At 47.2% G+C, this 59,228-nt stretch overlaps 2 protein-coding genes across 3 annotated transcripts; one reads left to right on the top strand and one right to left on the bottom strand.

The window, feature by feature from the left end:
- The first annotated feature begins 4,861 nt into the window (after positions 1-4,861).
- Positions 4,862-46,180, top strand: LOC126545559 (uncharacterized). 2 transcript variants are annotated; one of them, XM_050193478.2, is made up of 4 exons: positions 4,862-5,300; positions 6,033-6,330; positions 8,319-9,256; positions 41,284-46,180. In XM_050193478.2, exons 1-4 carry the CDS (start codon positions 5,218-5,220, stop codon positions 41,516-41,518), a joined length of 1,554 nt encoding a protein of 517 aa, XP_050049435.1. In that variant the 5' UTR covers positions 4,862-5,217; the 3' UTR covers positions 41,519-46,180. The 2 variants fall into 2 exon arrangements, with proteins under 2 accessions (XP_050049435.1, XP_050049436.1); XM_050193479.2 differs by having other exon boundaries at positions 5,212-5,402.
- Positions 46,181-54,719: 8,539 nt separating this feature from the next.
- LOC126543303 (neprilysin-1-like) lies at positions 54,720-57,273 on the bottom strand. The gene has a single exon (XM_050190430.2). It carries the CDS (start codon positions 57,113-57,115, stop codon positions 54,875-54,877), a length of 2,241 nt encoding a protein of 746 aa, XP_050046387.2. The 5' UTR covers positions 57,116-57,273; the 3' UTR covers positions 54,720-54,874.
- Between the last annotated feature and the right edge of the window lie 1,955 nt (positions 57,274-59,228).

Genomic DNA, 59,228 nt, shown 5'->3' with positions numbered 1-59,228 from the left:
ACCGGCAGAGGACCGGCTTTTACAGCAGAGCTCACGCAAGCCATTCTGCAATACAGCCAGACAAGTCACAGGAGGACAACTGCCTACCATCCGCAGACGAATGGTCTCACGGAGCGCCCGAACAAGACCCTCGCCGACATACTAGCAATGTACGTCGACGTCGAGCACAAGACGTGGGATGCGGTCCTGCCGTACGTAACATTCGCTTACAACACGGCGTGCAAGAAACACAGATCTCGCCATTTAAGCTGGTTTACGGCAGGAACCCGACGACGACGCTCGACGGCATGCAGCCGCACGTCACTGACGAGGAAAATCTGGACGTCGCTACCTATCTCCAGCGCGCCGAAGAAGCTCGACAGCTCGCCCGCCTACGGGTCAAGAACCAGCAGCAGACACTACAACCTGCGACGACGCTTCGTCGAGTACCATCCCGGCGACCGTGTTTGGGTACGGACCCCGGTACGCCGACGAGGACTGAGTGAGAAACTATTGCGGGGCTATTTCGGACCCTACAAGGTGATCCGACGTATTAGCGCGCTGAACTATGAGGTCGTGCCAGAGGGCATTTCGCATTCACAGCGGCGCCGCGCACGATCTGAAGTGGTCCACGTGGTGCGCCTTAAACCCTTTTACGGACGCTGACAAACTTCCTTATTTTGTTGCTTTCTTTGCTACGAGTGCTTTTCTTTATTACTTTCGTTTGTTCGCAGCATCGGGTCGATGCTTTTTAAGACGAGGGTATTGACACGTGTACTTATCTTTATCGGGCGACCACGTTTCGCCGCCTAACAAATGTTATCGCACAGCGCGGGACGCGCCTGCATGTATCCCAAGTTTCTGGAAAGTTATCGATGCTTCTATCCGCTGTCTGTTGTCGCCGAACCTTGTGTATTTCATCGCCTGACGCGAATGGCGTAGAACTTTGTGGAAGGTACGCGGGTCCCAACGATTAGTCTGGAACATTCGACGACTGCTGTATAAAAGCCGACGCGCTTGACCCGCTGATCAGATTTTCGACGATCGCCGACTGCGTTCGCCGCTATCGTTGTGCTATAAGTGTAGCCTGTTTTGTGGGCACAGGTTCGCCCAATAAAAGTTAGTTTTGTCCTTCACTGTATTGCTAGTGTTCTTCAACGTCACCACCACGTGACAATGTTAAAGAACACCGTCACTGCCTCAAGCAAGATGTTATGCCATATTTTTCAGAAATCCCTCGCATCTGGAAAGTTACCCACCGATTGGTTAATAGGAAAAATAATATCAATTCACAAATCTGGAGATGTTCACTCGCCTGAGAACTATCGGCCCATATCTTTAACCTGCATATGTTGCAAAATGCTTGAGCACGTAATCACTTCACACGTGTACAGCGACCTAGAAGTTCACAATTAATCTTTTTCTAATCAGCATGGTTTTAGGAAGGTATTTTCCTGTGGCACCCAATTATTTGACCTAACGACTGACTTGTACTTTAACATGGACTGCAATCTTCAAACTGACTGTATCTTTCTTGACTTTTTAAAGCTTTTGACCGCGTGCCCCACTGCCGCCTAATTTCTAAAGTATCTGCCCTACGACTTGACTATTTAACATTATCCTGGATTCCTAATTTTTTTTTCTTTTCGAGAACAGTTTACTGTTAACAATTTTGCTTCCCCGCCTTCTTCTGTTTGCTCTGGTGTGCCACAGGACAGCGTCCTCGGCCCCTTACTCTTCTTAATCTGCATTAACGACTTACCCACCCAGATTACTTCCTGCATGCGCCTTTTTGCCGATGACTGCATAATCTACCGTCCTATTCACACGACTGACGATCACTTGGCACTTCAAGTAGATCTTAACCTTATCGCTAACTGGTGTAACAAATGGCTCATGACACTAAACTTTACAAAGTGCGAGGTGATGTGCTTCAGCCGAAAATTTCTTAATTCTAAATTTTCGTATCACCTTAATAACACCATGCTCTCCCACACTTCATCATACAAGCACCTTGGTGTTCTTACAGAGAATCTTTCATAGGTCCCACACATCGCTTCTACATGCACCAAAGCATCACGTTCTCTTGGCTATCTACGACGCAACTTGCGAAATGCCCCGACAAACACTCGAAAACTCGCTTTCCAAACATTCATTTTGCCACACTTAGAATTCGCCTCCTTAATTTGGTCCCCTCATCAAAATTACCTAGTCAATATGACGTAAAAAATACAAAATAGAGCAGCCCGGTTCATATCACGTAACTACGGTATAAACTCAAGCATTACACAAATTAAACTAGACCTTCTACTGCCGCCATTAGATATCTGCTGCAACATCGCTCTTTTGTGCTTATATTAAACGAACCCGGTTACAACTGTAAATACCCCACTCTTTTTTACGCAGATTACATAATCAGTTCAGTTTCATGCACATATACGGTAAAGCAAATGCATTTAATCCATCTGCACTACCTCGCGCCATTCGTTTTTGGAACGACCTCCCTGATAACATAGCCTCCATATTATAACCCCGAACCGTTCCGCTGTCAGTTACTCACGCTTTACCCATTTAATACCGTTCACGAATGCCCAGATTAGTGTATTTCATTGCGTATTTTTGCACTGTTGCATATTATTTTCATAAACAGTATTCCTTTTGCTCTGTTAATGGTAACAAGTGTTCGTGTGCCTTCAGATATTGCTTTGTGTTCCCTGTGCCTTGAATATTGTATAACATGGCAATCTTTTTATAGCACTGTTCTTTACTGTTTAAAATGCCCCCCTTACTTTATGCCCTGCCATAGGGCCTGTAAGGTTCTTTTGAATAAATAAAAAATGCCGTTCCCGATTATACGTCCGCTCAGCTAAGTAGCTTCTGCAATATAAACGGCTGCTTTCAGTTATCCGGTGTACTATCATAAGAACAATACTGAAGTATTTAAAGGAACGGCATGCCTCACATACACGTAAACATATTTGTTGATCTGCCGTGTTCGTTGAAGAAGATAAGTGTGGCAGTACATTGGGAACCCAGTTTTAATGGGTTACAGTCTTGCAGACATGGTGAGACTGTAAAAAAAAAAAAAGAAAAAAAAGTTTTCCTTGCCTGAATCAAGTTTGCAGATTTAGAGGCTGTCCGAAAACGTCCCAATATAAAAGCCCCGTTTGTATTGAATGACAGCTAGGAACTTGTTCAGCAGAACCGATTAGCAACCGTGCGTTAATTCTCTCGGGAACTTTTGCGGCTCGGCGCAACAGCCACGACTCTCCAGCAGCACAATAATTCGGAATACGAGTCCTCACTTGCCTCGACCCCTCACCTTCCAGGCTTCAAAAGTGCTGTTATTCATTACATTCGAACGCAAACGGCTATTCAATCATTTTTAATAGTGAATTCTGAAGTCGAATACGATCTGAATAGCAAACACCATTCGATTAGACTAGATGTTTCTACTTCATTTCGCCTGCTGGCACGTTGAAGGAGATCGCCAGACAAGCCACGGAGATTACTTTGGTAAAGATTTCCCGATTGAGTCTGAGTACGTAGGCAATATCTTGTCCCTAACACTGTTCATATTAACGTCCAATAATTGTCTTGATTCCTTTTCTTGGAAAGTCTATTGGTTCACCTGGGGTTGGTGCAGCTCTTAAAAGAAACACGCTTATTCCTGACGGTAGTTCTCACTTTTTCAATCAGTGTATTTAGAATGTTTTATAATTTTTTTCTTACATATATGCCGTTGAGATATATGTCCATGTACCCATGGATTTACTTAGAAGTACACTGGTCATTTGCACCTCTTCGCGCCGCGCAGTAATGAACCTAGTTTATTTCACTATAATATTGTTTTCTTTGATCATTGTCCCTCATCAATATTCCACCAACAAGAAACGCGCGTCAAATGACGCGATATCAATAACGTTTTCTTACGTAGCTTCATACTGCAGACAGGCGGCCTCTGTGGCAAAAATTACGTGTTACATTTAGAAAACAATGTTAAAAAAGGCAGTGCACCTGGCTGAAACTACAATTGGTACCGGTCGACAAGAGTCGCGGGCGCACCAATGCAAGTAAAACCATAAAAATTTTTACTGCACAGACTTTTTGCAAGAAAAACTGGGCGTCCGCGCAGCGAACGCGCGCTCGCTAGCAGACGACGCACTAGACAACGACAGAAATATTGAAGACATCGTGTTGTATAACACATGCCTGAAATACATATACGTGGCAAAAATGTGTTATTCAAAATTTCCAGCGGAAATAAAGCACTATTATACGAGCGTACGCGCGCAACCGGTCTCAAGGCCCACAGCGAAATTACCTTGAATATGCCGCGAAGCGTGTCGCCACCTTTATTTAGTTCGCTCGCAGCGCCCTCGCAAAATTTTTCCACACACGGCACCTCAGCAAGAGAGCGTCGTTCGGCCCACTCAACCTCTAATTGTGTCTATGTCTAAAGATAGATTGTGTCTACCATTCTACTAACTCTATGGTGTCTACTACCTGTTTCTGCTTCCGAAATCGCTTTCGGCGCTTTCAGCCTGTAAAATTCACAGACAAAGGAAAGTTCGCGTTTTTCTTTTCTTGACCAGATGTTTTTCTTGAATGAGGTGTGGTTAGGTTGCCAGCAGTGTGCACCAGTAAGTGCTATTTTGCTACGAAATTTGAGCGAGAACAAAATAGTGATAAGCGCGAAATATCTTTTTTAATTTTTTGATGATGTGCAGAAAAAAAGTAGTTCGTATTATTATTATTATTATTATAATTATTATCGTCATCAGACTTGCTAGATTACCACTAATGATGCTGGCGTGTTCGGAAGTGCCTCTATGGGTGTTCTCTAGTTCTATTTTTCTCTATGGACAGTTGATGCGGCGGAGGGCAGGAGGGAATGGGATATGTGGCGGAGCGCAAGGGGCGCAAGCTACAGGGCTGCAGGGGTACAGGGACGTTAGTCTAGCTCTGGTCTAGCCTCCGGAGCGGGGTGCCGCCGGCGCGTTGGCGGTCTCCCTCGCATTTACCGTTGTCTAGCCTTTCCCGACTGACACGGCATGACGTTTGTAAGCATCCAGTCAAGTATACTATGGTGTCGAAATAGGTGAATAATCATAAACGTTTCGGCCGTGGCTTTGTGAAGTCCGTGAGCATCGTTGACTGGCGTGAAAGAAGTCGACGGATACAGCGTGCGTCTGCCTTCGGCAGTGAACAGGCTGCCATTAGCACAGTTTCGGTAAAATGATTAAAGCGAAGTGCACGTGGAAGGTTCAAGGCGACCGTCCTGTGTCTGACGCAATTGTATACTTCGAAGACAATGAAAAGTAAGTTCGACTGCTGTGCACCGTCCACTACATTCCCTCGCTTTCGGCCCTGTGTGCGTGTCATCTGCTGTGAAGCAAAGCAAGTGTTATTAAAGATCGAATGTAAGTTTACACTTTGTAGGGTGTTTTTCGGGGAGGTAGTAGGCAGAAAAAAAGTGTGCCGCCTTCATTTTGTTGCAGTTGCTTGATGTTCTAGCTCCGAGTAATCCCATGGAGAATTGGCTATTTTTATCTCATCTCTGCGCGGGCGCGGTGATGCCAAGCCCTGAAGTGTGGGCTGAATGGATGAGCTGTATAATTGACCTTGAGGTGTACATTTGTATAGTGGGAACTGGTCAGCTTCAGCATTCAAAAAGTACCGTGTTTATATTTGTGGGGAACGCATTTCCGCTTTAGCGCACAAGCAAGACCGTAATTTGAAAGGTGTATGTCCGCTCCCTTATCAAGAAGTGCTTCCACGAATTTGGCAACTTTTCGTTTCTAAAGAGCACACACGCTTGTATATTGTATGTGTCGGCTTGTAGTTGGCTTATTCAACCATCTTCCTACGTGTGAGTATTTGGGAGCAGAGAGGAAATGCAAACTTTTAGCGGTTTTCTCCTAGCTACTATCGTACGTGCGCGCGTAATAATAGGAAGGTGTATTTATAGTATCGTACACTATGTGTTGTGTTCCAAACCAGTGGCAGTCAAAGCTCATTCGTGTTTTCACTGTTTTCTGCCTACCCTTTAGCATTGACCTCGAAGACGCAATTTCTGCTGAAAATTGTGTCCAGCTGGAAGCACCAGTAGATGATGATGTCACTGGTAACTACATTGTACCAGCCTGCCAAGTATTCTTGTTCTGTGGTGAGACACATCAGATGAGCAGCGTGTCTATTCTGTCCGAGGCAAGGGTCATAGAAGTCTATGGTTACCATGGAGAATACTTAAGCACCCTGAAAAATGAACTTATGGAGGAAGTGGATGGCATGTCTGTATTTCGAGGCGACCTTAAACTTACAAGACCTTTGAAAGAATGCTGCTTGAAAGTGAGTAAAACTTTCTCGGTTGCACATTTTCAGTTGGTTGCATGTAAATTGATATCGAGGTTTTATGTAGTGCTTATTTAGCATCATGCCTAAGCACAATGTCCGTAAGAGCAATTCTTTGCCATTTACAGCTGTATCATATGAAGCGATTGTTGTTTATACCTCTCTGTTTCTCATGACAGCCACTTTTTAATGGGCCAAAGTGCAAGTTGATCATTTATCATTGTTCCACTGATGCCAAAGTCTTTACTGTTGTTTTTTTTTTAGTGCTTCTGCCAAGAACTTGTTACTGTAATTTGCTGTTAACTCTTGAATGTGACAATAATTCTAAGAGGAGCTTTAGGTGAAAAGATGCGATATTCTCATTATATTTTATTTCCGACTGTTTGCTTCCAAAAATGATGCCCGGACCATTCATTTTTGTATAAAAATGCACAAAATGAGTTGGACTGAAAAATGTACCCAATGCAGTCGCAGTGGCTCTGATACTATAGTGTCAAGTGGCTGCTGTTTTTCATCACTTTCATGTTTGAACAGGGAAAGCAAAACAAGACTTAATTTTCAGTGTCATATGCAAACGTTGAAAGGTTTCAATATTTCTTTGTCATAGACATGCTTTTTTTATTGCCTACAGAGGCAGTCTGAAAAACAAAAACAAGTATTGTGAAATTGTGAAGTCCTTTAAAAGAAGTATGTATTTTAGAGACAAATTATAACTATTTAATTGCACTCTACAGTAGTTTAGGAACAAAGTGCTCTGCTTCATAACAGTTATTACAGATAACACCTTAAAATATGCATGCAAAATAACCAGAACTTTGTTATATAATGCATGAAATAAGAAGTATGGAAGCTATGTGAAAAATTAATAGTTTCTGAGAGCGAAAATAATTGTTTGTGATCCTGCTTTCATTGACAAAGGCTGGTGTAACGTAAAATTATTCTAATCAATTTTAGTCCAAATCCGCTGTTAGCCCTCTGTGATAGGTCAGAATGGTGCGGGTCCCTCCCACATGAGTGGGCGCCATGCCCGTATGGGCAGAACCCGAGTCATTTCGGCCTGTCATGGAGTGCTAATGGCCAATTTGGAATGAAAACAGATTGGGATAGTTTTACATTATACCGGCCAAGGATATCGGCTTTCTGAGCCATATTTAAAAGATAACGCTGTGTTTTTTGTTATATTAAGTGTTATGTTAAGTGAGCAGTTACTTCGGGTCTTGTTGCACCTCATGTAATGCACTTTTTTGCACCTTACGTAATGCCTTCGGGCCCTTAAGGTTGAATAAATGAAATGATATGTCATGTGTTTGCATAAAAGCATGGAAAACAATTTTAGATAAACAGCAAACACTATCTTGAAACTAAAACTGGGTGAAATATTCCAGAGAAAGCTGCCTTTTTGTGATAGTGGTGATGGTAGAATAAAAACAGAAGTACTATTGGCAATATATTGAGGGCAGCTGTTTAACTGCAATGAGTTCTTAATTTTATTCTGTGGCACCTCTCTTCTTGGAGAAAAAAAAAATGAAACAATATTGCTTTATGAAGGTTATATTGTTGCTGAAGCATTTAAGTTGGATGAAGTTTCTCATAACAGTAAGCACCACCACTGCTTCCGTCCTGCTAATCACTACTCGCATGCTGTGGTTGAATGGGAATCGTCATTTCCAAGGCACAGATAAAAAATGCATGCACTAATCTTCAAAATTAATTTGTGGAAAGACTATAAGCTTTCAGTCATGCTACTTGGTATGACATGTCCAGCATAATCATACAATACAAAACTTGTTTAAATCTGTAGACCTAAAAAATTTATAGAGCTACCTTTATCCTAACATTGTAGGCTGGCATCATTAGTTGAGAAGTAGATAAAAATAAAGCAATTATTTTGGCATCGGTATTTCGGTGTATTGTACCAAAATCATTCAGTGCTATTTGTGACTTTCTTTTTTAATTTTTTCCATTCTTGCTTTGCATGCTTGCAGTTCATCCCTCTGAAGTCTAAAGATTCGATGTGGCTGTATGGAATCAAAGTGGTGGTTCAGGAAAAACCAAGGCCAGACACACTACAGTTGTTTCCAACTTCAATGCCTCTAAAAGATGTTGAAGAGAGGCTAGAAGCTTCAGGGGCACAGCTGAGTGAGAAAGCCGAGAGCCTTAAGCGAATGATGGAACTATTTCAGGGAACCACCGGTATGCTGTCTGCAGCTGCGATGTCACCTGTTTTTGCTGGCTTTTCAACATTATCACGTGGAGCACCGCAGCAAGTTCCAGATGGCATGGCACAGTTTTACAACATGTTTCAAAATGCTGGTCTGAAATCACAAATGCAGCCAACACCTACGAAGCAAGCACCCAAGCCTCCGCTAGCTGCTGAGTCGGCTAGAGAGGCTGTGCTGCCAACACCAAGTGGCACAGGAGCTGTTGAGACTGGCCAGGATGGGCTTCTTGCAGGCATACTAAAGCTTCTGGAGAATCACACAGCCAAGCAACAACCTCAGTATGAACCTCTACCACAGGCTGTAGCAAAGGCTAAAGTAAGTGGATCAGAGTCAGCATCCTTGGACAAGGAATTTATCCTGGAGCTTCTTGAGAAATCTGGTGTTCTGAACAAGCAAACGGCCACTGTACTTCTTGCAGAAATCATTCAGAAAACTGGAGCCACAGTACAGCTAAACCAGTCACATGGAGATGCTGAAAAAAAGTCTACCAATGTTCCTGCTGAAGGTGTTGCAGCGGGACAGCCTGAAGTTGCAGCTGAAGAGACAATACTCAAGGTGACATCGAGGGCAATTGGGACTGATAACGAGCCATCCAAGGAGGCTGGTTCACAGACTGATCAGCCTGAACCTGTGCCAACAGCCAACCAAGAACCACAGCTGGTACCAGCAGCACTAACAATGGAAACCCTTCAAATGCAAAGGTGAAGTACATTTCCTTGTCACACAATTGTTTGTGTCTGTATGAACTTTTATTTTCTGAGCAGGAGGCCGGCAGCTCAGTAGTCCTGCTGTGTAACCTCAATCATTCCAATTTTGCATTGAATATTTATTTATTACAACCAGCTTTGGTTCAGCTGCCATCATGATGTTCTAGTTATCACAGCTTATGATCGCATGGGCTCTGAAATGAGTGACAGGGTTGATGAAGTCTTTAGTGAAGTTAATGCCGTAGAACTTTCCGTATGGCAAAGTATTTCACAGCCTGTCTTATGTTACTATTTAATGTTTGTATTATGTGGAACCAGCCAGTCATCTGCATAGTTCTTTCATGCCTCTAAAAGATGTTGAAGAGAAGCTAGAAGCTTCAGAAGTCAAACAGATGTTCCGAGCTATGTTCACTGTTGATACCTGTTTACAGGTACCAACTGTGAAAGTTTCCTAGAACGGCAGTGAATGTAGCTCAGCTCATGTCAGCCATGTGCACACACAGATTGGATACAACATTTAATCCTTGTGTCTGTAATCCTAGCAAAAAATATTCTTAGAGAAAAACAGGAGGCAGATATATTTTTTTCTTTTCAAACAAATCGCCAGTAAATTCTTGCATTTAAAACTATATAAGCAGCCAAATACATTTTGTTGAAATTCCTCAGTTCTTATTGTAAACTGTGTTTACCTGTTTCCTTACTGCACGAAAGGCACTGATTTTCGGTCAGTCTGTATTTATTATTTTACATCCAGAAATATTAAAGAAATGTAATGTATATAGTGACCAAAAAGTATCATAATTGTCTTAAGTGAGAACAATGCGGAAGTAATTGGTCAGAAAATTCTTGAATATGCATTTGTGAAATTAGGGACTGGGCACTGAAAATAGCATAAATAGAAGAAAAGAATAGTATTTGTATTTTTTTCATGAAATGTATAGCAAATTAAAATCTCAAATGTACAGACGTATGGGGCCTTGCTTATAGTTTCAACGTCTCTTAGACCATGCAAATATAATAATTATTGTGTTTTTCTGTGGGATTGAAGCTAGCTGGTATGACGGTTCTGCTATGCAGAGGAAGGATTTTCTCTTTGAAAGCAGAGGCTTGTTATGTCTCGTCAATAAATAGCTCAATAGCTTCCAAAACAATGTGGGATCAGGTTCGTAAGTTTAGAGGTGACTACGCTCCTTACACAATTCCCGTACTCTCACCCCCAGGCACACGAACAAATTTAGTAGAACAAGCAGACATATTAGGGCAGCATTTTCATAATATATCAAGCTGAGTAAACTATTCTGCTATATTTCTAAAATATAAGCAATCAGCAGAAAAACTAAAGCTTCCAACCACAGGAAGTTCAGAGAGATCGTATAATGCCTCCTTAACACTACAGGAAATCAATAGAGTACTCACCACTGACAAAAAAACTGCACCTGGTCTGGACAGAGTACATTACGCAATGCTCGCTCATCTATCTCCTAATGCAGTTGAAACCTTGCTTCGCTTTTTTAATATAATCTGGGAAATGGGAAAAATGCCGAATGAGTGGAAGAAAGCCATCGTGATCCCTTTCTTGAAAACTGGAAAACCTCTCACAACAGCAACCAGCTACAGACCTATAGCACTTACAAGTTGTCTTGCAAAGTCTTATGAAGCCATTATAAACATGATTGACATACGTCCTTGAAACGGAGAACCTGCTAGATAACCATCAGTGTGGGTACAAGAAAGATCGCTCTACAACGGATCACCTAGTCCAGCTAGAACACGAGATACATGAGGCCTTTCTACACAAGCAGTATTGTTTCACTGTTTTCTTTGACCTAGAAAAGGCGCGCGACGCAACATGTAGGTTTGATATTTTAAGGGACTTAGCAGATTTAGGAATCCGTGGTAGAATGCTCAAATGTCTAGCAGATTTCATGTCGGACCGAATATTCCAAGTGTGTTTAGGAACGGTGCTGTCACATGTATTCATTCAGGAAAATGGTGTGCCACAGGGATGCGTATTAAGCACAGCATTGTTTGTGGTAAAAATGAACTCAGTCAATAATGTAATTCCATCCTCTGTAATGCATTCATTATATGTGGATGATCTACAAATTGTGTGTCGTGCATCGAACCTGGCATCCTGCAAACGGCAAATTCAAATTACATTAAACAAACTGCTGCAGTGGGCATCTGAAAACGGTTTTCGCTTCTCAAGTGAAAAAACTATTAGTGTTGTTTTCACACAAAAAAGAGGCCTACAACCAGATCCCATCCTTAAGCTACAGGAAGCCTCACTACAGGTAAAACAAGAACACGAAGTTTCTGGGTGTTCTGTTTGATAAAAAGTTAAGCTTTGTCGCCCACATAAATAACCTTAAAATTAAAGCGAACAATGCGCTTAGCATCCTCAAAGTCCTGTCCCGGAAGCGCTGGCGCTCTGACCGTAAATGCCTGCTACGCATCTACCCTACTTTGGTGCGTAGCATATTAGACTATGGTAGCATCATATATAGTTCCGCAGACAGTGTTACATCCGACAACTTGATCCAGTTCATAACCTTGGGCTTCGACTGGCAAGTGGTGCTTACAGAACATCGCCTGTCCATAGCTTATATGTTGACTGTAATGAACCTCCTTTACAGCAGCGCAGACTGCTACTAACTTTTTCTTACGTACTCAGAATTCAGTCCTCACCACAACACATAGGCTTCAACATTGTCACGCAGTGGAACTCACGCTTACACTATACAAACCAAACTTGATTAAGCCGCTTGTCCTGCGATATGAGGAATATATTCAGGATTATGACATTCCTCCCAAAGTCCTCCAGGTTGCCAGAAAGCCACAGCTTTTGCCCCCGTGGTATGATTTCGCACCGTAATGTGACTGAACTTTGACACATTTAAGGAAGACACCCCACATGAACATATTGCACAAGAATTCCGCGCTCTTCGGGAAAAATATCAAAATTACATGGAATCTTACACTGATGGCTCTAAAACAAAAGAACACGTGGGTGTGGGGGCCGTAACGGAACATTGGGAAATAAGTATTCGATTACCACAACATGCCTCTGTCTACACAGCTGAAGTCTACGCAATATGGACTGTAGTTAAAAAGATCATCGCTGACAAGCATGAAAACACAGTAATACATGTATACACTGATTCATTAAGCACACTGAAGGCTCTACACGTGAAATCTGAATGTGAACCCCTGTTAGGGGATATTTTAAACATGGTGACATCAGACAAATATGGCATATGAATTAGGTTTTGCTGGGTACCAAGCCATGTTGGTATACCAGGTAATGAAGCAGCAGATGTGCATCAATGGCAGCGCATGAATACACAACAAACACAACGCTTCCATATAAGGATAGTGCTGTGATTAGGAAGGCCTTGATGACAAAATGGCAACAAGAATGGGACAATTGTATAAGCAACAAGCTTCATCTTACTAAACCCATAATTGGCAAGTGGAAGTCGTGCACCCACCAGTTCTGTGAGGGGATCCTGTGTCGACTTCGGATTAAACACACACATCTAACACATAATTTTCTCCTCCGAAAAGAAAACCCGCCGACATGCAAAAAATGCAATGAACCTCTTACAGTAATACATATCCTTATGACATGTCCACACTTTACTACTCAGAGACGGAAGCTTTTACAAAACCTATATAATTTACATATACCTTTACAACCTGCCCTATTACTGGCAGATGACTCGCTAGTGCCATATACTAACGTTGACTTTTTAGAGACTACTGGCTATTTACATCAACTATAATGCACTGCAGGTTTACCTGATTTAATGTTGCGTTGTGTTGCAGACTTGTGACTGGCGCAGCATGGCCTGAGTAGCCTTTGCTCCATTAAGCCCCAAATAACTAACTAGAACAAGCACTCGCTACCACCACTAGCAAGAAAACAAAAAGAAAAAAAGAAACATGAAGTTTTCAGAATTGACCACAAGGCATGACACAGCCGGGGTGAAGTGAATATGCATTAGTTGCAGACATCAGGGCTTCGAAGTTCAGGCGTTTCCCATTACAGCGAACTAATATTAAGAGGCATTCAAAACGAGGTTGAATGCCCTGTCAAAAGCCTTTAATGCCCGCAGACGCCAGGTTGTACAGTCAACATGCAGATAGCGGAGGCGAGCGTACACCGAACGTTATACGCCGCAGGTGGCATTTCAGTGCCATCGATAGGTAGAGCAACAGCCGATTCCGTGCAACGCATAGGTGATTGCGGGACGTTTTTTTTAAATTGTTTTTTGAAGGCGCTGTCACCTGCTTTTTAACCCGGAGCCCTTTGTTCAAAGCGTCTAAACACAATGAGCGCTTCACAGGTTCGCTCCGCATTCTCTGGCTTAGCTTCTCGCATTTTTTTTTTTTTTTAAAAAAGGGGGCATCGCGTCTCATCAGTAAGAACAACCTAAGGTTTATCGTTTCTGGACTGTAGACGAGGCGACCAAGTTTAAACGACCCGCCGTAGTTGCTTAATGCCTTAGGTGTTGGGCTGCTAGGCACGAGGTCGCGGGATCGAATCCCGGCCCCGGCGGGCGCATTTCGATGGGGGTGAAATGCGAAAACACCTGTCTACTTAAATTTAGGTGCACGTTAAAAAACCTCAGGTGGTCCAAATTTCCAGAGTCCCCCACTTCAGCGTGCCTTATAATCAGATCGTGGCTTTTGCACATAAAACACCATAATCTAATGATATAATTTAACTTTAAACGTGGAAACGTTCACAAAGGGGCAAACATGAAGCAAAAAATAAAAACAGTGATCGCTTTGAAACTGCAGTAAACAAAGCGCGATTGCTTATGTTCTAGGCCACGGCGGCCGCATTTCGATGGGGGCGAAATGCGAAAACACCCGTGTACTTTGCTTTAGGTGCACGTTAAAGAATCCCAGGTGGTCGAAATTTCCGCAGTCCTCCACTACGGCGCGCTCATAATCAGAAAGTGGTTTTGGCACGTAAAACCCCATAATTTAATTTTTTTTATGCTTATGTTCTCCGTCGAACATCCGCGATCCACCGCCGCCGTCGCTCTTGCTCGCGAAGCAGCACGTGTGTGCCTGACGAGTTTTCGTACGTGTTAAAGCGCCCATCTACGCAACAGATGCTTCAAGACACCGCTGAACGCTGACAGAAGCGTTAATTTACCATCAAGAACGCAAACATGACAGCACGCGCATAGGCGCTAACAGGGACAGTGCTCGCCCGCCTACGCTTCGCAGCCTTGGCGACAGGCAGCGTTGTCGGCGTTCTGCGCATGGCGTATATAGGCTGTCTTTTTGTTTTGTTTAGCTGGTCCAAATTTTTAAAGATTGCCTGAGGCAGTTAGCACAACCCCAACCCTTGATCCAAATTACTCAATGAGGCGGCCATTACTTATATGAGAAATCTAAACCAGATGTCAAAAATATGCAGATTGGGCACTTGTATTTCTGGAAGGGTGCTCTGCTTTCGCTGCAATGTTGGCATTAAACGACGTACGAGGCTGTTTAGAGATGTAATGCCTGTTGGTAATGTTCAAGAATTCAAAATTATGCTGTAGTAGGGTTTACGTTTTCATGATAGCGTCTAGCAGCGCGATCCGCGTGAACCGACCAGCTGAAAGGTATGTACGTATGTACGGTAGGTACGTTCTTTTCAATGAGTTGTGCGAACCGAACGCGTAGTTTATCGGTCGCATACAAAAAGTACAGCCACTTGGTCGCAAACATCCAGGAAACTGTGCGTAATTACTGAACATTGTGCAGTACAGTAAAACGTTGTGCAGAAATCATGAACGATAATTTCAGTGTAAGCGAATAGCCCGAACTAACGAGCTAGCAAGCGTACGGGCGATGGAACGAACGAGGGACCGGTTGAGTGAAGAACGAATGAGCGAGCGAGCGCAAGTACGTTTTCTCTCTCCCCCCCAATTCGGTTGTGCTACGGCCGGACTCGACTCTCTCCTCGCGGAGGAGCGAGTGAGTCGAGTCCGGCCGTGGTTGTGCTGCAGTGTACTAGAAGGGGACAGTGGACTGAGCCGCTCCACTGACGCTGTTAGCGTTGCATCCAAGAGGTGACGCCACAGACAACTTCAATGGAAGCTTTGCTTGCAGAGTGACCCTAGCAGAAGCTTTCATTTTCCTTGCGCTGCTGTTGATTTCAGGTCGAAGCAGTTCACACTACCTTGATTTGGGCGAGTTGGTTCATCTTCACAGTTTTCATTAAAAAAAGCGCTAAAGACGAAGACGAAGAAACCCATGACTGGCACCAGTTCTGTTGTATGTGTTCCTTCGTCTTCGTCTTTAGCGCTTTTTTTATGAAAACTGTCAGTTTTAATTTCGCCACACTTGAGATTCTTTACATATCTTTAGCAAGCACTATATATGTTTAGGCCACAAAATATTTGCCACAACAGTACCTTGTGGAAAAGGACGACGCCAGTGCTTCGGCGATTTACTGCCTATCCTAACCGCTAGATTTCTTATAAGTCGTCGCCGACGGATTTTGCTTATCCGGAAGGGGCCTTAAAATTTTGCGAATTATCAGGCAATTGTAAAAAAATTTATTCGAAAAACAATCTTGTTTAATTAGATGGCCGGTGACCTAATATACGGTTTCATGTCATGTCGACCTAACCTAAAATGATTTTGTATCAAGATTATGTCAGGTAGTCCACCAGTGAATTAGTCAGAAAACAATGCGCACATACTTCCTAGCCGAGCTTAAAAAATGCAGGTACGCTAGCCAGACGGGGGGGGGGGGGCTTAGGGCCAAACGTTCCTTTCCTTCGAGCGTTTCCTAACCTTACGTGAGGCCTCCTTACAGCGAAGGACCGATGGAGAAAGCAAGCGTACTCCTAACACTCCCTTCACCCGTCCTCACGTAAGGAGCGGTTGCTGCATGCCTGGGTTCGAAATGATCTCTTAAAAGCTTTACGCGAACACCATTATTCAATAAAAGAATCTTGTATCGTCGCACAACTTTTAAATTGAAGAGCTAATAGAGAGATGCATGGACGCTTTCTTCTAGTTTTGTTTACTAAATGTAAAAAAAGTACCACATTACAGTGCAAAACTTGATCTTCTTCAGCAACGTTGGCACGCCGGCGTCGTGGAACGCCTTTGCAACGCTTTCATGCCGCACGCGTGACTGAAACGAACATGCCTGGCAAGGCGTACCGTGCTCGCGCTTCTCCGCAGGTGGGCGACAGCACGCATGCGCAAGCAAACGTCACGTGGCTAAGCAGTGAGGTGAAGCGCTCGTTCAGGGCCAGGAGCGGCGTAAGGACGCACGAAGGTAGCTTCGGAGCTACCCTACGCTGAGGAAGCACCAAGGAAGCCTTCACCGAGGGCCCCTCAGTAAGGAAGCTTTCAGATAAGGTGGCCTCGCTGCAATGAAGGCTTCCTTACTGAGGTAAGGAAGATTGCATTGTTTGGCTTTTAGTCTTCATTTTCACCAGTAATAGTCAACTAATTTTCACCAAATTAATGACGATAGTATTTTGAAAGAATACCAGTGTAAAGTGACTAAGTGTTCATCGGCGTAACCAGGCTATCGGAGAAGCACATATTGTCGACATTCGCGGAGCCACCGCACCGCATTGCCTCCGCTGGCGAGTAAGCCCACTGCCCCATTCTAGTACACTGTAGTTGTGCTAAACCTACATCCACGTGCCACCGCCACTTTTGCTGGTTGGAAACGTGTATGTGCGAGAGCTCACGCGCGAAAGTCGAACACCTTCTAGATAGTTGCACAGTTCCCCTTCCCTCCCCGCAACTCGGTTGCGCGAGAGCACACGCCCTTTCACTCGGCGCCTCGGTATCGCGAGTCCTACCCATGGAGGATGGAAAATACTAGGAGGGAGCGTCACGTGACAATTTTGAAGCCTAGTAAAAAAATTTAGAGGAATGGGATGATGGGAAATAGCCCCTCAAGTGATAGGCAAGCGGTAGCTTTAGTCAGCTCGCTTCGGTTGCGTCTGCTGCGGGGGTTTTGGAATATGCGCACATAGTCGGCGTGGCAAACGCACGCTGAGGTTGAGTGAAGGAATTCAAGTGTGAAGCAGTCCAGTCTGTGTTATGTCAGTCAGGTAAAGCACCGAACCACCACGCGGCTCGCCGCTTAAGCAAGCAGCAGAAAGGCCCAGTGCAGTAGCGAACGAAGGCGTCGGCATTATGATCAACAACCCGCGACGACCACATCAAGGACGAATGGTCGCGTTTCGGTGCGGTTTCAGTGAAACGAGGAAACCTTTCGCCAATTATGGACAATCCAGTATGTCGTACATGTGGACGACGGGACCCTGTAGCCGGACACGAGTGCGTTCCCAAGTGTGCAGCCTGTGGGGAGGGTCACATGACAGGAGGTCGAAGTTGTAAGAAACGCCTCAAACCCCTAAGCAAAAGAACGCCGAGGACTGGTGTTCAACGGACTACCCGGAAGGACAGCTCAACGAAGCCACCTCAACGCCTACGTTGGTTCAGTTCCGATGATGGAGAATCCGCATCGGATCCCTCGCCAGAGGTATTAGGGACTCGCCGTCGATCCAGATCCAGATCGCGGACACGAAGGAACTCCAATGCCAAAAACCCACCTCATTCCCAATCAACAAAGTCGCCTAAATCTGGGGCTCCTGACACTGTGACCAAGCAAGCGCCGCAAACTAGCACGGTAAGCTGGGCACGAGTCGCTTCTCCTACTGCTCTTGTAACAGAAAATCCCGGATATCAGAAGATCCTTAACGAAAACAAGCTTCTGCGCGAGAGCTTGCCAGAAATTAAGCGAGTTGGCTTCCCTCAAAGCTAGTCGCTGCACCGAACCGAACAAAACAGCACACACTAAAGCAGCAAGCGCGCCTCTCAAGGTTATAACGACGCCGAATTCCATGGAGGTCACACTCCAACAAGTTGTGCATCAATTACAAACTATGCAAAATTTTCAGCAGCAGATGTACGCAGAATTTCAAAGCCTAAAAGCTTACGTCGATGAATCCGTGGCCAGTGTAAAGAGCGCGGTTCGAAAGCGAGCCAGCACTAGCCCCAGTGCTCAATCTAACCGCCGTCCGCGACCCATACCGACCTCGGACATTCATGGACACAGACAGACAGAAAAACTTTATTCATAGCAAGTGAGTTTGGACTCCTCTGGGTCCCTGGACCACCGCACGGTCCCGCACTACGTCGAAACGTTCATGCTCCTTTTGCTCATGACGTCGGCAGCACGAGCCACCGCAGTAACCTGCGATGTTGGGTCCGTCGACGAGAGCAGGACCTCCCAGTCCTCCCAGCTTGAGATGGCGGGCTGTCCCTGCGGGGGAGGATCGGCAGGGCAGCCAAAAAGGATGTGGGAGAGTGTGGCGTGAGGGTCTCCGCATAGGGAGCATGTAGGGGAGATGCCACAGTAGTGGGATAGCAGCTGAGGGGATGGGAGAGAGCGGGTCTGGAGGCGTCTCCAGAGGATCTGTTGGGAGTGCGTCAGGGAGGGGTGGGGAGGAGGGTAAGTCCGACGGTCCAAACGGGGTATTTGCGTGAGCTCCGCAAAGCTGTGTACCCGCTCCCTCGAGAAACCCGGATCGAGGCCGTCCTGAGCCCGGCAAATTAAACCTCGGGCCAATTTATCGGCAGCCTCGTTTCCGGGGTTCCCAGAGTGAGCCGGCACCCACCGGAGCTCAACCCTGCGTGGTAAATTCTGGGTGGGGATGTTCAACAAATTCCAGGCAGGGCTGTGAATTCTGCCTCTGGCAAAGTTGGACAAAGCAGTCTTTGAATCGCTAAAGATGTATTCAGCATCCGAAAGGGCAAGGGCTAAGGCGATGGCGGTCTCCTCTGCTTCCTCAGGTGTAGAGCCCGAGGGAAGATGGTGAGTTAGGGGTCGGGGTAAGGTTGGGTTGTAAGCAACTGCTACAGCTTCATGCGTTGTACATGCGGCGTCCACCCAGATGGCTTTCTCGACTTGTCCGTAATACTTGTGGAGGGCATTTGCGCGAGCTACGCGGCGAGAGATGTGATATTGGGGATGGACGTTTCGAGGAAGGGGTTTCACTACAAGGGGTGTATGAATGTGTCGAGGAATGGCTATAAGGGTTGACTGATTAGCGGGTATGTTGATGCGAAGGGAGGCGAGGATATGGCGGCCAGTGGCGCTCGCGGCAAGTCTTAAATACTGCGTCTGAAGGTGCGCCTCAACTAGTTCAGGAAGCGTGTTATGCATGCCTAGTGCAAGGAGTTTGGCTGTGCTAGTGCTGCGAGGCAGGTTGAGGGCTGCCTTAGTTGCAAGGCGGATCATGGCGTTCACGTGCTCGGTTTCCGTGCAGTTCAGCTTGAGATATGGAGTGGCGTACAGAATGCGGCTAAGCGTAAAAGCATGTACAACTTTCATGTTGTCTGCTTCGTCTAAACCCTTGTGCAGGGAAGATACGCGGCGTAGAAGCTGCAACACTGATTGCGTGAAGGCCTTCAGTGTTTTAAGGGTATGGTCATTGCGTCCGGAATCCTGCAGGTAGAGGCCAAGGATGCGCAGGGTGGGAGTGATGGGGATAGGGGATCCTTGTAAAGTGATTTGGATGGGTGAGTTAGCGGCAGATTTTGGTCTAATTAGGAGGAGCGCGGACTTAGAGGGGGAACATTCGAGTCCGATAGATGATACGTGAGCGGAGATCGTGTCGACCGCTAATTGTAGAGTTTCCTCAATTTCCCCGTCTGAGCCATGAGTGGTCCATGCGGTAATATCATCAGCGTACAGAGTATGTTTTAGGTGTGGGATGAGATTGAGCTTCTGGGCTAAGGGGATGAGAGCAATGTTAAATAAAAGGGGGGAGAGGACCGCGCCTTGCGGGGTTCCAAATTCACCGAGTGTATAAGAGGGTGTGCTGAGCTGATCAATGTGCAAGGAGGCAGTGCGGCCAGAGAGGAAGGCGCGAACGTAGTTGTAGGTCTTAGGGCCTACCTGTAGTTCCTGCAGTTCCCGTAAGATGGCAGCGTGTCGAATTCTGTCAAATGCCTTAATGAGGTCAACCGCCAGGATGGCTTTAGTAAGATGGGGGATGGTATCATCAAGCACATCGTGCGTAATTTGAAGTAGGGCATCCTGCGCAGATAGATGCGCACGAAAGCCGACCATACTGTGGGGGAAAAGGTGATTTTCTTCCATGTACGTTGTCAGTCGGGCAAGGATTATGTGCTCAAAGGTCTTGCCGAGGCAAGATGTAAGAGAAATGGGGCGGATGTTCTCGAGGGTGATGGGCTTGTGAGGTTTTGGGATAAATATAATTTTTCCATGCTTCCAGGAGGCAGGGAGGGTACCTGCCTCCCAGCACTCGTTAAAGTAGGTAACGAGGTGAGATATGGAGACATCATCAAGATTTCGGATGGCAGCATTCGTAATTTGATCTTCCCCGGGTGTGGTATTGCGCAATTTCAATAGGGCTGCGCGAAATTCAGATTCTGTAATAGGAGCGTCAAGCTGTGGTTGGGGTGAGCCCGTGTACTCGGGATGTTTGCAAGGAGGACCTGGGGTGGTATAGGTGCATTTCACCTGCGCGAGGAAGGCGTCGGTGTCCTGCCGATGATTATGAGTGAGGCGGCGAATGCTAAGACGCGTCTGAGTTTTAGATTGCGTGGGATCGAGCATATGGCGTAACAGGTGCCAAGCACGGGTTGTGGAGAGATTGCCTCGGAGGCCGTCACAAACCTGAGCCCAGTTAGCTTTGCAAAGAATGGCACTGTGTTGTTCTATTTGGGATTGAAGCTGGGTGAGTTTGAGTTTTAGTTTCCTGTTGTGCTTTTGAGTTCTCCACCTTCGCGTTATGTTCTCTTGAGCTTCAAGAAGGTGGGCGAGCTTACTGTCGATAACGGGGGTGTCTGGGGTAGTATCGAGCGTTTGGGTATGTTGGCGAATGTCTTTCTGTAACTGAGTAGTCCAGGTGTCTAGGTCGAAGGGGCCCTGTGCTGGCTGCGCTTGCCTAAATTTACGGAGCTGATCCCAATTAGTGTGCCTAGCGGTAAACTTGCGCTGAGGTCTGCGATAGTTCACCGCTATGCGAATCAGGTGGTGGTCGCTGCCTAGTGTGGCTTGCGTTCTTTCCCACTGTAGGTGAGCCAAGTCTCTACCAAGCGTGAGGTCTGGGCTAGTATCGGCAGTAACACTGTTACCAACCCGCGTAGGTAGGCTAAAATCATTAAAGATGGTCAGGTGAAGTAATAGTGTATTATTGTATAAAACTGTGCCTCTGTGGTTGGTGCGTCGATAGCCCCAGTCCACGTGAGCGCAGTTAAAGTCACCGGCAACCAGTAGGGGGTTTGATCCGGCCATTTGGGTTACGGATTTGAGGAGTGGAGCAAGTAGGTGAATCGGCTGTCGTGGGAGAAGATAGCAGTTAAGCATGAACAGGGGAGATTGTGCAGGGGTGTGGGGTAAAATTTCGATGAAGGTGTGAGCAATAGGAGAGGTAACGTCGTGCTCCGCGTAATGCAAGGTGTTACAGACGTATGTAACCACCCGAGGAAGATCAGTGGAGTCAGAGGGGATAACAGCGTATCCTGGCAGTTGCCTGCAAACATTGGCATCCTGGATAGCGATAATGTCTGGTGGGGACAAAGAATTGGCGATAATCTGCTGCAGAGGGTCGCGCTTTCGCCGAAAGCCCCTGCAATTCCATTGAATAATTTGTAAGGAATTATGGTGCCTCGGAGGAGCCATGTTGAAGGGTGGCGGGGCGAAGGAGGAGTGCAGAAGGCGGGACTGCGGGAGGAGAGGCCGCTGGCAGTCCAGATATAAGGTTAGCTAAACGCTCCTCAACCTTGGCCATGATGCTAGATATGACCCTATCTATTATACCGGTAATGGTTGCTTCAATCATAGTCTGGCACTGTGCAGTGACCTGCGCAGTAATGCGCTCTGTGAACTTGGATTCTAGGTTTTGGGCGAGGTCCTGAAATTTGGCTTCCAGGTCTATAGGTTGGACTGGGCTCTCATCAGGCCTCCTCTTTTTCTGAGGAGGTTGGTCGGACGGGTTAGATGAGGAAGATGGGGATGGTGGAGTGGGGGGTAGAGCAGGGGTGGAGGTAGAGAGGGCTGCCTTGAGCTGCCTTACCTCATCCCGCAGAGCCTTCACGTCCGAGTCCTGGGAAGTCATGATGTTCGTCTTGGCAACCTTGGAAGCCCATGTAGCGGTAGACGGGAGGGTCGTGCTAAGCGGGGGAAAGTCCTTCTTGGTAGGAAACTTTGACTTCTGGGGCGGTGGGATAAGTCGTTTGGTGGCGGTATTTCTTGCCTTGCACGAGCCGGTGCCCGTGAGGTGCTGCCCCCCCACAGAGAATGCAGATCGGGATGCAGGAGGGAACATCTTGCAGCTCATGCTTGTCCCCGCACCGCGGGCAGAGACCACTCTTGGGGTGGGGGCACACGTCGTGTCTGTGGCCCGGTCGACGACAGTTTGTGCACGCGTCTGGACTTCCCTTGTACGCCGTGCGTCTATGCACTACACTCATGTAGCGTATGGTGTGAGGGACTGGGCCATGCGCAAATGTAATCAATATGGAAAGGGTCCTACCCATTCTGCGGGCTGCGATGATATCAGCTTCCGGGTTGCGACTCTGGAGGTCTTGTAGCATCTCTTCCGGTGTTTCCGCCCAGTAGGCTTGCGAGATGACTCCGCGCGCAGCAGCGGGCGGCGGTGCGATGTAGGCGGCGACAGGGTAACTGGTTTCTTGAAGGATCACTTCCTTGATTTGGACGAGGTGAAGGGCCGTTGACTCGTGAGGTGTAGCGACCGTGAAGGTGTTATTCGTCGGGTGAATCCGGAGGTGAAACTCTCCTAGGTCCCGGTCAGCGGCGGTGACTCGCAGAGCTTTCATGAGTGGCTGCGCCATGGCTCCGTTCAAAGCGAGGCCTCCGCTTGGTCGGAAGACTACCCTTATAGTGCCGGGAGGGAGTGAAGCAAGTTGCTTACTTCGCAATGCGATTGCGTGCGTCACGCGCAGCTGTTGTTGAGCACGGTATGTCGGCTTGAAGGTCGCAGGGGCAGTGTCGGCCGGAGCACCGACGGCGGGCGCGGCAGGCTATCTCGAACAGGGGCTGCATGAGGAGGCACAACCAGCGTTTCCAGGCTTGGTTTGCCTCCCTTGTACGCGCGGAGTATCGTGGTCCACTCACTGGGTCTGAACGTTGTCGGGTCGAGGTCTTCGCCCTGCGATTGCACCTCCATGGCTGTTGGGGGTGGGTGCGCTACCAGTGATTGGCCTAGCCTCTAGCGAGGCAAGACCCAGTGCGGCGGCTGGCCAGGAGCAGACTTTCCGACATCGATACGGTCCAAAAAGGTTCGGATGTAGGTTTAGCGGTCGGCAGCGGCGCATACGGAGGGGATTCGTGCGTATTCCGTGGCGACTGGCACACACAGCGCACGGCACCTCGGGAGGCCCGGGCGACGGGCGACGGGCAAAGCTCGCGCCTCGGGAGGCCCGGGCAGGGGGCGACAGCCAAAGCTCACGTCGGATCGGTTCGGAGTGCGCGCCGACGGCACGTACGTTCTCTTCGGGCAGATTTCGGGGTCCGGAGAGCGCCGACGGCACGTCCGCTCACTTCGGGTGGCTGTGGTCGAGTCCCATTCATGGTGAGTAGAACGCGAGCACATCACGAATATCTCGAAATTTGGCAATGGAACTGCCGCACCTTCCACAAACGGGTGGCTGCTCTACAGCAGTACATTAACACGGCGCCAGTCAAACTTCATGTCATTTGTTTGCAAGAGATCGGTAACAAGCCGGTCAGACTGACTACTAGATCGACATCACTGGTGCACTTTTTCATATTTCTTTCGGTACTGCCATATTGGGCCACCTGCAGCGCCAGAGTACTGCAGCCCGTTCGCGTCTGTCGACGACCGCACTTGTGCACTATGCACCGTCGCTCTCGAGGCACGCTTCGCCGTAAATGCGAGCGCCGGGCGCGATCGTTAGGCGCCCGCAGGAGGTTCTTCGATCTCTTGCTGCTGTTTTTGTTCGTCTTCCGGAAGAGGCACTTAAAGGGCAACTCCGCCGATTTTTTGAACATGTCAAGGTAATGGAATATTTAGGGCCATAGGCCGTAGAAGGTCGTAGAAGGGCCGTAGAAGGTTATACTGCGGTGTATATCGGTAATTATGCGCATGTAAATTACAGAAGTCGCAGTTAAACGAGTAGCGAAGTACGTTTCCGCTACATTATTTCTGCGCTTGGCGCACACGCAGGGCCATCTTGCGGCAAACACAGGAGACCCCCCCCCCCCCCCCTCCTCGCAATGTACGGCGCTGCCCAGACACATGGCGCGCCACTCGCCCGCTTCTCCCCTTCGTCTCGTCAAGAGCATGCCGAGCGAATGAGTGGGCGGTGCGAACGGGGTATGATAACGCTATCGCGTTCCACTGTTGAAGGCGAAGCTTAAGCGTCCTCCAATTTTTTACAATTGCTAGTAGGTAAAGTGGGACGCGGCGTTCGACGTTTTTGCGCAGGCGCAAGTAAGAGCGGTTGCCACAGAGAAAATCTGGGGGCCTTTGTTCCTTAAATATGTGATTCTGCCTAGGCACTACGGAGGATGTTTCTTAGCGCGCGTTGTATTCGTTTGTCCCCAAACATGCCGGCATTGCGGAGTGCGGTCGAATGTGTTTACGCTCAACCGCTGGCTGCCCGCGCGGTGAGGCAGTGCGCGCGGACGCCCCTTGGTGGTCGCTGCGTCTAAAGGGGCAATGTTCTGACTGGTGTTGTATAAGTTGCGGGTCGCTTTTTCGTCGCGACGATAGATTGGATTTTTTACAAGCACTGCTCCAGGGGGAGTATTCTGTAAGAGTCCACCTAGTGGACTGTCCATTTCGGCCGCTGGTGATTGGCTCGGGCCGCTCGTCTCCTCCTCTCTCGTAGAGCTGCATCCAATCAGCAGCGGCCGAAATAGACAGTCCACTAGGTGGACTCTTACAGAATACTCCCCCAGGAGGGCACATGTAACCGGCACACGGAGGCCTCGGGAGAGCACCTGCGGTTATAATAAAGCAGGCGGCGCAGGATCTCCAGGGCACCCGAGGGGTAGCGGGGGGATCAAAGCTGGAAGCAGAGCTGCCCGTGGGTTCGGGCCGTGGAGGCCGAAGCGTGCCAGGGGGTGTTCACATAAAAAAACTGTCTGTCCGCGATAGCGGACAGCCGATCTTACACCCCTGGCACGCGCAGGCTTCAGCGAGCTCCAACCCACGGACCAGTTCGGGTTCTAGCTTCGGTGTCCTGGAGGCACCGCCAATAATGCGAAATAATGACACCTTGTTACAATTATTCAAAACCACGCTTGAGTAAATATAATTACGTCCAGCCGCCAACTTGTGGCGCTAAGTTCAGCACTACCGCGTCCCATGACTTTTTTCAATATATGCGGCCCGGGCTCTATCTACTACGGTCGCTACTGCTCCCACAGAAACGTATATGTTGTTTACAAATCGGGCGTCAATGCCCACTGCTTCACCTATTTTACAGCGCCGGCAGCCAGCGTCCGACCGTAAACAAACTCGACCCCGCTATGCAATGCCGGCACGCCTAGGGCAAACGCCTACAACACGCGCTAGGAAACCTCCTCGGTGGTGCCTAGGCAGGGTCGTACATTCAAGGAGCAAAAGACCCCAGATTTTTCCTCTCGCGCCCGCTCTTACTCGCGCCTGCGCGCAAAATGGCTGGCGATCCCTCAAATGAACGTCTCGTCGGTCGGCTACATGGCGTAGATACCGCGGCCGCCGCGGGGTGCCGCTACGAGTCCATTGGCTAAGCGCACTGCGGCTCGCTGAGAGCAACCGCGTTTGGCTTGTGTTTAGCAAAAGGATAGATAGGTAGGCTAGTTGGTAATGCATTATTAGAAAAACTTAGAGCGCCATAAACACACAGGACATAGAAAAAGAAACGCGGCACAGGCGCTGTGGTATGTTTTTCTACGACCTGTGTATTTATAGCGCTCTAGGTTTTTATAATTACGTTTAGCGCGTCGAGGCACCAAAAGCGGAAGTCGTGCCGTCTACGTTAACATCCAAATGAAATTTGTAGCGCGCTACGGTGACATTTAGAAGGCGGAGCGTTGTGGGCACTCCCCACGGCGCCGCATCCTTCGCACTGCAAAGCATTGATGAAGGAGCGGGAGGACAGCAGAGGCCATGTTTGCAGGGGCGGTGCCAGGATTTTTTACCGGGAGGGGGTGAGGGAGGCGGGGAACATACAAGTCAGTTCGTTCAGGGAGGGGGGGCAGGGAGGCGGGAAACTTATGCGTTGTGTTTTGACTATGTTTAACTGGGATGAAGGCCTTCTAAACACATCATTGTGAATAAGCTATTCCATCATTGCAGTACAATATAAATTAAAATTTAGCATATTTACGCAGCAGTGCTTCTGCTAAGAAAATTAAAATTTATGTAATACATGGTACAGCCCGTACATAAACAGTATTCAATTAAAAATAAACATGTACCCAGCAGCGACAAAATAACATCAGTTAACTAGATCGCAATATAGCTACAAAAGAGTATATTTCACAACAGGAGAGAGAACTAACGGCTCTAAGCAATGTGTATATCAATTACAACTTTGGTAAAGACGCCCTAGATTACAAAAATAAAAATAATATAATACACGCTTGTGGCGCCAGCTGGTGATTCCAAATGCTGAAAATGGGAAAAAGAATGACAATAAGGTATATAGGAAAATAATAACAAAACCAAATATAAGAGAGGAGAGAACTGCAAAAATAGAGCACTCAGCAGGCATTTCAGTCAGTGTCACATTTGGGCATGCAGTACAGCAGGTTTCACAAATGCAAATAACTACTATCCTTCTATACACTGTTCACTACACAAGCTAGGCCACCGACGTGGCCTTGGACAGCACCCTGTATGGAGTCTCTTTCGAACTGCGAAGCTTGCACTGCGAAGCTTGAATTACCTTCGTTAGATATTGAACGTGCACACAGGCTGGGTAAATTCTGCGAAGGAAAAAAATCGGCCCATCATTGTTCGTTTCAATTCTTTTAAATACCGCCAAGCTGTGCTTGCAAAAGCATTCAAGCTCAAGGGATCGAACGTTGCTATATCTGAAGACTTTTCCCGTACTGTCCGTGACAAGCGAAAGAAATTATGGGCGTATGCCAAACAAAACAGTGAGGAAGGCTTGAAACCAGTTCTGAAGTTTGATACGCTTCACTTGGGGAGCAGGCGCTTTCAATGGGACAGTAAAGCCGGCGTTGCACGTAAGCAATGACAAAGTACTGGTAATGCTGCGATGTGCCCTGTCAGCATTCTGTTAACTGCTGCAGTGTAAAAAATAAAGTTGATGATTTTCACTTTTTTTCTTCGTACCATCCAACCGACCATTGTTTTGGGAACAGAATCTTGGCTTGACCCGACTATCGCAAGCACTGAAGTATTTCCGGACACGTACGAGTGTTTTCATCGAGACCGCTGTGCACGAGGCGGAGGGGTGCTTATTCTTGACCATAATAGTATCCCGAGCGTGCAAATGGAATTTCAGGATAATGAAACTGAATCGATTTTTTTTTTTTTTTTTTTTTTTTGTAAAGTAAGGCTGCCGAATGGGAAAGGAATTGTTCTTGGGTCATTTTATAGGCCTACTGGTCCTTCTGTAGAACCAATAGTTCATTTATCCAATGTTCTTGAAACTATTAACAATGAATGCCTTGTTCTAGGGGTGGACTTTAACCTTCCGGATATTGACTGGTCAGCTGGGGAACCAAGGGATGCTGCTCGAGGGAGCCTATACTCAACTTTCTTTGATATTTTAGATCAGAACACTTTCTTTCAGTATGTGCACGAGCCATCGCGCACTGACGGAACAGGTCACATACTCGACCTTTTGCTCTGTAACGTACCTGATGTTGTATACAATATACGGGTGTTGCCAGGTTTGAGCGATCACAACGTTGTTCTAGCAGATTTATCAGTTCTGTATGTGAAGGTTGCAAAAACACCTAGTCGAAAGATTTATGCCTACAGCAGGCGATTGGCGCTGCTTTCGAGTCGTTCTTTCCAACTTTTAATGCACTCGCAGATAATCTAGATATCGAACAGCTGTGGAATACTTTCAAACTGAAGATGTTTGAACTACGTGAAGCTTTTGACCCATCACGAGTTATATCAAGTAGGCGAGCTCGACACAAACCCTGGTTTAGCACAGAGTTACGTGCCCTTGTTCGACGACAGCGACGAAATTATCAAAGATACAAGGCGTCCAATTCGCCAGAGCATTTGGCCTTGCTGAAAGCAATAAAAATTGAATTTATACAAAAGTCCGACATCGCTAAGGACTCGTATTTTTTAATCTAGGAGAAAGACTTGTATATGAAGCGTAATGGCTAGGACAACAGATCGATTCATGCTTTGAAAAATTAGGAAACAATTATTCCTGATAATGAGTCTACAGTTGAAATTTTTAGCCGTTATTTTTCATCTGTGTTTTTGGCGTCTAGCTCATGTACTGTCTGTTTTGAATTACCTGCTGAAATAGACCGCATGCAGGAAGTCACCTTTTGTGTCGATGGTATCCGTAAATTATGAAAAGATGCGAACCAGGCTAAGGCATGCGGCCCTGATGACATTCCTGCCGCTATCATAAGAAATTATGTGGACGCGTTATGCTTTTATTTCACCTGGTTGTTCCAGAAGTACCTCAATGAAGCCGACATGCCTGATGATTGGAAATTAGCGCGAGTCGTGCCCATACATAAGAGTGGGGTGCGAAACTCCGTTCAGAACTACAGGCCCGTTTCCTTACTAGTATAACCTGCAAAATTATGGAGTATGTAATATACAATTGCGTTATGGCCCATTTAACTAAGCATAATCTCCTAAGCCAACATGATTTCAGGCGTGGTTTATCTTGCAATACACAGTTGGTAGAGTTTATTCACGATTTAGCCTCGGCAGTTGATAAGCAGCAAGTTGTGGACTGCGTTTCCTTAGATTTCCGTAAAGCATTTGATGTAGTCGCACACAGCCTCCTACTCTCCAGATTAAAAGCATATAACTTGGGTGGTAAAATAATAGCGTGGATTGCCGAATATTTGTCATTGCAGAAACAGGCTGTTGTTCTGAACGGTGTATCCTCGCAGTATGCATCAGTTGCGCCAGGAGTTCCCCAAGGCTCAGTGTTGGGGCCACTATTGTTTTTGTTGTATATTAATGATATTTCAACTGGTATACAGTCTTCATTCAGGATGTTTGCCGATGATTGTGTTGTTTATAGAGTCGTAGATGCGATTTCCTATTCACAAATCCTGCAAGTTGACTTAAATACTATAGCAGACTGGTATGTGCGTTGGGATACGTCATTAAATATAACTAAGACTGTTCACGTCACCTTCACAAGAAAACGAGCTAATCATCCGTATAGGTATAGAATTCATGATTTAACTCTAAACATAAGCAAGGAATTTAAATATCTAGGTGTGTTTTTTTACTACTGATTTACGATGGAACAAGCATGTTAACTATATTGGAAATAAGGCAGCGTTAGTTTTGGGATTCTTGCGGCGCAATTTTTGTCATTTACCGAGTAACTTAAAAACACCGTTGTATTTCAGTCATGTACGTTCAATACTTGAATATGGATGTGTTTGTTGGGACCTACATACATCTGAGCTTATAAATAAATTAGAAAAAATCTAAAATAGGGCAGTTAGATTTGTTCTTGGTAACTATAGCCGGCAGCTTAGCATGACAGAAAGCAAACTTAAACTTAAATGGGAAAAGTTGAAGGATCGTAGAAGGCATATCAGATTAAAATTTTTCCACGATATTTATTCTTCTAAAACATATATAAACCGCGAACAATATATCCAGGCACCACACTACATATCTAAGCGACTTGACCACTGTTTGAAGGTCAGGGAATTTTCTTGTGGGGGGCACGTCTTCCGTTATTCCTTTTTTGTTAGAACTGTTCGAGATTGGAACAGTTTGCCATCGAGCATTGTATACATTACAGAAAATGATGCTTTTTTCCACGCATTGAAATAATTTGTTCATGCATTTATTAAAGTCTGTAACCTCCCTGCTGTAATGCCCTACGGGGTGATGCAGGTAACTAATGAGTAAATAAAATAAAAGCGATGACAGGGGCAGAGGAAGGTTTCGTCACAACCACAGATGCCAATGCCTACACTCTGACTGTAGAAGACAAAACACAGGCGGGATTTATTGTATGGTGAAGTGGGTGTTCTGGTACCGGTATATGTATCGGTCCTACGCGCGTGCCGCACAATTTTCCCACAAAAGCGCCGCAAAGATACGATGGGGTATCATTATACCGACATACTAGTGAAGACGTACACGTCGATTACTGTGCGCAGCATCAAACATGTCGACAACACGCTGAAGATCTATCTTATTGACAAGAGATCGCTCAACCGCAAGTACAGCTAGGTCGCTCAGACGGTTATTCATCATATTGCTGCGAAGATATAAGTCTTCAGTCTTCGAAGGCACGAAAACGTGCGCTCGCAAGATGACGATGTCGGTATCGTCACGGCGATAACATCTAGCTTGTGCACTTCATGGAAGGCTATAGTTTATATTCTCCCAAGACAGTCACCAATTGCAGCAGTGTCTCTATCTTCCACTTCCTTTCCGCTTCGATGCGCGGAAGAAGTTTCGTTACCAGCTTGCACTCAACTTCAACGCTTTCGATGTCGCGTGCATGGTGCTCGGCGAAAGGCTTGAGTAAGGAGATGTCCATAAAATTCTCACTCCGGCGCAGAGTACATCATTATTATCCGTGAACCGCCTAGCCAGCTCCGCAGTCTGCTGGTCCAAAACGGGTTAAAAAAAAAAACTTCGACTCTGAATGTTTCCTTTGCATCTGGAGACTCTTCTTCAACGGGCCGTCCAATCGCTCAGTACATACTGTTCTAACTGAAGCGGAACGCGCGTCATTCTCTGCTTTTCTCATTGGGACACCCCGTTCTCCTCAGAAATACTGCCGGTTTGCGCCCAGACAGCGTCAAATGCGTTCTGCGAATTTCTCATTTCGGAGAACTCGTCAATGGCTGTGCGTGCCATGAGGCATGTCGTGACTAATATTGCAGTCTCTACTTTGCAATAGGTCCGAAATAACCTTAAGGCGGCTGAATACCTTGGTAAATAGGTTTAAGTGGAAGAGAAACGAGAAGTTCATTTGCTCAAGCAGACCCCTAGCTTCCGTTGCCCGCCTGCTGTTTGTAGCGATGACTTCGGCGAGGATAGCAGGAAAGGATATACAAGGATAGCAGGAAAGCTTTTCATTGCTGTGCAAGTCGCAGCAATGGCAGGCTCATCGTGTATCGCTGAGATGCTACAGCTCTATCACTGGCAAAGGCAACCTTTTCTGCACATCTACTTGCAGAAAGTGAATTAAAGGTCCACTCGGGAAAACAGAGGCATTCTAAAAGAGAGAAAAAATCTCTCGCCGGTTTTATCACCTTGCAGACATCCACGATGACTAGAGTGAGGCTGTGGTTCATGCAGTGGACGTACACTGCCTGCGGCACGTCCTGCCTGAACAGCGCCTGGGCGCCCCTAGAGGTTCACTCGCACCATGATATGTTTGAGCAATGCACAGCTAAATATATATGCCACAGCGATTCAACGTTTCCCTTTCGTAGCCCAGGAGTTACTTTGCATCCAAGTGCTCAGCGTTGCGGAATCCAAGAAAACGCTCAAAGACAGCCCTACTTGCGTAGTACCTTACTACAACTGAATTATTCCGTCTTGCTTAGGTCCTTGGTTTCATCGACAGCAAGTGCAAAACACTTGTAGCTTTTCATCTCTTCCTTTATACTTGTTAATGTGATGTGGCTGAGAATTTGGGGGAGGATCTGGCCTTGTATCGAATGATGAACGTAATTCGCGTTCGCTGCTCCATCCAGTTTTTTGCCGATATTATCGTCATTTTTGCCAAACATGTTGAGGAGATCAGCGAAGTTTCTCTTGTTTTCACTTGTGGCACTTTCATCGTGGTCCCTCTGAGCGATTCCCTGAACAGCAGTGAATAGCAGAATATCTGCTACTCTTGCTATATAGAGACGATTTTCCTGCACGTCCCTGGAGTACACGTCGCTCAGATGTGTTGCAACTGACTTGCTCTGTCCTCCTGACTTCATCTGCGTGTAGGAAACCCACAATGTCTGGCAAGACTTATGCGCGAGTGAGTTTTCGTACTTTCTGAAACCAGCATCTTTTTCTAGGGCTTTTTTTCCAGTTACTGTATCCACCGTTCACAAAGGCAGATTTCTCATTGGCACCAGTAGAAAACATCCTGCAAGGGTAACAGAAAGCTGCGTCAGCCTGCGCGCTGTACTTTAACCAATGAAATAGGCGGTAACAGTCCGATTGGAAGCTTCTGCTCAATTTGCCGTACTTCTTAGATGGAAATGGGTTCAATATTGACTGTGTGGGTGACTCTGTCTTAAATTTCGAAATGTCCAACTGGCCTGCATAGTCGACATCCACATCCGAGGCGGTGAATTCGGTCGCAGAATCAGGTTAATCCCTTGCTGCACACGATGCGGAAATGTCGTCGCATTCACTGTCCATTTGCACCGACGAGGACGGACAAGCGTCGTCAGAAGTGATGCTGTAAATAGTCTCTTCAAGTGGAATCAAAATGGAGCGCTGAGAAGGATTTTCTTGTTCATGGAGCGTCTCCGAAGCTCCTAGTGATAAAGCAGAAAGCTTGGTGTGGACGCATTGCTGCTTGACCCGCTTGCTTCTAGGAAAAAGGCGGCAATGGACCTTTTCTGCGACATCCTGAGGCAACCCAAATGTCCTGTGGCGTCGACTACACGTTGGAGCCTCTTCCGGTGTCGAGATGGGTTGGTGTTTCCTTCCGCGACACGAGCACTGCCTGCGAGCGAGCAAACGAACTGGCTGAAGTTGTTGGTGCCACCGCTACAGTGAACTATAGAAGGCTAGTAGAAGGGGGTTAGTGCAATGAGGCGGAACGGCTGCGCCGCATCGTGAATGGTGCGCCCAAGGGCGATCGTAGCTGTGGCGCTGTCGTCGCTTACTGCTGAAGCTCTTGTTAGCAATTATTAGACGTTTACCAGAGTCAACCCACCCCATTCATGACCCGCCTATCCAGAAGTAAACGCAGCTTTGACGCCGACGGGTCAAGAACCTCTACCTGAATATGACTAGCTGAACTCGCGGATGAAAGGAGCCCAAGTCGACGGCTTTCGAAGAACAGCGCCGACCTTGGATTCCCAGGTTGCAATACGGTTACATATTTCATACCATCGGAGTCGTAGTTCGACGGAACGGCGTGAAATCCTGGGCGGGATATTGCGACCGATTCGACGTTTGGGATTGGCTGCGATACAGTCATCAGATTCCCTAGTCTAGTCACCTAAGCTTAGAAGACGAAGGAATAAAAAACGGAGACCTTTCGATCAGAGAGGCTGATGTGTCGTGTTGTGAACTCAGACATGGAGTGGGCTTCCATACCGGGAGCCCGTGTACATAATGTAAAAAACCCTTTTAAAGCGAAGCTTTCTTTCCTCTTCTTGCGACTTACCCACTGCTGCTGCTGCTGCTGCTGTTGTCTGGCACACAGCGTCGGGGGGTGATTCGGAGCGCGTGTATACATGACCGGAGCGTGGCAACTGAAGGCGACGCGAGAAACTCGCTTGGACTTTGCACCGCATCGAAAGTACACATACCCCCTGGAGCTCCCTGGGCGTTGCCACTTTAGCCTCTTGACTGCTGTAATTATGCGTGACCCCCCCCCCCCGCAAAAGCACTGCAGAAGCTGCAGCGCTTACTACCTTTCTGCTAACCTGCAAGTCCAGAGGCTAGCTAGCTAGAGTGGTGTAGAGTAGGGGGGAGAGGAAGCAGATATAGGGTAGGTAGGTATAGGAAGGGAGGGGGGGGGGGGGAGAGGAACGATGACATGGTAAGACAACGAAACGCTACTACTATAGGATAGCGGTTGCAGGGAAAGGGGATAAGTTTAAGTTTAAGGTACGGTACGATACGATAGGTCACTGCGCGAGGTCGCGGATTTCGTCCCGACCGCGGCAGCCGCATTTCGGCAGGGGCGGAATAAAAAACGCTCATGCACTTAGATTTAAGGACACGTTAAAGGACACCATGGTGTCAAAATTAATCCGGAGTCAGCCACTACGGCGAGCCTCATCATCCGATTGTGGTTTTGGCACGTACAGTTCCGTAATTCAATTAAAGTTTAATACTTCTGCCACGATGCGATGCGCCATTTGAGACAATGACAATAATCAACCCTCTCGGAGGTTATAAAATATAGCTCACAACAATGCCTCAAGCAAACACCTCTACCTGTGTGTTCTGTCTGCTACGCAGACAAACAGCAGGGGTGCACGCAAGGTAACGTATAACGTCAACTCGGCACTCTCGCGTTGGTCTGAACATTGAAGAAATGAAACATTCGCCGTCAGCATCACCGTTAATTATCGTCAATCAAAGCAAACAGCACACAAAGTCTAGCTTACATCGATTCGCGCAGTGCGTGGGATCTGAATAATTTTTCCTTCATTCCTACTACCGGACGTACTCGTCGATGATCTTGGTGGATTCCTGGCCCAAACGCCACTTCGAGCCGCATCACTCCCGAGTGCGTCTGTATTCGGCGCGCGCGTCTTTACTGCGGAGCGGATGGCTGACTGTAAGTGGTGGCGTCCTGCAAGGCTGGGTGGCTTACCGGGTCTGTTGTCCCGACGGTTTTCTGCGAGAAAAGCTGCGGCTTAGAAAGGTCATGACCTCACAACTCGTTTGACCCCACTTGCGATTTTGTGGCCGAGGCTATTACATCCGAGGCACGAACATGCCGGTTCACGCAAGCAGACCGAGCAACGAAGAAATGTAGCCCGTTTTTAAATCTATTTAGAACCGTTGGAACCATTTTTGTCTCATTGCGGCAGTTCGCGCTGTATTTCAAGCGTCTATTTCAGAAGCGCGAGGGTAATTGCTTGTGATAAGACATTTTCTATAATAAACTGTGATGCTTAAACAAGGCTGTCCTTTGTAAGCGGCGCTGCACTGAGACATTTGCCTCCAAATAATAAGACATCAAAATTGACATTTTGTTTCATACTGCCTACCTTGGATCAGCTTTTCGGTGCTCTTGAGGGGAAGGCAAGGAGGGGGAGGGAGGCAAGCGGAAATTGGATGGCGCCGCCTCCGTGCCCCCCCCCCCCCCCCCCCCCTGGCGCCGCCCCTGCGTGTTTGATTGCCAATAACTCCGCCTTTGCTGAACACATTGAAGTACTTTTTGCGACAAGGTATTTCGGAAATAGCCTATTTTCACTTCAACTGCATTTCTCCACTTCGATAAAGAGTGCTTCAGGGCCCCTTTAATACCGTCGTCTTCCCTAGGTGACTCTGATGACTGTATCGCGGCCAATCACAGTCGTCGAATCGGTCGCAAAAAAGCGCCCATGATATCGCACCGTTCCGTCGAACTCCGGCTTCCTTGGTGTGGCACCTTGGCCCCCGCATATTTAGCAATCTGGGAATGAGAGATCGAAGTCATACCCACGGTAGTATTCGACATTAGCCCTATTCATCAATTAGTTCAGGTTGCCAGGTCCAGGTCGAAGAGTCTTTTGCTGACCTGTCAGCTGTCGGCGTCAACGCTGCGTTGACTTCTGGACGGGCGCTGATAAAATGGGGGGGGGGGGGGTGAAGTTGCTTCGTGGTCGACGTCTATAATGCCCTTCGCCGTGTTGAGACGTAACAGCGTGTTCAACGTGCGTACAGTGAAGACGCTTGAAAGGCATGTGGCTGCGAGAGGTCACGTGACACAAGAGACCCAATCGCCGCGGCGGCGGCCAGCGGTAAACAAGTGCGGTACTAGAGTGTACTAGACATTGGTCGAGACAACGGCGTTCTCTCGCTGAGGAGCCGCCTCTGGAAAAATTTTGCGAGGCTTGTGCGAGGGAATTAGATTGGGGTGGAGACGCTCTTCGCAGCATATTCAACGTAATTTCGCGGCGGGCGCTGAGACCGATTGCATGCGTACGCTCTTATAATGGCGCTATATTTCAACTGCAAATTTATATTGACACCTTTTTGCTACGTATACATATTTGACGCATGGGTTATACAACATGACGCCTTCAATTTTGCTGTCGTTGTCAAGTGCGTCGTCTGCTGTAGCGAGCGCACGGTCGTTGCGCGGACGCTGACGGACACCCAGTTTTTCTCGCAGAAAGTCTGTGCAGTAAAATTTTTGGGGGTTTTACTTGCTTTGGTGCGCCCGCGACTCTTGTCGGCCGATTCCAATTGTAGTTTTAGCCAGATGAACTGCTATTCTTAACAGTGTTTTCTAAATGTAACACGTACTTTTTGCTACAGAAGCTGCGTATGTGCAACACGAATCTCCGAAAGAAAATTTTATTGATATCGTGTCATTTTACGCGCTCTTCTTGTTAGTGGAATATCGATCACTGAAAATGATGAAAGGAAACAATATTATAGTGAAATACACGAGATTTATTGACTGCGTGGCGCGAAGAGATGCAGATGACCAATGTACTGCTAGGTAAATTTAAGGGTATATAGATATGTATATCAAGGACCTACGTTTAAGAGAAAAATGATCAAATATTCTAAATGCAGTGATTAAAAAAGTGTAAACTCCCGACGGGAATAAGCGTGTTTCTTTTAAAAGCTGCACCAGCTCTTTCGGACTTTCCGAGAAAAGACGATAATATGAACAACAGTATTAGGGAAAAGATATTGTCTGTGTACTCAAACTGAATCGGGGAGACCGGGAAGTCTTTACCTATGTAACCTCCGTGGCTTGTCTGGCGTTCTCCTTCAACGTGCCAGCAGGCGAAATGAAATAGAAACATAATTTCATCGAATGGCATTTGCCGTTCAGGTGGTATTCGACTTCAGAATTCACTATTAAAAATTATCGAATAGCCGTTTCCATTCGAATCTAACGCATAACAGCACTTATGAAGTCTCGAAGGTGAGGGGCCGATGCAAGTGCAGGACTCTTGTTCCGAATGATTGTGCTGCTGGAGAGTCGTGGCTGTTAATTGCGCGGAGGCGCACCATTTCCTGAGAGAACTTAAGCACGTGTGCTAATCGGTTCTGCCGAAGAAGTTCCCGGCGCTCATTCAATATAAACGCCCGGTTTTGGGGCAGCCTGTAAATCTGCTAACTTGATTCAGGCAAGGAAAATATATTTTTAAAACCCATTAAAACTTTAAATCGAAAAAGAACCGCGACTTCAGACGGGACGTAAAACGAAGAAGTGGACCGGACGAGCGCTCGTCCGCTCGTCCTAACTTTCCTTTGCAAATGAGGGGAGAGGGTTGTACCTTTACTAGTACAAATGTGAATAACGCCCACCATTCGCCATAGAGACGCGTAAACCCGCAAAAGAGATGAAATAAGGTGTATCTCACAGGTACGCCTGTGACATACACCTCTCCTTTACTTGGCGAAGAAGGAAACACGTCAAATGGGCTCACGCAGGAAAGAAGCGTAAAATAAAGATTACTATAGTAGAATACAACTAAAAAGAACAGCAGTTGGCAACCAAGGCACACGGACCGCGCGGGGTTGTGTTGCTCCGCCAGCCAATCACAGAAGCAAACAAAATCTTCGTCATGCGGCCTTTTCAAAATGGCGTCATACTTGATACCTCGATCCGGAGCATCTGCTGTTCGTGAACATCCTTTTCATCGGTGGAAGCAATGAGGTGTGCAACAAACATGGACAAAGTGTATGGAGTCTGAGCATTTCACTCTTCAAGAGTCTGCGGTACAGTTCATTTCACTGCTGAAACCGTTTTACTCATGAAACTTCACTGCCAACTGAAGTGAAACTTGACAATAAATAGTTGCAGCGAAGCAAGCATTTTATTTTAGTTCAATAAAGAATTAGGCTTTCGCCATTCCACTATAATAGGCAAGGGAAAACGTATAAAATTACGAGCTAATAATTTTATTTTTGTGGTTACCGTTATTTGGGTAACAGGAAAAGTTTAAAGTATGAATTATTTGCAGCCTAGCGGAGGAACAGTGGCTGGCGGTTATGAGGGCGTGAGCGGGGCTTCACTGCAGACTTAAGTTGCATCCGACTGTAGTAGCGTTTTTTGAATTAGCTCTGGAAGAATCATAGAGAAATAAATATTTGCGGAACAATCACAGATTATTTTGGATCCCTCGTTTACTGATCTACCAAGCGCCCAAACCGACTCATATTGTTATTTGGGAAGTTGCGTACCGATGCGTGGCCGCCAGTCCCGTACAACCGCGTATAGCGCAAGACGCTGCAGTTCTAGGCGCACTGCGTCCACCGCGGAAGGTTAGAAAAGCACCCACATAAGCACAGCAGAGAAGTGGCTACGTTAGGCGGCTCAACTGATGACTGTAGAGACGTCATTCAAAATCCACGGAATTATTCTCACTTCCGGCGCCATTTTCTCTACTTCGTTTTTAAATAAATAGATGTTGATCCATAGATATTTGCATAAAGAACGGTTAAACTTGTTACTTTTCGCTTTTCCTTCCTGTTTGGCTGTTGCCTTGGCTCTCTTCCTTAGTATATCACTTAATTTCTCAACTTCTTGTGACTCCTGTTTCCACTTGCCAATTTTGCACGAAAATTGCTGCACAATTGAGGAAACCAGACTAGGTAACGAGTGACAGTCATCTTTCTTATATGTTTCAGTGCTATTGCATATGGTTTGTTGATGGACGTTGCCTCGTATTATTTTATTTTCCACCTAATCTAACCCATATCGCGGGTATACTGTTCCAAGGATCTGCCAGCGTCGCGGCGAGCCGTCACTCGAGGAAATAATGAAGCAAAACGAAATGTTAAACGCAACTGGCGTTTTCTCCGGCCGCAACTCTTTCCACGACCAGCTGACCATGAACCGAATCCCTTTCCTGGTCCCTGGATCAGTTTAAACAAAGAAGGTTCAACTAACGAAGCAATAGTCATGCGCGTGACCGTTGAATAGATGGTGACAACTGCGCGCATCTCGAGTTAATTGCTTGGGCACCGAATCGATGAGAAAACTGGGCTTCACACCCGAGGAGATGCCGATAACTGTCGCCATCCAAAAGGAGTGAAAAGGGCAGCAAGATGTTGACCGCCTAATAGCTGTCAAGTCTCAACATTTATTTGGCGGAGCTTTAGGAATGTGTGTGAGGAGTTGTGGCGTGGGCGGAGGGGGGGGGGGTATGCCGCTTAATTTCGCCCCCCCCCCCTGGTACGTGCCTGCCTACAATCGGCGCCCGAGGTCCGACCGCAATAAAATAACCCATACCAATTAATCCGCATTGTGTTACGCGGGGAAGACGGAGACATGAATTTCCGAAATGTTGCACTGCAGCTTTTTTTTCTTTTTCTATAAGAGAACTTTGTGTAAATCTGAGTACAGGGCACCGGATGGGGCAGATATGCGTATGTTTTATTTATTTGAAGTGACAAGCAGGAAGTTTCATATGTTTTTCCGTCTGCCTTTCCCAAGACCTACCGATGGAAAACCCGCCGTGGTTGCTCAGTGGCTATGGTGTTAGGCTGCTGAGCAAGCGGCCACGGCGGCCGCATTTCGATGGGGGCGAAATGCGAAAACACCCGTGTACTTAGATTTAGGTGCACGTTAAAGAACCCCAGGTGGTCGAATTTTCCGGAGTCCTCCACTACGGCGTGCCTCATAATCAGAAAGTGGTTTTGGCACGTAAAACACCATAATTTAATTTTTTTTTTTACCGATAGAAAACTATATGCACAAAAATACACACGAGAGATACACGCTGCTTGAAGATCAAGAAAGATATTTGTTCTCCAAAGGGAACCGTAGGATACGCAGTAGAATGAAAGCCGACACTGCGAGTACAATGCGCGCGCAATCACCGAGCGTCATTAAATTAAAAAAATAAATAAAACGAAATAAAGAAGAGAAAGAAAGCATCTATTCCTAAGGCATAAATACATGTCATATCCAATTATAAACGCCGTTTGAGCGGTCTGAACGCATATACCAGCGCGCGAAGTAGTACGAATCACCCTTCCGGGAAGTATCGGCAGCAGTTTCCAACGGCGCGACCTTGATGCGGCCCAATCCACTTAAGGTCCACTTCGATTGCAGCGCCGCCACAGTGTTTTTCGTCGTCTCGCGCCTGACTGCAAAGCGCGCAACGCCCCAGCCGCTCGTCCCACTCAACCGTATTCTTGAACCCTCTAGCGATACTTTTCAGTGACCCTAGGCTTGGGTAGTGTCCCTGTATATGCTCCCAAAGGGAGCAGAGTTGCGCCTACCTTTTCTTTTCACTGCTCACGCTGCTACTCGCCGAGCGGCATCACATAGTCTAAAGCGACGTCAAATGTTCTGCCGCGCTGCAGAGAAGCCAACTTCACGGACGTGACGCCATTTTTTTCGTGACGTTCAATGCCTCAACACCGCAGTCTGCAGCTTCCGTAACACGCGTTTCATGACACGTAATGTCATGACTGACATAACGTGAGATGCATGACATGACATGCGTGACATGACAAACATGCATATGCCAGAAATGCAAACATACCTGTACATAATGTGAATGACGTAGCATATATGGAATGTTATTCATGTCATGATATGAATGGCATGTACGCATGTCATGACAAGAGTTACATAAATCCGTGTTACGACGAATGACATGACACGAATGGCATGCATACACACATGCATGACATGAATGACGTGTCATCATTTGAATGACGTGTGAATGACATGACGTGTAAATTATTAATTTATGAATTGTAAATTAGTGGTGTAAATTATTGTACAGTGTCGAAAAAGAAAGCTAGAACTGTGTGTGTGTGCGTGTGTGTGTGTGTGTGCGCGTGCGTGCGTGCGTGCGTGCGTGCGTGTGTGCGTGTGTGTGTGTGTGTGTGTGTGTGTGTGTGTGTGTGTGTGTGTGTGTGTGTGTGTGTGTGTGTGTGTGTGTGTGTGATATTCATCTATTTGTATGTTTTGTACTCTTGCAGGGAGGAAACGCGTGATGTGGTCGGAGCCTTGTTTCAAGGTCTGCAAGATCAGCTACTGAATCTTGTCGACCGACGCTTTGAAGAACTGAAAGTTGAAATGGTCCAAAAACTGGACGGGAAAATTCAAGAAATGGAAGACCGTATAAATGCACGCTTTGATGCCATCATAGATGCTCTTCAGGGTCAAGAGGAGGATGAAGAAATATTTGAACAGCCTGAGGAAGGCTCTGTTTGAGAACGCTGCTTCAGTGCGCGCTTGTGTGTGGCTGTGTGTGGCTGTGTGCGAGGATCGGAACTGCTTTATTTATTGTGGTGTGTTGGCGTTGTGGATTGCCTACTGTTGTACAAGAAGCTTCGTTTAAGCAGCTGGCCGAAGTTGCATGACGAATTTATTAGAAACACGCTCGCTAGTTTACTCGTATTCTTGTGCGCACCGCCAACTTGGCCCGTTTCCGCGTTTTCATTGTCTCCTTGGTGTTGTGTAATACGTTTGCGGATGATGGCGTGCCACCCTCTAGCAGTGCAACGTTTTCGGGTCGTTAATTTTTTTACCGAGGTAGCGCTAAAATTTCACCTGATTCTATTATATTCACCTGGCGCTGTAGGCACATGTTGGTCGGCTCGTGCTCAGTCTCTGAACGTCACTGACCTGTACACTTATGACGCTTTCGAGTGGGCGAGGAGGATCGAGCGCCTTTTAACTGAAAAAAGCTGGCAGACTCTACTGCTAACAGTAGGTATGGGCTCTCGACTCTTGAATGCGCTTAGAAACTACCACGTGAGTTAGAGAACATATATTAGGAGGCGGTACCACGCTGTTCTGGAACCACAAGGGACGACACACATCGTACACGGTCATGATTCTTTTCTAGCTTCTTTGCGATCTTCTGCCTGGTGTTTTCACGCGGCCTTTACTCAGTCCTCTTCGAGTTGCTGCAAAATATTAAAGGGCCCCTCACCAAGCCTCATTGCAAATGTTGGTTGTATACGCTTGAAGTTAGTGGGACGCCGTCGAAGGAGCGTTTTTTTTTTTTTTTTTTTCAAATCGCTCCATCATTGGAGGAGGTAGAAGAAATCGAACTGTGCTCTCCGACTTCGTGTCGACTAGCGATCTCTAGCAGCGTTCCGCCCTTCCCTTACCTGTGCCGAGGGAGCCGTGTCACGTTTACTCCATGAACCCCGTCGCTTTTTAAAGGCATAAGCATTAGAATTGTCAGTGGAAAAAAGATGTATGAAGTATGGGAAGCAAGTCACGGTGTGTGTGTGTGTGTGTGTGTGTGTGTGTGTGTGTGTGTGTGTGTGTGTGTGTGTGTGTGTGTGTGTGTGTGTGTGTGAGAGAGAGAGAGAGTGTGTGAAAACGAAAAGACAGGGGAAACCGAGGAGCCCGATTTTTATTAGTCATAAGAAGCCAACAATGACACCAAGGACAGATAGGGGAAATTATCATTATGTATATACAGGGTGTCCCAGCTAACTTGGACCAAGATTTTAAAAATACCCTAGAGCTCTAGAGAAATCGTACCTACTGCATAGTAGCCGTAGTCGTATGTACCTACGGCCAGCATTTTTTTCATCACAAAGTATTAATTACTTTTAATTAGTGAACTTCGTAATTATTGTTTGAATCGCAAACAAATCAATTACCAAGTTGTAGGGCACCTTAAATAACCTCCGAATTAAGCATTTATTTCGTGCTGAAATAATCCTGGTTGTTTTTCTTTCAAAAAAAAAAACAAAAGCCCGCGAAATACGAAAAAGATGCGCACTCGGACGCCGCTACCACGGTGTACGAATATACTTCTTACACCGTGGCCGCTACTCAAGCGCCTACAAGCAACCATTGAAATATATACTGCTGCATTCTCTTATCGCCGCATCGTAGAAGGCTCCGCAACGCTTACCAATGCGTCAGCGGCGTGTTCTCTTGATGCCGCGACCATCGCATAGCGTGAAGCCCTGTATCGAGCTGCCGCCGCTAGTAAAGCCGTGTATCCGTGGCTATTCGCTTGGGAGCGCTTGAGTAGCGGCGCGCGAGCGCGTATCTATTTCGTATTTTGGATGTTTCGCGCGCTTTTTTTTTTTTTTTTTCGGAAAAACCAACGAGGCAAAGCTGAGCACTAAACAAATGCTTGATTCGGAGGTTATTTGAGGTGCCCAACAACTTTGTAATTGATATGTTTGCGATTCAAGCAATAATTTAAAAGTTCGCTAATTAAAATTAATTAATACTTCGTGATGAAAAATATATACTGGCCGTAAGTACATACGACTACGGCTACTATGCAGTCGGTACGATTTCTCTAGAGCTGCACGAGGTCGCGGGATCGAATCCCGGCCACGGCGGCCGCATTTCGATGGGGGCGAAATGCGAAAACACCCGTGTGCTTAGATTTAGGTGCACGTTAAAGAACCCCAGGTGGTCAAAATTTCCGGAGTCCTCCACTACGGCGTGCCTCATAATCAGAAAGTGGTTTTGGCACGTAAAACCCCAAATATTATTATTATTCTCTAGAGCTCCTGGGTATTCTTAAAATATTGGTCCAAGTTAGCTGGGACACCCTGTATATAGTGCAACTGAGGGTGCTCTGCTGCGGACCACCGTAAGTTGCACCTGTGGCCCGCAGAGCGGCTCCCTTGCAAGGAAGTGCGCGCGGCCTTCTATGTGAGATTTCCACCGCCTTTGCGCCACGCAGCCATTTCATAGTTTACAGGCACCATCGTCACCGGGGGACCTACGCGTAGCGCTTGTTTGTTTGCAATGCCCAAAGCTGGTGAGGGACCCTTTTCAAATCAGCCCCCCAGATCCGCATGTCCTATATTGCAAAACCGTCGTTGCTCAAGATTGTATTTTTTTTTCTTCTTTTTCGAAAATATTTAAGAACATAAGGCTTAGATTCTCTTAAGATTCTACACTGTGTATAGCACACTGGCATACATGGGATGCTCCTCGCTCCAGTAAGGCGTCGCGCTGGATGGTAAATCACGGGAAAGTACATATGTTGACGAATGTGGTGGGGCCCTAAGTCCGCAACATGCGAGTCGAGCGCGTAGGGTGAAATCAGGTTCAATGCCCGCCGTGGTTGCTTAGTGGCTATGGTGTTGGGCTGTTAAGCACGATGTCGCGGGATCGGTTCCGGCCACGGCGGCCGCATTTCGATGGCAAAAGCATTCGTGTACTTAGATGTAGGTTCACGTTACAGAACCCCAGGTGGTCCAAATTTCCGCGGTCCCCCCCCCCCCCCCCCCCCCCCCCCTATGGCGTGCCTGATAATCGGAAAGTAGTTTTGGTACGCAAAACCCCATAATTTAATTTTAAGTCAGGTTCAGCGAGATAAAAACGGTAAAAAATGATGACTATAGGAAAAAGAACGTCGGGCACGTCTGGCTTTGTCGTCGTCTGCTTTGATTGAAAATGGAAAATCGCGGTTCACAGCGCTTTTCATGATTGTGTTCTGCGAGTTACCCTGCCCGCGTATCGTGCATATCTTTCGGCAGGCAGTAGACGGACGACGCACAGGAGTCCCAACTTCGGCGCTCCTTCAGCGAGACGTTTTTTTTTTCTTTTTCTTTCTTTCTTTTTTTTTTTTTTTTTTTTTTTTAGTGCACTGAAGTCTGATTCAGTTGGCACGTTTGAAATTGCCGTTAAAAAAACAAAGGTGGTGGTGGACTGAGGCAGTATAGAGATTTACGATCACTTTTGGAATTTACCTTACAGATAGGCAAAACGGCTCACTTCCACTTCGGTGAGCGGCTCGGAACGACTCGGCTCTTTGAATTGAACCGGCTAATTTGTACGACTCACTGGTTCACTTAAATCTGGAACCTGTGTTATGCATAGTCTAGCTATTTGGCTTGGAAAAATTAATTGCAAATGCGTTGCTAGAATGAGCGTGTTATAGGCATTTTGGTTATGCTTGATGACTTTAGTAATTTATTATTTTAAAGGCGCGAAATTTTCACATCGATGAAATTTTATTTTCCTACATTGGCGATAGAATGCTTGTGATACTGTAACCGATATGCCAATGACTAGGCGGCATTCACTCGCGCCTCGCCGTGCTGACGAAAGTGCGGCGCTGGCAAAACGCGAGCGTACATGTACAGTGCAAGCGAATGTTCGCAAACCGTGATGCTTGAGCGATCTTGCTTCTCTGAGGGGCCGTGAGCCAGTGAGGTGAGCGGAGCTACACTGGCTGCACTCTAGCGGAGCGGGGGGAGAGCGACGGCAGAGGACAGAAACAGACCGGTAGCCGAGTTAGCGCCGAGCTGACTGGAACGAACGTAGTCGAACGGTTGGAACGCAGAAAAAGACCGAGAACTGCCGAAATCGCACCCAGAAAAGCCGGGCCCGGCACGGCTTCCTCTCTAAAAAGCCGCGGCTCACTTTCACTGAACCATGGCTGACTTGTTCTTTAAAACGTGCGACTCAAAAGATCCGGCTCGCTCCTGAGCGACCCATCTCTACTTTAGGCTCGTATAGCACTATCAGCGTTTCCTTTGTGTGTGTACCAATGCCGCGGTTCTTTGCTGGAGTTGCCTGTCTATTGTGAACCATGTGCCTTCGGGACAAACAAAACGAGAAGCTTGACAACAATGTGAAGATGAGATCGTTTGTGCAAGTTGTTGCTTTAAAAACATCAAACTGGACATATACGTGAAGACGCAACCCATGCACTGGTATGCTATCATGTCATCGAGGACAGTCTTTCAACTCCTGAAGACAGCGGTTTGTAGATGCGTCTGTGCACGGACGGAAGTACTGCATAAGTAAGTGTGCCTTATCCTACGCTATCTTTTTTAGCCGTCGTGGCCTTATTGCACTGGTAAAGTTTAAGTGCCAAACAAGATTTCATAGCATTTTAAAGTCACGCGCAATAAAGTGTTTTTTAGCATGGAATGCCTTCTCTTATTCACATCCTTCCACAGCACCTTCAAAACACACTGAAACCTGGAGTCGACTCCCGGGCCCAGATATCGTGATAGATTTTTTTTTTAAATGCGAATAACGTTCTCGACATTGCCGGACCATTTTTCTTTCCGAACATCTACCAAAAAGAAAGAAAGTAGTTGATCCCATTTTCAGAGGAATCGGTTGTAGCACAAAAGTGAAACGTGTATTCTAGAAGCAGTGGGGTAGCATCGTTGCACATTCACGAATACAAATCCACAGATGTGCCGTCTTTCATTAATTACAGTTTCGCTCAAAGGGCGAAGCAGTCACAGCGACAGCAAGCACGCGAGGCTTGTGCTGCTGCTGCGCAACGTAAACAGTACCTCGGAGGTTACCGGGCGTTGTAGGTATATCCGACGCGATGGTGAGTCTGTCGGCACTTGCCGCATGGTGCGTTTTACGCGAGAGAAAATGCGACGCCAGCCACTGCCACGCCGCCGCGAGAGCACCTGCACGCGGCACGAAGGAAATGCAAACGCGGTGCGGACCCTCCGTGCATCTTGTACGATGGAAAATTTGGTGAGTTTGTATAGCTTCACGGTTGCAACAGCGCGACTAGACACGGACAGAGCAAAAGGAGGAGACGGCACAGCGCCCTGTGGTGTCCCTTCCTCTGATCCTTTGACTCGATCTGTCTGTGTGTCGCGCTGTTGCATCCATGGAGCCGTGCATCTTCATGCCAGACCACGTTTCGTATTTTTTATGATCGCAATCGCGTTCGTCCAAGAGGACACGGCGCTGCTCGAGTTCAGTGGTGAGAACCTTGTTTAAGGTAACTTTGTCCATGACGAATATCGCGACAGTGGAAAACGAGAAGATTGCACGAAGCGCGTGTCGAAACCAGAAAACGCACGCCGTCCCGCCCACCCGCCGGCCGACGTGTTCCGCCGAGATGATGTGCGGAGGGCAAATGATCTGGTGGCATTATCTGACCGTCTCTCTCTCTGCTACACAAAATGGCAAAGTAATGCCATTTCGCGCGATGCCAGGAAATTAATGTGACGATGATTACCTGGCGTACGTACTTGGGACACATCTTCAGCTGCCCAGCTTCAAACACTCTCGTTTAAAATATGGGCCGATCCCGGAGGTAGTGAAGCCTAGGTGAGCCTAACCTGAAAGAAATGCGAATAGCATTCTTGGCATAGTCAAATCAGTTTTACTTTCGACTATGTATCTAGCCAAAATATATTGCCCGATTCCGAAGATAGTGCAGTCTAAAAATGTCGGCCTAACCTCGTTCACGGCCCTTTTCAATTAAAAATGCCTACTCTCCCGTAATCGAGAAGACGTAAGCATACCGGCAAAACAGATTGGTTGGAGATGATGTTAGCCACAATCTTAAAATGGGTGTAGTACATCTTCGCAGCGGCACACCACACCGCACCACGCCATACTGTGCATTGGTCCATATGGACGCTGCCCAGCTAGAAGAAAACCGGCTGAAGGCGGCACGACAGGCAGCGAAAGACGCCAGGGAGACAGAGCGCACTGCCCAGCTAGAAGAAGGAAACCATCTGAAGGGGGCGCCGTGCAGCGTGGCGCCATCTCTCGAAGTGACGCAAACCCGCGCCGCCGAACTCACGGACCGCTGGCGTTCAAAAGAGCACAGACAACCCTGTATCAGCGCCAGAAGATTACAATGAAGTGTATGCTTCCCTGTATCTGCCTTTTGAAGATCGCCTATTGGAAATGACAAATAAAACTTCAGCGTACTAGAAGTTACAGCTTGAGTGATATTGTGAACAAACAGGAAGGACTCGGAATCGATATTTTTTGTAACTTGTTTGGGCAGTAACTAGCGTATGTAATGCGATCCTGTACAAAGGGTTGGGTGCCCGGATAATCTCGTTTTGTTCTCGCAACTTGCCCGGATAACGGCTCTGGCTTTTGGCTCAAGGTCACTTGAAGGTCGCCGACAACGGGAGCTAAAAGCATTTCATGCTTAAAAAATTCACCGACGATTAATATACTCCCTAATGCGAAATTTGATCGCAGCTGTATAGACGTCCGCACGCCAAGTTTCATCCTAGACGCCAGCGCTCGTTTCTCCCCTAGCGAAACAAGGGAGATGGCGAAACAAGGGAGCCGCGCGCGTCGCCCTTCTGGCCAGCCCCGGCCGTGGTGTACCTTTCCGCCGCTTCCCTTCAAGGTCGCGCCCGCGCTCGCGGCGCGAAACGTCTCTTGTTTACGACGGCACCTCTTCGGATGACGGTGAATTATTGTGTTAACTGCCACAACAGCAACGTAAACACGAAAGGGCTGATGCCACCAGTGAAATTCTGCCGATTCACAAGAAAATGGTACGAAAAAAAGCAGACGACAGACATCGATTGTTGTGTTCATATAGGAGGTTGTGGCTGAGTACTGCACCAGGGTGGCCAATCCTGCTCTGGTGAGGGAGTGTGTTACCGGTTCTGGTCACCGAGATCAGGCCGCACTCCAGGCCTGTTTATGCAATTTTTTTTATCACGCGGATTTTTTTTTAATCCGGTGGAAAATTGCGCGGCACCGGCATTCGAACCACGGACCTCTCGCACGCGAGGCGGGTGTTCTACCTCTACGCCACCGCTGCACCCTGTGTGTCTTGTCTTACCAGTACTCACCTACGGGGCAGAAACCTGGAGGCTTACGAAAAGGGTTCTACTTAAATTGAGGACGACGCAACGAGCTATGGAAAGAAGAATGATGGGTGTAACGTTAAGGGATAAGAAAAGAGCAGATTGGGTGAGGGAACAAACGCGAGTTAATGACATCTTAGTTGAAATCAAGAAAAAGAAATGGGCATGGGTAGGACATGTAATGAGGAGGGAAGATAACCGATGGTCATTAAGGGTTACGGACTGGATTCCAAGGGAAGGGAAGCGTAGCAGAGGGCGGCAGAAAGTTAGGTGGGCGGATGAGATTAAGAAGTTTGCAGGGACGACATGGCCACAATTAGTACATGACCGGGGTTGTTGGAGAAGTATGGGAGAGGCCTTTGCCCTGCAGTGGGCGTAACCAGGCTGATGATGATGATGAGACATGGATTACTGCGGTGCGCCGAACAACGTAAGCAACTGGCAAAAGAAGCGATCTCGTTCATTGATCACTCGTGAGTGTATGACCGTTTTTACATGTAATCCACATGAATTTCATGATTACTGGGCATATAATCCTTTTATTCAAATAAAAACTCAGTTGTTAGACCAGCGCTTGTCTTGTCTTCTTTCTCGTGTTTCGTTTGTGTGTGCGCTGCCCGAGAATGGAAACCACTTCTGTTGCATGCGCTATCAGTGGCCGGAGTTCACGCGCGCCGAGGATTTGAATATGTGAACGATGCATTGAACATGACCGGAGTTCATTCTTTCATCACCACTGCACTGATCGATCGAGTTACTGGACGATACACGCCCGCGTCTTGGTCACGCTGGCATTGCTGAAGCAGAAATGATTACTAATGCTTTAAACTTCCGTCTATTGACCACTGTGCAAAAATTGCCAAGCTATTTACGCTGTTGCCTCTATTCTGTATTGTAGGGGACATACTAGTTATAGTTGTGTGCATATGTCGTATTTGTGCTATGCGGCGATATATTTTGTATATTTCCACACAGTGTCGATGGAAGTCCGTTGTCGCCAACAGAGACAACACGTGCTTGAAGCAAACATTTTGTGGGAAACTGCAAAAATGACTTTAGCTAACACGCGTTACTTGCATGGCTCAGCGAACCCTTTCGCCAGTATACCTTTCGCCGCATTGCAGCCATGAAGATAATTGTCAAGCGCACCGATCTTAAAGGCAAAGAGAAGCGTGTACATCGTCCTTCGAATAAAACGTCCACACACACACACACACACACACGGGCACACAACGCGCGCGGTACGAAACGTACCCGAACACGCGCACTGCAAGAGGCAATGAAAGCGGTGTGGACTGGAGACGGGAGAGATGTACACCCGCTAGTTGAATTTTACCCCGCATGCAGCGCTCTCGCGCCGGCGCGACAGCGCCGCTCGGCGGTGCCGTGTGTTTTCATTTCGCGATATACTGGCTGGCGCGGACAAACGTATCGAAGTGCTGCGCGACTACCTCGCTAATCGGGAGATGGCGAGAGGCATCGCGCGAGTGACACGTGGGCGCGGTTTACAGCAGCCGCCATGCAGCTCATGCAGCGCTTGATTGTCATACAGACGACGCGCGTTATTCTGGCGCCATATCTTAGCCATCGTCTCCGCATAGGCCAGTCTTGCGCGCCAGTACGCTTTTATTCGCACGCTTTGGTTCCGTCAACGACGAAAACGGCCCTTCGTTGCAGCGAAATCGTGCCACCAGTGTCAGCGGCGACAACACCCAAGGGAGCGTCACATCGAGCCTTACTCGAAGCCGCCCGCCATCGCACCTTGCAGGAGCAGTGATTCCCGTCACACATGCTGGTGGAACCGTGGACCAGCTTCAGCAGCTGAGTCCAGTGTTGTCAGGTGGCGCAGAGTGACATAGCCAAAACAGAGGGATACTAAGCCCAAAATTAGCCAACCATGCAGATGGGCCTCGGTAGCTTGTAGCCAAAATGTAGCCATCATTTCCGCTAGCGTAAAATTGCAAGAAAATGAGTCAGAGAAACAAACTAGTAACGTTTTTATTATTTACAAGTAAAAATGATAACTGAAACCACCAAATGGCCAAACCACGTGTTTGACGCAGTCACGCAGCAGAGAAAGTAAACAAAAAATATCACATGTGCAAGCATCAAGCATACTTGGCCCAAGCAAAGGGGTTGACTACAAGAGGTAAAGTACACGGAGAAAAAATATCAAATACAAATCATTCGCCATGATCTCGAAGTGGCTAAGGTATAAAATTATCTGAAGCTGTAGAATGCAGTGTCCCTCACATGACACTTTGAAGGTCAGGGATCGTAAACCTCATCAATTATCACATGTAAATATCAACTATAAAAACAAACAGTATATAAAATATCACATAATTCAGTTCTGACTAAGCGAGTTGACTCATGAAAGATTAGCAAAAACATTATTTTGTTCAATGCATAAAAGCAAGAAGGGGGCTTGGTTTAAAATCGTTGCAAGACCCAAAGTGCTATTTCAAGCCACATCACACATGCAATATTGCATGTGCTCTCGGATTGTAATTTGGCTACAGGAGAAAACATAAATGTGTTACGCGAAAACTAAAAGAAACCCCTTTTGCAGCGTTTCTACCATTCACAAACTAGCCGCGGCGTCCGCCACCTGCATTCGTCGGCGCGCGGGTGTCTCGGGGGGGCATGGAGCGGCGCGCCCGGTTCCTTGCAATACCTCCAGCTGGCACTCGCCTCCGTCACAGAGGCCTCGTTTATACCAGAAAGCCCGCCTTCGTGCATAGCGTTCGCGGCCAGCGTTTCCCGGTAAATGTTACGGTTACTACGCTCCAGTTGCCGGGAAGCGTGAGAAGCTGCCAGGGACCTTTGAATGCTATCGCGTTCCACTCTTAAATGCGAAGCTTAAACGTCCTCCATCTCTTTACTAGAATATAGTCGACGTTTTTATTTTATTTTTTAAAATCTTACCCTAAGTGAAGTATCGACCCATATTCGTGAACAAAGCTAGCAAAAGTACTAAGCTAACGGAGTTCTACTAGGGTTACTTTTTTGGTAGCTTCAACAAGGATGCAGCTTCCGGCATCGACTAGCGAGATTTAATAGCCCAGCTTACAGTAAACCTGTGTCAAGTTCAAAGTTCTTTAGTTTTTCGAGAAAAGTATGGGTCGACCTACATTCGAATTACAGCATTACCTCGTTATAACGAACTCAGCGGGACGGCAAAAATTGTTATAAGCGGTAATTCGATATAAGTGACCACTCGAGAAAAGCTAAAGCAGTCGAGCTTTAATTGCGTCACAACTGCGAGGAAGTCAAAATACAATGTATTCAGTGAAGCAAAACCTTATTCAAGTGCGAAAAAGGCAGTGAGCTTTGGCTGTTTCGAGTTCTTACCGGGCGCGAGCAACCCCTGTTCTAATTTCACTGTGCATTTAACTTTATTTCGCAACAGGCGTAGGCAACGTTACTGGCGTAGGTACTCCCGCATCGCGTAGTGCACCGTTTACAGAGGCGCCCCTGATAGCCATCTAGCGGGCGCTTCCAACAGTACGCTCGGGAGCAGTTGCAGACGACAACCCTCTGCAGCAAGGATGGCTGAAGTTCGCGGCTTCGATTTCTCCTTTGTTCGGGTGCCAGACTGCTTCTTCTGCGGTGACAGCTGTAGGGAAGACGCTGGGCTCTGTGGGAGTGGGCATGAACACGATGTTACCGGTGTTTGGGACATCCCTGTTCACATACGTGCCTGGTGCGTCTCGCAGACAAACGCCATGAACCCCATTTACATGAAGTGGAGCTCATGTTAACTAGCCGCTAAATTTTGTTGAGTAATGCGATGTCTCGATCGATTTTTTTTTTTAAATTCTACCCTTGCCGTAATGCTGCTTCTGTACCTGAATAATAAAGCACCCGTCGTTAGTGCAGACTTATATCTCAAACAAATCCGCACTGCTGCGATGTCTGCACATGCCGTTGTGATCTTTTTGCCAATGAATACATGTGACATCGCCGAATAAGCGCAGTTAAAGTGGCCTCAAGAGGAGTAATTGCGAATTTATTGGTTTGATAAGAGCGCGTGTTAGCGCTGTACCGACGATGCAATTCTGTGCATACGCCGATGAACTGTCGTTCCCGCTGCAGTTCTTGCAATTTTAAATTCGCCAAGGGAGCTGCTTGGAAACGTATAAGGCTAAAGTCTGACCAACTTTCCACTACTTTTTATATTTTTAATGTTACCAGAGCCACATGATATATTTAAGAGCAGAGCAGCGCCAGTCAAAGTAGATGAGCGCTGGCGGCAAGGCCAGATTTAGTCCTCCGCGGCCTAAGCATAATAAGAAATAATTCAGTTGAGTACAAAATTCACATGCAGAAAGGGACTATGTTGTGAAACAAATCACTCGGCGTGGTAAGTCTGCTCAGACAGCGTCGAGGTGAAATAACTTCCCAAACGTGACGCGAACTTTTCAGCGAAAATGCAACAGAAATACTATATGCAGAAACTATTAGCAATTCTCGCCCTGAACTACCTACTTTCTAAACACATTTGCCCCGAAACAATATCTAAGATGACCTCGGGCGAAAAGAATACAGCTGTTAAAGAAGCATTTGCTTGGTATCATTCCGATAAGACATGGTGTTCTTTAGACCCTTTGCAAGCGAAGAAGAATGAAAACCTCGCACCTAAAAAAAACCAACAACGGTTATGCCTGAAACAACTAGCAACAGTTCAACATGCGCGAAGCCATGCATAAAATAGATGCAAGAACAAGAAGTGCGTGGCAGCTGGTGCAAGGATTTACCGGGCCGCATAAAATCAACAATTTCAGTTCTTGTAGCTTCAGTAGCTTTAGCATTGAGGATGGGGAGGGGGCGAGACAAAATTTTTGCTCACGAAGCTCCATAGAAGCGATGGAGATTAATATGCGCGATATAGTCGCCAGTACGATTATTAAAGCGAAGCAAAAAATCACCGCCCCTTCCAGTCCGTGAAGATGGTGGAACAGCGAAGCTGTACGTGTTAGTTAAACCGAGTGTTACACCGTGCAAGTCAAACTTCGCAAGCAATCTATATTGTAAATCTTTTGTTTCACCATTCTTTCACCTCATTTTCGCTTTTGCGGTAGGCAGCTTCTTCGTTAGGAGTACGTATTACTCGTGGTCTTCCCATATTTGTAGCTGGGATGGAATGTGCGGAACCACTAATCCAAAGCTCCGTATATTGGGCGCAAGGCCTACCACTGGAGATCTGGGCGCTGCAATAGTGTTGGCGATTGGTTGGATTGGTTTGACGATTGACGTCTTCGTGTTTCTTGATCAGGTTAAACACACATGCCGCTTCGATGGAGAGAACGACGTCTGTGACGGTATACCAGCAGTTCGCCGTTGTCGCTTGCGTTCGATGTCTCGAGTTTGCTCGGTAGCATGGCTTGCAGCATCCACCCGGCATTGCCGTTTGCGATTCTTCAAAATTAAATCTGTCCGTCACGCAAGGCAATGAATGGCTATCACCCCCTTAAGCAATGGCTCATACCCCCCGTGCGGCCTCCCCATTACGAAGACAGAAAAGTGAAATTCTACGATGGAATGGCGAGCGGCAACGGAGCCAGCTGTGGGAGATGACGACGACGACGACGAACGTGGGAGCAGTGGCACGAGCGCGTTCGCACAGTAGCGCCGAGGGGCGCAACGAGCCAGCTATGGAAGACGACGACGTCGCTCGAGCCATTACTGATGATGATAGCTTTAGCGAACTCCGACAACGACGGCACAGGGACCGCATAAACAGCTTCGCTATAAAAAGATTGTTTACTAGTCCCCGCACCAACGTGCTCAGAAAACGTATCTTAGAAAAGTCGACAGCAATAAAGAAAAAAGCCGGCTGTACTGTATTTCCAGAACTTTATTTCAGAAATTCTGCTCTTGGAGGGGGGGGGGATGCTTTCAATACTTGCTTATGCAATTGTACATGAGGAGAAATGATGGAAACAAGTGAGACGTTTTTCTGTGCTCTGCATCGCATGTGAGCAGGTTTGTCTGCATTGAGGTCTTGTGCACAGAACTACCACACTGTACACTTTCTGGCAGGGTTCATGGGTGAATTCGCAGGACAGTTAAACGCTGTTGCGAACTTTGCGAAGTTCATCAATGGTATGTTGATGCGAAGCCTCCCAGGAATCCTCTCGTATTTCACTTTGCGTATGGACGACTTCTTACTTGGATTGTCGCATAGGCCAAGTGCATACGAGATGAAAAACAGTTTGTGCATGTCTACGTCACCAATGTCTAAAGCAAGCTTCTGTTTGTCAATCCTGATACCCTGCGAGGTCAGAGTCTTCAGGTAAAGGTCGTGCAACGGTGCAAGTATTGCGTTGTCTGCAATATTTTCATCCAGCTTGATCCGCGCGTCGAAACTGTCGCCAACAAGTTCCCGTATTTCGATGTAATATTGGTCCTGGAAACAGAGCTCCATCTGGGAGAACTTGCTCAGTTCATCTGTGTTCCACCAAGTCGCTACGGCCAAGTTGTGGTCTACAGTGGCGCCTCGACGATCTACCGCTGAAAACATGCCCCGAAGAACGTTGGGAAGTAGAAGGGGATACAGCACGGGGTCCATGTTTTTGCTAATGTCATTAGCAAAAGCGATATTTCCATGTGGAACGAACAACACGTTTCGCCCAAAGAAGTACTCGTAGCCTGGCGTCAATGCTGAGTGGTCGTATCTCGCGTCCAAGTCGTCCTTCGGAGGCTTAGTCTCCCAGTAGATGTTCATGGTGCCTGCCTGAACTTCTCTGAAACTTTCCAAAAGATGCGTTGGGTCCAGTGGTTGGGCGTTGAAGTTGTAGTAGTTTGCGACGGTGTTTATGTCCTCCGTACTTCCCAGAAAAGCCAGTCGCATGTTCTCCAGCTTGTCGACACCTATTCCTATTGCTGAACGATCTAGCCAGGATGACGTTGAGAGAAGTCTGTCTGCCATAGTGCTCTTGAGTTGAACTTCAACGTTGGACATGCTGTAGTCGTAGTGCTTGAGCAACAGAGTGGAGTTATCTTTGCTGAAGGTCATTCTAGCAAAGAAGCGCATGCCTTGTTTGTAAACTCTTTCCAAAAGGTGCATGCAAGCTTGGAGTCGGTCGGGCACGAATTCTTGGTAGTTGTCATGGCTCATTCGAAGCAGATGATCAGCAGGTTTGGCCAACAGAGGAGAAACGTGCACCACTAGGCGGTAGCCGATGTAATTAAGCAAAGTTACAGTCTCAGTTTCATTGACAACTGACGCCATTTTGAGGAGGTAGTCCTGGTGCATGATGCACACAGGCTTCTCATTGTCAAATACCTCGATGTCTTGAAAAATTATATTCAAGTACTCTTTCCAATCCCACTTTCCCCTGCGGTCTAGCTGCCCAATACGCTTGATTCTGTCCTGAAATTCTGTAAATTTTGAGATTGGCATTGCAGTAGCAAGTCTCTTCTCTAGTGCTACAATTGCATCAGCTTGTTCACTTACATCTTGCCTCTTCTCGAAGAGTGTAAGTGCCAGCGCCACTTTGTCTGTGTAGTTTTCCACAGATTCGGACAAGAAGGCCAGCTGATGTCTCTCAAGTGTAGAACTAGGTTTGTCCAAGTGAACAGTATAGCCTCTGTCATCCTCGAATGGTTTCTTAAGGTACACTCGCGCAAACGAGAACACACCCAGGTCCCTGTCGACGAATGCGGAAATGGTCACGATATTGACGCCTCGCGGCGCTTTTCTGTAAGGCCAGTTTCCCAAGTTATACTCTTCAAGAAGGCTTCTTAGTGAAGTGAAGTCTTTGTCTTCCTTCTCTTCGGACTGGCACTTTGGCAGAAGAGAAATAGCTTGGTGCAGAAATACTCCTGGATACTTATGGTAGCGTTCTTCATTCTGCTTCAGATAACTGCGAAAAAATTTTTCCACGTCCAGCATCAACATACCTGTGCTACGCTCCGCGTACGATCTGTCCCTGATGTCTAAGCCTTTGGCGAACCACTTGGAGGAGCAGACATATGCATAGAAGTCCACGCAGGGACTCACACTGGTGTTGAGCTTTCCACGCAGGTAGCGCTCGATCCAGATGCAAGCATCTGTTTTGCACGTCGGCTCCGAGTCGCCAAGCTTGACCTCGTGCTTGAGCAAATGCCTGGCCAGCTGAGCACCCGCTTCGCCACTGTCTTGGCCGGCTGTAGAGTTGTACGTGAGTAGCGATATGGAGCGGTTGAAGAGCTCCAGGATGGTGCTGCCATTCTGCAGCTTGTACGTCGACACGGCCACACCAACTAGCACCATGATCACGCCGACCGTGCACACGACCACGTACGGCACCCGGCTGTGCGTCGTCTGGATGATGTGCGAAGGGGATCGCGTGCGCACCACTCTGTACTTGGCCTCGGAAGAACTGCTCCGCTCGCCGGACTCCTGATACAGGGCTCTCGGACGCGGCTCCATGTTCCAGAGGCTTGGAAGTGGCGCGCGCCTGTTTTTGCTCTTCCTCTTCGTAAACCAACGCGCATTTCGCGAGCATGCCCTCTACCATGATCCAGTTGCCGATTTCGCCCCACCAAGCTAACGTTAGTATGTCAAAACATATATTAAAGGGACCCTGAAACGATTTTGACGATTTTCTACAAACGTACTGAGTCGTTAGAGTAGGTCCTTCTGATGATTAATTGACACATCTAAGTGCTCCACGTAAAGCGTGTAATTTATTATAAGGTTTTAAAAATGCACATCGCTGCCGATTGCAGCACACTGCTCGGCGGAATTTTAAGCCACCCCTACCCATATGACAGAAATCACCCATATGACGTCAGTGGGGGCGAGCTATCCGATTGGCTGACCAGGGCGCGTGATAAATAATTTTTCCAACTTTATGGTAAACAAATGATGTTCGTAATAGTTGGAATATTAGTTAACTTGTTTTTATAAAAAGAAAGTAACATAAAGAGAATGCACAAGAACAATTTTTCAGTACACTTAAGCACTTCCGGAACGTATTTCTCTAGGTAGAAGCTATCCATACCATTAGAACTGAAGGATTAAATTCATCTCTAATGCTAAGGGCGATTTTCTTGGCCCGCGTCTCCACGAACCAGGTGTAAACTGCCTTGTCCAAGGCCTCGTGCACCGGCTGAGTCACTTTCTTGTGCTTTGCTGATGTCCCTGAAGCTAGCACTTTGGCTATAGCATCTTTGTTCTTCAATATTGTTGGGAGAGCTCGCCGGAATTCCAAATTCCAAATCGCGCTTTTCCCTCTATTATCAGCATTTCCAGAAATTAAGAGAAAATGTGGAATAGTAGAGCACGGCCGCACACTAAGAATACTATAACAAGCCTTTAATCAATGAAAAAAAAAAAAAACAAGTGAGAAGTTAAAAACACTCAAAAGAAACTTCAGGTCGTGGGCGACAGAAGCCTCGCAATGAAAAATTAGAGAAGTTGAAGGGGAGGGGGGTTTTGTGGCCTTCGGCATCGCCCGGGGGGGGGGGGGGGGCACGACGACAAATGCGATGTACGATGCTTTTCGAGGGATGATTGGTGAGGAGAGGTGTCTCCTTTTTCCATCATGCCTCTTCCCAACCAGACGAGATTCCATCAAACCGTGGATTTCCTACTTCGTTGATATAACGGTCTTGAAAGGAAAGTAGCGAGCGCAGGGTGTGATTAAACATTACAACCAACACGAATTAATGGTATAGACATAGAAAAAAAAGCTTTACAGGTTGAACAGGCAAGATAGTGTGTTGTGTGATCTCTCCCTCTCTCTCTCTCTCACACACACACACACACACGCGCGCGCACACGCACACACACACACACACATTAAAATTTTCTCGCGCCACCCGAGGCCACCACTACCAAAACTGCCGGATCATTGTTTTTAATAAAGTTTATTTTCTGCTTCGGGACACCGTGTTTTAGGTGCATCAGCAAACATTAAAGGGACTTTACCCGACCTTTTTTTCGCCAATAATATTCCGGGATAAGGATCCGTGCAGAGCCAGACGATTTTTTTAGAAAGAACGCGCGAGATGTCCGAGCGTCATACATGTACGAGGCTAGAGAACTGGGGAGTGATTTATTTCGTATACGGAAGGGATTTACATTCCCTGCGTGCTTTGGTCTTATGAAATCATTTAGCAAGCGAAAATAAAAACAATACCGGCGAACGAAGGGCGCAGGAGAGCACCTGATATAGTGGACGGCGCAGGATCTCCAGGGCGCAGGGGGGGGGGGGGGGGGGGGAAGGGTGCGGGTCAAATTTGGAACTAGGCCTTGCGGTCCGTGGGTTGCGGCAGCCGAGGCCGGGGCCTCGATCGGCTGTCATCCGACAGCTGGTCTTGTACACCGTCGGCACGTGGAGGCCTCTGCGAGTCCCCAGCCTACGAACCAGTTCCGGTTC

This window comes from Dermacentor andersoni, chromosome 1, assembly GCF_023375885.2.
Source record: "Dermacentor andersoni chromosome 1, qqDerAnde1_hic_scaffold, whole genome shotgun sequence".
Classification (NCBI taxonomy): domain Eukaryota; kingdom Metazoa; phylum Arthropoda; class Arachnida; order Ixodida; family Ixodidae; genus Dermacentor; species Dermacentor andersoni.
This window is presented reverse-complemented; position numbering and strand designations above follow the sequence as displayed.

Coding starts and splice junctions, on each gene's coding strand:
- LOC126543303 (XM_050190430.2), bottom strand. CDS start 57,115: ATGGTGCTAGTTGGTGTGGCCGTGTCGACGTACAAGCTGCAGAATGGC.
- LOC126545559 (XM_050193478.2), top strand. CDS start 5,218: ATGATTAAAGCGAAGTGCACGTGGAAGGTTCAAGGCGACCGTCCTGTG. Junction 5,301..6,032: donor TACTTCGAAGACAATGAAAA/GTAAGTTCGACT, acceptor CCTACCCTTTAG/CATTGACCTCGAAGACGCAA. Junction 6,331..8,318: donor TGAAAGAATGCTGCTTGAAA/GTGAGTAAAACT, acceptor GCATGCTTGCAG/TTCATCCCTCTGAAGTCTAA.